Here is a 72,089-nt window from a genome sequence, read left to right on the forward strand (position 1 = left end):
TGGGGTTTTGTGAAAAGCACCCTCATGTCAGAAAAGTCCTCAGACAGTCAAAGGCGAAACATGTTCACAGTGAGAAGAGGGCATGTCGATGCTAGCACTGTGTGACTTTACAATTGTTCAGCGTTTAAACAAGTTAAACTCTCAACTTCAAAGGTGATTAAAAAGGCAATCTTTCGATGTTTCTGTCCCCTCGAAGTGGAAAAAAAAAATCAGTAACTGCAGGTTTAAGCTTGGCTCATTGTCACAGTATTTGGAGGTTTTGCTTGATACAGCATAAAGTGGATGGAAAAAACAGCAGGGACTCCTTTACAATATAATGCCAAAGTACAAACCAGCTAAAATTCTATATTGGCCCTTTGTTGTGGCATTTTTATTAAGCGTGTCAGAGATGTTTATGGTCATTACAGAGGCTGTAGTTGTGTTTTGTATGTATTAGGTTGGTTTAAGTGTAAAGTGCAACCTCTATAGATTCAGTACAGGTTCAAAGCACACTGCTTCATCCAGAACTAAGACAAAATTGGGGACATATATGGATCAGCCACAACATTAAAAGCACCTAGTTAAAATTGTGCAGGTTCCCCTTGTGCAGCCAAAACAGCTCTGGCCCATCAAGGCATGGTCATAAGACCTCTGGGGGTGTCCTTTGGTGCCTGGCAAGGCGAGGTTTACAGTGTATCCTTTGGGCCCTGCGTGTTGGGTGATGGGGCTTGATCGGATTGGGATCTGGGGAATCTGGAGGCCAGGTCAATACCTTGGGCTCCTTGTTGTGTTCCTCCTGAGCAGTTTTTGTGGTGTGTCACAGTGCATTGTCCTGTTGGAGGAACACTGCCATCGGGGAGTGCCGTTGCCAGGAGGGGGTGTATTTGGTCCAGAAGTGCTTGGTGTTTGGATTGGTGGATGGTGACAAGTGGCATCCACATGAATGCCAGGAGCCAAGGCTTCCAAACAGAGCATTGCATTGTAAGGAGATGATCAATGTTATACACATCGCCTGTCAGTGGTTTTATTGTTGTGGCTGATCAGTGTATTCAAACAATATTATATCACAATTTTTACATACTTGTTGTTAGAAGGGACAACTTAAGGGATTTTGATTTCTATTCAAAACCCCTTAAGTTGTTTCTTTCCTATCTAATAATGTCTCAACAAAAGACATTGACAATCAGTAATAATCAACTATTTCTTGCTATGTCATTTGCAAGAAACGTGCGTTAGTAGCCATCTGAATGGTCGCCATATGATCAAGTTGTTGTACAGGAGAAGCAACTCAGCAGTTTTCCCAAAGGGCATTTTACTGTCCTTGTCATTGGCACAGACTTTGCTAATGTATATTGCGCTTAGGTTTGGCCATGTATGGGCATGTTTGAGTGCCACTGATTGAAAAATGGCCTTGGATGACTTCCAGGTGGCTGTGGCTTTGAATTACCTCTCGGGGTCTAAAAGGATTCAGCACCCAGTTTTTGTTCAAAGTGCACCTACTGTACAGACGCATTGTTAATTCAATTTGTAATTGATTCTTTGACACGCCTGTGTGGATAACGACTGCTCTGCATGGTGTTAATAGCTGTCATGTTGCACAAGTCTTTGTCAAAGCTAAATTCAGATCACTACTTAAAACGGGTGCCTTCAAATTCAGATCGTCTTGCTAAAGAGATGAACCACTTAAATACACTTGGGAAGTGGATTTGATTTTCTAGATAGATTTAATTGCTTTACACACTTGTTCTGTTGAATGATACCATAGATGGACATGATCCTACGATCTTACAGAAGTACCATCACATCAGGCGCAGCTTAAGTGCCCCCAAAAACAATTTAGAAGACAAGCAGAGAGCAATCTTAGCATCTCAGTGCAGATGATTTGCAGTACCGTTGTAACTCCATCTCAACCCCATCTGAATAAATCTATAACAGACCATTCATGAAAATGGGAAGCCCTCTATTAAAGCCATTTGACAAAGTGGATGCTTGCCTGAATTCATTAATGCCAGAGGCTCTTCCTTAAGAATACTGATGAACTCTGACTTAATGTCTGGACTTTGCCCGTGGCCACAGATACCACAGTTACATTTTATGTTAGAATTATTAGAATTTATCACCAAAAGCTCGCTGAAAATGTGTTTATCTCTAATAAATGTACCTTTCTTACCTTGTTATTCTTTTTGAATCATGTGCTTGTTTTGTTTGGTGAAACATCGTTCACTGTTGTGGAACTTCATAACCAGTGATGTGAGACAGGAGGGACATGAGGAGCTTTTTAAAATACTACCAGCATTATTTTTTAAAGCTGACACTGTTGGTATTGACCACCAGTGCTGGTGCTGTGCGGCGGTTCTAGTGGAGTTAATTGTTTGTGAGTGTCTTTTATACCTCTGTGAGAGCTGTCAGAAGTGTGTGTGGCCTTCATAGTCTGTTTCCTCCCCTGGGTGTTTATGTGGCTCCCTCACTGGAGCAGTGAATTAATCTGCTGGTAGTGAATCATCATGCTGCCCGCTCTCTGGCATTAGTTTACTCAAATATCTTGCCTAGTTCAACATAGGTACGCTGACGGCGAGAGATATGCTAATTCAATACCCATTTTCACACATCATAAATAAAGCCTCTTCCAAGCCCAGGTCTGTGGAAACTTTGCTGCTGTTTTGTGAGATTTCGCCAACATCCACCTCAAATATTGCTTTCCTGCGCTGGATGTGAAGGACAGTGTGTGACACCCTGCATAAACAAAACCACAGATGACTAACCAAGCCAGACCTTAATGTTATCAGGCTAGACCAAACCATATTCCCACTGTCTCTTATGATGGATGTCAGATTTATGCTCATCTACTTAATAAATGAAAGCATAAGAAAGAGAGTTGCGGAGGATGATTATTTTGGGGCGCCTTTATAGCTTTCCCCCTTCGCACCGCCTGCGTGGTGTGATTTGTAGAGAGATTGAAATGAGGCTGGCTGGTCGAGCAGAGACTCGCTCTTGATTTACACACACTGTTAAATCACACAGACAGCTGGCTGCTGGCGCTGCCCACCAGCCCACCTCAGACACAGATCTATCTCCATGCAGGAGCTGGTCCAGATTCAGAACCTTATGGCAGCTATAACACACAGTCCCAGCCCCATCCTGCTGTTGACAATGTTGGATGCTGTGGAACAACTGCCAGTAAATGATTTCAAGCCCGGGATTGCTCGAGAGGGTATCGGGCCAAACCTCAGAAAGAGAGGGAGAATTGGTGACAAAGAAAAGAGAGGTTCAGAAGGACCTGACGGCGAGGTGGCCATTGTTTGTGGTGGGTTGGATAAATATCCATGACTGAAAGCACAAAGACTGCACTGTTGTCCCTCCGAGGAATATGGATGCTTTTCTTTCAGTGTGAGAAAACAATTATTTGTTTGAATGAACCTGCTCTTTGTGTCTGCGTGTGCATGTGTGTGTTTGGGTGGAGGATGGAGACAGTCCCTGTAGACAACTTCAAAAACGGCAGGTTTTCACATAAAATTATAAAGGCAATCCTTTCAAAAGATTCCATTGTATTGGAAGCTCACAGGTGTGTGTGGGCATTGTTGAATCATTCATTTATTCAGATTGTTCTATAAGTTGTTCACACCAAGCCAGGATGAAGCGTTGGAGACGCCAGCGTGAGGCTTTAGTGACACTTAAAACAATCAGGACTCTGCGTGAGACAATACTGGAGTAGTTAACAAGCACATCAACGTCAGTGATAATGACTTGTATACACAAAACAGTCAGGGTGACTCAACTCATTAAATTGCAATTTGGCATAGAGCGCACGACCCATTAATTCCACTGTGCACGCCGCCAAAGAACACAAGATTAGCTTTTTAATTATTTTGTATATTATTCAAATTGGGAAACCTGTTACGTGTTCATGCCAAAACACTTATTTCACAACTGTTTTCTCGAGCTCAGATACAGCAGGAAGGAGCGGGGCCTGTTTCAGATTTTTTCAAATCGAGTTTATCAGGACTAATCTTGCCGTCAGTAGCGTCGTTTTAGGAGTAGCAGTGAGTGAACGATTTTCTTGGCTCTTGCACATAAAATGGACCATTACAGTCAAGATCATCATCAAGTCTTCATTACAAAATTGTTAAGTTGCATTAGCAGAATTTGCACAGTATTTAATCTAAGTGCTGTACGACGTAGCCTGATTTTTTAACAGTGCAATTATTGTCCTTTAATCATCGTGCTGTCGCTGTGAAGCTTAAAAAGTCTAACAATTTTTTTTAATGGAACAGAACGTGTTAGAATCTCAAATGGAAACGATAATCACACATTTCAATATTCACCTTTTCCAGCTGTTCAATTACACTTAATAAATTTATCTGTCATCACTTTGCTTTAATTATTTTTCAACACAATTTGTCTAACTTGTATCTCTATCTGACTTTAATTTTATGTAAATAACTGTTTTAAGCACGTCGAAACATTCTGCCCTTCTTGAATGTTGAATCCTGATTTCATCATTAAAACATGTTGTGTGATCAAGTATTGCAACTCGCAGAGAAATAGGTCATCCATAGGGTAGAAACGGGCAGAAAAAGAGCTCAACCTCGCATTGAAATTCCCAACAGTAACACAGGCTTGTTTTCATGCCAGCATTGCTCACCAAGGCCGTCATCACTGTAACAAAAAACCCTGCCTTCAACATTATACAGTAGTGAGAAAGGCCCTTATTTACCAGATACCATATTGAGATCACTCACCGCTGACTCTAAACACATAATCACCAGCTGAGCACGGTGCACCGAGCAGGAAATAAGTTCCCTGCTGGAGTCGACGTTTGCATCCAAACATAGCGTTGCATCCCACCTGCCAGCGTAATCATTCAGCAGATTATCCAAAGTATTCTGCCCTTTGACATGCACTGAAACATTATATTCGACACCAATCTCAATCTGGACAATGATCTGTCACATCAAGGCTCATTTCTCATATCTGAAACATTGCAGCCAACCCTTTTTTTTAATTCAGGCTTAGCGTCATGGTGTCTTATTACCTTATGTGCGACACGGCTGGCATGAAGTACCTGCTGGCAGCTGAACTGAGGCTGCTGCTGGGGACTTCTCTCTGCTTAATCTCATTAGTGCAAAACCCTTTTCTTGAGGCTACTATATGTTTCCTAAATAATTCTGTGTCACCAGTGAGTGACAGTAGAAAGCTTAATAGATTTTATTACAGTGTCAGGTAGCTGCGTGAGTACAGCAGATTTCACACACAGGATATTTATGAACAAATCCTCATCGGGGTTATACAGAGGAAAGATTCTTTAAATACATCTTTCTATTTTTACTGTTTAAGTCCGAGCAAGCACTCAGCTGAAACGGGTATCCAGTGCAGATAATGGACTTTCAACAACACAAGTATAATCCAAATAAAATGGGTCAATATCCATATTGTTCTGTAAATAACTCTCTCTCTCTCTCTTGTGATTAAAAACATTGATCTGAAGCTCTGTAAATAGTTTTCTCATAAATATTTATTCATATTTAATGTTTGTTTGTATAGGGACAAGACTACACCACAGCATTTATAGGCTAAGCTAATTTGAAATGTCCATCCCTAGATGGGCCTTTAAGATACATAAAACTCAACAATACACAAGAGAGAACACAAACACAAACTCAACAACAATAAATACTTATTTCAATAAAGGCAGAGCAATATACGACACAGACTGTAAAACAATACAATAAAACACCATAAAATAAAAAGATCATTTATGACTACATGACCGATCCCTCAAGTACCAGCTTGAGTTTTGTTGATTTTGATTTGTCTTGGTTGATCCTCCAAACAGCAAAAGCTGTTTGTCCAAACCAGGTTTTATGTTCAGGCACCTTACATTTCCCACTGAAGCTCCAGATGTCAAATAAATTAGTTTTATCATACTGTCAAGTGCTGCAGCACTGTATTTCTGTGCTACCACTCTGTCTGAAACACTCTGTTTTTGCTCCTGTCTCTTTAATACTTGATATTATTGATATAGTGTGATGTCACAAAGTCACAGAATTAAAGGCGGGACGACTGACGTGCGTTTCAGGAGCAGTGTTTTCTGTGGGAGAGAGGAGCTTCTATTGGTGTGAACTTTGACCATTTTAACTTTCAAGACCTTTTACATGCACAAGATATAACACGCTGGAGGAAAGGAAAAAATGAAAATGCAAATGTGTCCTTTGACAAATTAATTTTCTTCAGAACAAGACAGTGATGTGATCTCACTGGTTTCCTGTCCCCAAATTAAAAAAACTAAATAAAGCACATTCTGAACACTCCATATCAATTTCAGGCTTATATTAATAACTTCTGGTTAGTCGTGCCCACTCATAGTTTATGTCCCACCCATTCCAAGGATATGGACACAGACCATTTAGTTTGCTGAACAGATACAGATACATATAATGGTGTACTCGCTCTATGTTTCAGCCTCTTCACTTGTTTACTACAAACAAAGAATATTTCAACATTCTGGGAAATTTGCTCATTTGCTTTCCAACAAAGGGTCAGATGAGAAATTAATATCACTCTCATGTCTCGTGCGAAACATGAAGCTACAGCCAGCAAGAAATAATTTGGCACCTGAATTGCATATTGCCTTTGTAATGCATGCATCATTTTTTGTGCTGATTAAACAAACAACATGGTAGGTCAGCTGGTAGGCTGAGTTTGGTACTATGGACGTTATTTCCAGTCTTTATGCGAAGCTAAGCTAAGGAGACTAAAAATGTTGAACTATTCCTTTAAACACCATGTCTGATAACCTCCAAGCTGAGGATAAATATGTGAGCATTGCCTCACATCACATCACATCACATTACATTTTAACCCAGGATTAACCAATAAACACTCCTCTGCCAGAATGAGAATGATCATTAATGGAAATTCAGAAATCATCTGCATAAAATCTCCTCATTTACTATCAGTGCTCATGCGTCTCTTCTGCTTTACATATCAGCTCTGAGGTTCTGGTTTCTGACCTTATCTCTATCACATTACATTCAACCCCCCCACCCGTCATCCACCCAGCTTCATCTTGATTTCCTACTTTCCTCTCTAATTAGGTTACACGAGTGCGGGTTCATGGAGGAACTGTCAAACTGAACGATTAAATCCTACAAGGTCGTGTAGGTGTCAGAGCTGGAAGTGAATGGTCTGTCGGGAAAAGTTGACATTACGCTGTATGTTTAGACATCGCCTACACATCCTGCTGTGATCTGGAATATGTATACTGCTCATCAAAGTGCGAGGTGCATGATTGCCTCCTTTCATCTACACTATTTTATCAGCTTGGCAACTTGGCAGCTTAATATATGCCTCCTACTCATTGTCCAACACTGTTTCAGAATTTACGGTTTAATAAGCTTATAAATAATCCCCCTTGTGCCCACAGATACATAGAAGGTCAGAGAATGTCACAACGCGACCATCGATACGGATGCAGGTTCGGCGACGGCAGCTAAATGGCTCCTGCCCCCTTTGCTATCTTGGCTAAACAATTTCCCAGGAGACATTTCTGCAAGCGGGGTCATTCCTGTTCGGTGAGCTTGTGACTCATCCCTCCTTCTGTTCCCGCCATTGCAGCGGCCACAGTAAAGCTCAGCTCACTGCTTCCATCTATATAAATTCTTTGGTCTGCCTTCTGTGAACATCAGCAACCCCCCTTTATTCCATCTCCTCCACACATCCCTCACAGAGCTGCAGGCCGCTCCATCTTCCTCTATCTCTCCCCAGGCTTTCGAAGCTCTCTCCAGAGGGCACTTTATCTATACCACCCCGGCAGTCTGGCAGTATATATTATAGCCATTTACAACCAGCTGATACACCTCTGACCTTTCTCTCCACATTAATAAAGTTGCTCCAATGATCAGCAGCCAAACATCTCTTTAATGATGGTCAAAAACTGTCTGCATCATCAGAAGGCCTCGTCCTCCATGTCTGCTGAAAGTTTACAGATGTTTGCACGACTGTAAACAACTTCAAGTGCAGATTACATGCTGTGTAGTTACTGAATGAAGTTGGCTTCAAGGGCCACTTCAGAGAAATCGAGATCTCCAGCGCTGTAAGTGGTCCTTGTTCCTGTTCTGAAGTGTTTTTATTCTGTTGTTTTCTTTCCTCTGTTTTTTTGTTGTTTGAAAACATAAAATACATTTCGTTTTACAAAAAATAAGACATTATTGACTACACTTTGCAATAAAAGAAAGATAGTACGAAGCAAATGGATCCAGACTAACTTTGACACACTAGAGAAGATGTAGAAAAAAGAAGAAAAAAGAAAGAAAGAAAGAAAGAAAGAAAGAAAGAAAGAAAGAAAGAAAGAAAGAAAGAAAGAAAGAAAGAAAGAAAGAAAAGGTGTGATACAGCAATCATAAAAAGTTGAATAATGTAGCATGAATAACAAGTTTTTCACATTACAAGACTCATCAGAAGCCAAGGTCAGTCAGTTCATTCGTCAAACAGAGCTTTCATCTGGTAGAGTGAGTGATGCAGTGTCCCCAAGCTTTGCACCGGCAGCAGGTAATATTTCATGATGAAAACGCTTCAGGAAATATTTTAGTTACAAGAGTGAGTTCTGCTGTTTTGTCAAGTTCTCCTTTGTTTAAAGTCCAACTGAAATCAAATCATATGCAGTCTTCTCTTTTTGCTGTCAGAAATAATGTCAAGGTGATTTTTGAATGTATTGTTTCTCTAACATTGGAGTGAAGAAAAAGTAAACCTGGGTACCTGCATGCATCACATATTCCTTTCTCTCAAGTTTCTGAGAGGGCATGTTTGGGCGCAGAGTCAAAGAAAACAAACTTTGCTCTAACTGTTGCTCAAAAGTCAAAGACAGAAGTTTTGTGAGCAGAGCTACTGGAGAAAAAGGCTGACGTTGACGTGTAGTTCACTAGGACACTAGTCATGTAACCAGCAAACTGACACTATAAGTGCCCTTTTCCTCTGTTGATAGCTTGACATTCGTCTTTTCGAGTAGTCTTTCTGAGATAAACAGAGAACCAATGACATTCCAGCTAACGTGATGCAATGCATTCTGTCCTGGTCCTGCCATTTCCGTCTCCCTTATTTGTGTTTTATGTGTTTTCTCGGTTTTGTGTTATCATTTGTGCCATTTCCCTCCTGTGTTCTTGTGTTCCTGTGCTCCTCTACAGCCTGCTCTTCCCTCCAACCCTGCTTCTCAGCTTCATTAGCCTAGCCCAGAGCCCTTGAGTAGAGAGAGTTGCGTCATCTCTGTTTACTCCAGTGGACCATTTTATTTAGAGCCTCTCAATAGTTCCCGAAAGTTAGCTGCAAATACTATCAGCCCAGTACTGTAAATCAGTTAAATTAATCAATCATGTATTACCAACGAACTGCCAAACATCTTACTTCTGTCTCTGTGTATTCATGCATTTAAATTGCCCGCTGAGAACTTCCTGGAACTATCTGAAGACTCCATTTTGAACTTCTGTCGTCGTGACCCTCCCAACTCAAGGGCGCTGGCCCAGTCCTGTTCCCAGTGTTCTTCCCAGCCTATCAGCTCCTTCCCTGCTCTCTTGTTTCCTCCACTCATTCCCCTCACCTGTGTTTCTCTGCCTCTCTCCACCTGCACCTCATCCTCAAGTTAGTTTAGTTTGTATTCAAGTCCAGTCATTAGTTCAGTCTATGTCGAGTTGTTCCTGCTGACATTGACGACAGTTTAAAACTATAATTTATTGACCTATCTTTGCAATTCTGCGCGGTACTGTGCTGCTTGTACAGAAATGTGTTTACACTTGAAGGATGAGTTCACCCCAAAATGAAAATTCAGTCATTATCTACTCACCCTCATTTTTGTACACCACAAAACATTTCTGGAGCTTCACAGCGAAACAGTGTTGCAGCACAAAAAAAACAACAACATAAAATTGCTTCATAGAGCTTGTCCGGCGTAATCCAAGTCTCCAGGAGACACGAGATTCAAAAATGATTTGAAAATACACTATGTTTATTCCCTCGTGCATCAACCTCAAAGGGTGTGTGCGTTAAAGCTTTTAGCTTGGCAGCTACATTGAAGATTTCGGCTTTAAAAAGACTGTAAAAACCCTCTTTTCAAATTAATTTGGGATCTCGGGTATTCAGGAGACTTCATTTATACCGCGGATGAGCTTTATGGAGCTTTTTATTTTTTAGTTGTTTTTCTATGTATTAAAACAGGTCCCCAGATACTTCAGTTGTTCAGGAGAATGCTGCAAAGCTGTTTTGACATGATGGTGAGTAGATAATGAATTTTTGGGTGAACTTATCCTTTGACAGCAGTTTTTCCAACTTTGAAGGCAACTGAAACACAGAAAAACATATACTTAAGGGTTCATTGCAGCATGGCAGACTGGATCCATCCATCCAACAGCAGAGTGACTTGGTTATCCTGATTGTTAATAGGCAGCAGCTGTGGGACTGATGAACAGCTGGACCACGGTGAGAGAAGCAGTCCTTTCATTGGTTGATGTTCTGTCTTTGGGCTTTAACCAAGAACTTACCCGGAGACAGAGGGAATAAATGCTTTCAGTGCAAGAAGTAAACCAGTTCTCACAGTGATTGTCTTCTTGTTCTACTACAGCCACTATATGCTATTAAAATTAATTTGATAATGAAATGTTTACAAACCCTCATAGGGTCTCTAATAAAATCCAACAATACACTCATTCTCATTTGCCCTTTTATTTCTTAAAGCTCCCTACAAATCACAGGCTCCTGGGTGGAAGAACCATCACTATATAATTGTGGATTAATTGGTGCGGAAGCGTTTGGATTCAGTTTTGAACAATGATTGGTTGAACAGAAGCACCAGTCTCAAACAGTCTGAATAACTGCTCCTCTATTGACTCGTGACTCATTTTCATTCTCTCTAATTCTACGATTTCATGTGGCTTACCAATGCATTGTAAAAAGAAAAATCCTGCAGACTTTAAAAATGAGAAATGGTCTTTTTATAGTTCATATGGTGCAGTGGAAATTAAGGGGAAGGAGGCTGAGGTGCAGTCCAATACTCACTGACCTTTTAGATGTTTTTTAGTCTTCACCCTGAGAAAAATATCTGGGTCTTTAGATGGCGGGGTTTCTTCACAAGCCGCCAGTTTGCTTCAGCTGTTTTTTTCACTTGGCAAGTGGCCAGCTTTGCATTTTTGTGGAAACAGTTTGTAGAGTTTAATTAGATTCAACAATTAAGTCTATGTGGAGGCAAAAAAATGTCTCAAAACTGTGCTGCAGAGTGAATGGTTACAGGCCTTATTCACAGCAGATATTTTCACGTCATATCACGAAAAGCACAGCTGACCATTCACTGACGGTGTCAAGCCAGCTGTTCGTATCGGTCAGGAAAAGAGGCATTGTTTTCCCAGGTCACTATCCCCAGGTAACGATGGAGCAACTCGAATAACTGCAGAAATTCTACACTGCAAAAGAAAAATAACCCCACTGATGGAGGAGGTGAAGAAGGTGAAAAAGGTGGAGATGGAGAGTGATAGAAACTGAGGTAAAACAAGAGCGAATGGACAGGCATTCGCTCAATGGAGAGCTCCAGTGTCATGTCAAAGTTTGTCACCCCTTCCCACTGGGACCTGAGACAGTTCAAATTCAGCATTCTTTCTACTGCATAAGTAAATAACAAAACCCGCCTACCTATTAATACAACCGGGTGTTTTATTCTGCCTTTTCATAGCACTCAGAGAAGGGGTTTCTAGGTCAAATTGCAATTCTCACAGTTGTGTTTTGCCTTGGACAATAGCCATTTTGCTAGCTCTGTTCAGGGAAACGCTAGAACAGAAGAAAGTTGAAAAGTTGAACATTTCTGCTTTAATTAACCCTGATATCGAGACGGTTTGATCATAAGTTGCTATAATTTATTTTCCTTTTTGAACAATGATCCTTGATTTCAGACAGAGGCAGACAAAGTCAAGCTTCTCATTTCTAAAGCTAACGTTAGCTTCATAAGTTTTTTTAAATTAATGATTTGGGCTTTTTTTTGGGGGGGGGGGGGGGGTACAATGACAATAAAATAATTCTATTCTATTCTATTCTAAAGGGTTTTATATACAGCAGAGATCAGAGCATGGAAAGCACAGATGTTGCTAAACAAACTAACAAAGGCGCTGTTCTGAATGTCCCTGTGAGGCAGCATGCACAATACCATGACCCCGAAACTGAAGCAGTGAAATGGAATTCAGGCGTCCTTCATTTTATTATTTACACCTGCGCTTTCCCTACTGTGACTTGGCAAAATGTCAGTGAAGGAAGAGGAATAAAGAAGAATGAAGAATCTTTATTTGACTGCATTTCACACAAAGTATAACATAGTGAAACTGGTCCTCTGCATTTAACCCATCCGGAGGGAGCAGTCAGTGGGCAGCAGTCGCACCCGGGGACCAACTCCAGATGTGAGCCAGTGCCTTGCTTGAGGGCAGTGACTGGAGAATTCACCTAGTGTGCATGTTTTGATGTTTGAAGAAAGGCATACAGTTGCTAAATGTGTTGCTTGTTCTTGTCAGCGCATCTTTGGCCTTTCACTGTATCACCAGACAACTTATTAAAAAGGCCAGTGGTATTTCTCTGGAGAAAAGTAATGACATCAATAAAATTCCAATGCACAACACGCTCATATTGAGACACAGTTATGGACCGTGCATTTGGAATGACAAACATGCCCGTCAGCAAAATATTTGCTGACATTTGTTAACGACAGCATGTTTATTAAAATATAAATTAATTCAGTGTGTTGACATGTGTAATTAGGTTTTTCTTCTGTCTCGACGGAACAGTTGGGATGTTTGACATCTTTGTCACTGCTAATATTCATGTATGGACGTCAGCTCAGTCAACAGATCATGTGGACAAATGCAACTGCAATTTGTCCACATGATCCACTGCAACTCTGGAGCTCAATGTAAGAACACAAATGTCCGAGTTAGCTGGACCAGACACTAAATGGACCTTACCTGCCAGCTCCCTTGTACACAGTCCCTGTGATGTCTGAATAGAGTGGGTCATCGCCTAGAGAACTTACAGCTGATGACATTTCTATAAATGTGACTGGTGCAAAACTGGAAGAATACAAATATCCGAAGGTGATGAAGAAGGGTCATTTAAAGGGAGACGGCACTGAAAGATGACTGATGATTCAGGAACTTCTGTCGGTGTGTCAGACAAGTTAAAGGAACAGCCACAGAGACTCAGATGTGCCACAGTGGATTTGCTGCATCATGTCCTGTCTCTTGTACGCTCAACCAAGGTGCCAACCCAGGTTTAAACCAAACAGTACTTCTGGATGGCGAAATGCGTCTGGCACGGACAATCTAATATTGTGTCCTACTTAAAGCAACAACATGTAACATCCTGGAGAGAGATAGTTGATTCTTGAGTCTCATCCCCAGATTGTCAAATACCGATGCTCTTTGACGATTCAACAATCAATTATCTTTCTCCAGGAAGTTGCATTTTGTTGCATTAACTGAGTACATTAATTATTCCTTTCATACAGTTTTTCAATGTTTGTATTTACTCTTAAACAATTAAAAAATCATACCAATAACTATTTTTCTACAATATGTTATTTTGAAGAACATACATAATCCAATGGATACCATCCAGGAGTGAGTGTTCATCCATCATGTAGAAATTCTTTTCACTAAATACCAGGAATATTTTTCTCTATCTTTTTTTTCTGTGACTTTTGGTCTATGTCTAGACAAAACCCCAAAAGTGTTTAATATTGCTGTTTAATAAAACTAATCAAGTGTAAATAAGAGATTTAAAAATCTGGATAATAGTTTTTCTGACACTTCATTTGGTTTATTTTTTAAATTTCGTTTTACTTTTTCACTTGTCTCGCATTATGAGAATAAAAGTTTTAGCAGGTATGCCAGAGTTACTTGGTGCATCTCTATCCAAAATCACAATCACACTGCCTCAGTAGGCTTTACAATCTGTACAGTGAACGACATCCTCTGTCCTTCGACCCTCAAAGTGAGGAGTATTCATTGTAAGGGATACCCCACCTCTTCTTCTCTTCCCCCCATTTAATCTTTCAGGACCCAGCTGAGAACCACCCCACACCAACAATAAATGTTTAGTCATAATTTGGCGGTTGTAGCCACGGTCACGCCAGCAGCATGCTGTGGAAAAATTATAATGCCAGATTTAGCTCGTTAGAATGAAAAATAGCACAGTAACTCCAACACTGGCCCTCACCAATATAAAAATAGCATTACAGACTTGTTTCTCAATGAAATCCTGGACACTTTGGGCTGGAGTCCATTTGCCGTGGGCTGTTTTGTGGGCATGTAGCACAGGCGGGTCATAGCAACAATAGTGGACAGCGGTAAGAAATCACTGCTGTTTCTCTTAAAATCTGCCTGCGCTCACCATCTGTTTCATTAATGCCCGAGGTGGCTTTTTTCGATGGCACTTCCCTCAGCCTTGGGTTAGATGCTACTTCAAGGGCTCATCAAAATGAGTGACAGGTGTTATAAAGCACACTTCACCAACTGCAGGGGGTGGAACTGCCAATATGCCTCCTGCCACAAGGTGAAATGATTTCACTGGGTAGATTTAACAAAGACCCAACGTGAACACTGAATGAAAAAACCCCTTCCTGTTAATCGTCTTTTTATATTCGCTTGCAGGCCAAGTGAATTCAAGTGCTTCACCAAATAAATGAAAACAGTCACAGACGTGCAGTGATCAATATTTCCTTCAGCGATAGGTATTACACAGAGCAAATGTTCTTTTAGGTCTTTAGGGACTTGACTAACACCTTTACATATAAATGGGTGCTTGAGAAAAAGCCCTGTAAGCAACCGAGAGACTCGTAAACCATCTGAATCTTTTATAGGTCAACAACGCCTGCTCGAAAACTTGCAGAACCGCTCAGATTCAAATGCTAAATCTCCAGAAACTGCCAACAAGTTTAAATATTGAAACATCTCTCCATAATTCACATTTACATTCAGCACTTCACAGCGCTCGAAGCGACCGGCTCTCATCTCCGACACCTGGGCTCCCCGTTGGGCCGACGGAAAGTAGCTGGCAGTCCAGCTGAGTGACCTGATTATTAGGAAGATCATACTGTAGCTGTGAGTCACACGCTTGATCCTCTGTCGAGTTCACACTTTACAGCTGTTGCCAATCCTCAACGAGCTGTGCGTGAGCGAGATAGTGAGACCTTCCCTGTTTGGTCTAATAGCGTCTCCGCATGCAGATCTCCTCTCGTAAAGTGCATACATGCATGTCTTAGAGTATATGTGAGGGAACTGTTGTTGTAATTACACTGGCTGTAATTTGGTGATTGAGTGCACTTTAAAAAGAAAATAAGGCGCACAAGTGTTTGGACTCAGGAATAGATAATTGTGAGCGTTCAGCAAAATTGTTCAAGGATGTTAAATGTTGCCCAGAGCTAGTGTGCACGTGCTTGGAAAATGTGTATAGTAGGTTTAAGAGAATTAGATGAGTGTGAGACTGCGGAATAACTTTCCGACCTTTTTGTGCTTTGCTCATGTGCACAGCATCTAAATGTCAGATTAAAGCATTCATTAGCATGTGATCTGACCGCTTCACTGTTTGAAAGATGCACAGAGCTTTAAGTTACAGCATTAACTACACTCAGTACAGCAGCACTGCATGCTCGCCTGTGATGTTTCTTCTAAAAAAGAGAAAAAACCCTGTTGTTTGATTTTTAGAGAGCGCTCTTTTTTAAATCTAAAATCAGTTACCCTCCAGACAAGACAATCAATTCTTGATGAGCATTAATTTTCCGTACTGGTTTGTTCTCCTCACGCTCTAACATGCCTTCCATGAAAAATACATTTGTTTCCCGGCTCTGTTGCCATCCAAGACTGCCGAAGGTCGGGCTGTGAATTTACTGCAGCCGTTTGTCTTGCTCGCTTGGCACAGCCCGCTCTGTCAGTGTTAATGTGGTAAGTGTGGAGGTGCATCCAGCAGCCTCCCCAGTTTATTAACATTTTGAGAGTGCAAAGCAAAAAAAATAAATAAATAAATAAAAAAAACATGGTCATCTGGATGAATGCAACATTCATTCAGAATCTGGCAGTGCGGTAAGGGTGATGTGCGGTGGGGTGGGAGGGTGCATGGTAGATTGGTTTGGGTGACTGCCCGAAGGCACACTTGTGGCTCCCAGAGGAGTGGATCTTTGTTCTTTAAACCATCTGTACATGATGGAAACATAATGAAATGAACACTAGTTATTCAGTGTAGATACTAATAACAGATGTTGTTTAAACAAATGTTGATGAACAGGGATAACATTTATACATGTTGCCAGATATCTAAACATCAGGTACACTAATAGTAATAGATACAGTACTGCACAGTGAGTGATGCAAGAATGAGTTCATTCGTTTATGTCTGTATTAACATATGTAAAGTAGCACGCATGTTACACGTCCAACATTTAAAGGTTAACGCCACCAATTTTTACAGGTCTTGGGGAGTACTACTGCATATGTGAAAAAAAGAGTAGAAAGCCTTTTGTGGCTCCAGAGGAATCTGATAAATTGTCTCCAGTTATGCCAATTAGTGGCTAATTGCATTGTGGGAAATCTAGGCATCATGTTTTGAAAAGCAGTGCACTGGTCAAGCATTGCACTGCTATAACACTCATTACGGACAGTTTGAAAAAAAGAGACTGAAAAAGATTGAAATCACTACAGCAGAACTAGAGACCTCGCCTTTTATTCCATTTTATTTGTGCAGCTTCCTCTGGAGCCACAAAAGGCTTTATACTACTCTTTCTACATATGCAGTCGAACTCAATCAAGACTAATAAACAGACTTTAATGTGTAAAATTGGTGGAGTTACCCTTAAAGGACACTACAGGTGATTAGGTTTAAAATTTCAGCTAATATATATCACCATGATACTTCCTAAGTTGACCACCTATACATTAAAGCAACATTATGTAACTTTTTTACTTAAAAATAACAGCTTCAGAATCATGTTGATGGTAGAGTGTCTTGTAATAGGGTGAATGGTGTCTTTAGTGAGAGGGTAGGATCACAGCGTTACATACATGTTTACTTCAACATACAAGTTTTCAACACATAACATTGTTATGACGTAATGAGTTTTGTTTGTAGTTAGCACCTACATTGCTATTATTATACTATTGCTATACTGTTATTGCTACAGACCTGTATTTGTATTTACAACAGTGGTGTGCAATCAGAAGATGGGAGACACCAAATTGCACAAAATGCCAGTTTCTTCATAATGTTGCTTTAAGACCGTTATTTTGTTTCCTGAAATTTTAGGTTTGAATATCTAATTGATGTGTTATTGAATTAAAATGTTGCTAATTTGCAGACATTTCCAGAAGAAAAATCTGATCTTAGATCTATATGTGTATTTTTATACATTTTCCTGGTGCCATGTTATGGAAGCAAAATAGCCCCAAATCTCAGAATTTGCAAGTGCATGATGAAGTGGTGGTTTCACCTGTCGTGTCTCCCTTTAAAGTGCACATGAGAGTTGGGATGAATGAGAATGTGCATTTGCAGGATATCTCAGTTGTCACATAGCAACAGAGACCTATGATTGAATCTGAACATAGGTTTGCATAATGTGCTCCCCACTGTCTTTTCACATAAATGCTATTTTTTCCTCACACAGTCTAAATACATGGATCACATGAACTACAGACACTCAGATGATGTGAGGAATCATAACCTTTGGCTTCAGCTTACACCTTTTTAAGTCAATCTTCTTTGTTCTTTTTTACTTGTTTAGGCACTGGTGTACACTATATGTAATGGACATTATGGGTAAGAATATACATTATGTATATTTGCAGTAGATGTAAATCAGTTTTGGTTATGCATGTACAGGTATTTATACCTTGCTTTCTTTATTTAGTCTTATATTTTTAATCAACCAAAATAAAGTCAAAAAATCAGTCAATCAAAAAGAGTGTACTTTGTTTGTTAGCTCTGCAGTCGACCTATCCAGGGGGTTTCTCTGCCCTCCATACATTGCATGCTGGGATAGATGTAAGCCCTTCTTTTACCCTGAAGGGAATCTTTGTATCTTTAAGTGCAACAGTCATGTTCCTCTTATTAACCAAGTGCTGCCGGTTGAATTTTCATACTCACATTTTCTGCTTTCACCAACAGCTCCAGTCGATACAATCTACTCTGCTGTACTGTAAGCTCTCCCTTCTTTTTAATGGGAAGTCGATTTTTTTTTTTAAAGTTATAGGAGAATGGCCTTATGGGATGCCTGAAAGCCTTCACACTATTAACCGGTTGTGTTATTTGTATCCACAGTAGGTGTTAAGATGTGACACATGCAGAGTCAAGATTGATCTTTTGTAAGAGCGGTAACAGCCTGATGGTAGAATGCACGAGAACTAAGTTGTTTTTACTGCAGTTTTTACTTTATGTCCCTCATTGTTCATCACACTAACTGAATTCATCATTCAGCACTTTCAGTATAACTTGAAGGGATGGATGTTCTGTTTTATTGCTACAGTTCTGTAAAAACAATACAATCCAATAGTGTCTAAATTGCTGATGTTGTAACTTTACAAGCCATCAGCACTGACAAATAACGCTAGCTACAGCAGTCTTAGTGTGATAGCCTGGTTGGTGCCACACTAAGTTGCCACCTTCCTGTAATTGTGCCGTGCACGGATGAAAATGTTGGACCAGCTTCTGCACTCTCAGGGTTTTAACAAACATGGACAGCCATTCTGCCTACATTATGCAGTCAGTGATGAGAGAGACATTATGCAAAGGGAAGTAACCCGAGTACAAGAGAGCGGACCTATTGTAAAAATGTAGTTATTGTTTTTTGGAACCTGTGCCTGGGTTAGTTGCTTTTTTTTTGCACTGCGTCTTATCAAACCACAAGACCTCATTGTTCAATCTTTGCATCTCTGCGTTCACAATGACCCACCCAGGAAAAATCGTCCTTCGAGCAAACATAATTCTCAGTGCCCTTTTTCCCGCTTTTGACATTTATTCTCTTTTTTTTTTTTTTCAGGAGATACTAAAACGTCTGTTACTGAAAAGCAAAAGAGAAAAGAAACTCCGGCTCTGACTCAACTGGTGGTGACAGAGAGAAAAACGATTGCTCGAGACAGAGAGAGATTTGTCATATTAGAAGACGTGATGTTTTCTTGGCTGTTGTTTCGATTCACATCACTGGACCAGAGTATCCATTTTGTCCTTTTGTGTGTGAAGAACAAAATGACAGTGCTTACAAAGATTTGCCTCTAAGCACAAGCACAGATAGGAACCGACGCCTGAGGAGGATATTAAACAGGTTTTCCTTATTTGGGAATCATTTATCCATCCGCAGCGTTGCCCTTTGGCTGTGTATTCTGTCCCATGACTACGGCACTGTAGGCACCGTTTGCAGTGATCAAACTGCTCATAACTGCACAGAGAATTTATTTCCTTGCTCAAAAAAATAAGAGGCCTCGATTTTAACGATCACACTCAAGATGAATGACATCGCAAAGGCACCACTTCAGCAATTAAGTAGTCTCTAATTGTAGATTGAACCAGAGCAGGAGGGGGAAAAAATCATTGTCTATTTTCTTTTGTAACCCAGGTTAATTAGACAACACTTGCTGAATTTTAATTAAAATGTGAAAAATACTCAAATGGTCGAATAACTTCATGAAAGAGCAGAGAGGCCTTTATCTTGTACACAATACTTTATCAAAGAATCACATATAAAAACACACTTCTTTCAAGAGAAAGCTTTAACTCTTATTTTGATTCTCATTAACTGGATTCTCTCGTTGTTGTTGCTCGTGATAAAGCCCTCCACTACTACAAACATCCGAGCAACAGAAATACACACCACAGCACACAGACCCTTAAGTTTAAGATTAGAATGCAACACACACAGTTCAAAAATATATCCTCTAATCTTGCAGTTATAGCCTTTTTTTTTCTTTTGTACAATTAGAAAAAATACACAGTTAACTGAATTCATTGAGGAGGAAATGCTTTACCAAAGTCACAAGTGAGACTGTACTTTGCACCATGACAGCTTTGGATACAGCACTGCTCTATGCTCGCTATAAGCGCGTGCAGTGTCTTGTGTGCCAGTGGAGATCAGGTGTGTTCACATGAGTGTTCATTGTGCCCTGCCAGCATCCTGAGGGTCATATATATTCACATGGACAACTCCAGGATTCAACTCGCCATTCTGTCATGTGTGCTCACACGTGGTCACCTCGGGGAGGGGCGTCTGGTCCTGCATGACCACTTGAGGAGGGGTGGGGACGGGGCGAGCGTGGGCCACCGAGTTTTTCTGCAGCTCAACCCCAAAGGCAGGAGAGGCGTTCTGCAACTGTCTCCTGTACTGCACGAAGCTGCAGGTCTTTAGGATAATAGCCAAGATGTTCTTTCCTATCAGGATCCCCGATACCCTGGCGTCCCTGTACAGGATCATGTTCCCCCCACGGATGAAGAGCGTGATGATGTTGATGGTGACCAAGCTGAGGATGGGGTACAGGAGCATCTTGTGGGGCACGATGTTGATGCCCTGCATGCTGATCTCGCTCAAGGACACGCAGGGCAGCACCAGCAGCAGGATGTAGCAGTAGAAGAACATCAGGCCCTCCGCCCACAATGGAAGCCCCTTCTTTTGAGGCTCCCACAGGTTGGCTTGGATGTCCAATATGTCCAGCAAATCCACCACCACCCAGAAGAGACGATTACGGATCTCCTCGCGCTTCTTGAAAGCCCGAACGTACTCCATGTGATCAATCGCGACCAGCACCACAAACAGCACTGGGATGCAAATGGACAGCAGCAACGTCAACGCTTTCCTCGCCAGGGCGTCCAGGCTCTTCCTGTCCGCCTTGTAGTTTTGATACACAAAGTAGACCTTGATCTCCAGCACAAAGATGTAAAGGAACCAGAGGATCATGGCGTAGCCCCTCTTGGCTGTGCGTACCTCGGCGCCCACCCACACCGCCACGTAACGCAAGACGATCAAGAAGCAGATGTCTCCCACCATCACCATGATGCAGATGCCGATCTTGCGTGGTCCATGGTTCTGCTCCACCAGGTAGGCATCAATCAGCGCCATGCTGCTCATAATCAGGATGGTGGAAAGGCACACGTGGGGCTTGTTGGTGGGAGGTGGAGGTACCATCCTTGCCTAGGCGAGAGGAGGAGGAGGAGGAGGAGGAGTGTTGTTGAAGAGGGAGTGCAGAGGGTGCTCAGTTTGTCCAGTGAGGAGGCAGATCAGATAGTGCTGCTAGACAGCGGTGTTCCCCTCCATTGCTTCTGCCTTGGCCAGAATCCAAGATGCATTAATAGGATTCACACAGATCACTTCAATCAATCTCCGCTCGTGCCCAAGCCACCTGCCGGGTAGACAGTACCCCTCATTTAGTAAATTATGTTCATTGGCAAATGGTCTGTAAACATACAGGTTCACTATTGTCAGAATTAGTAAATCTCAGGATGTGTGTCTGACATTCACACCCTGATGATCATTCATTAAACACAGCAGTAAAATCAGTGAGTTACATTTTCACTGTCACTAAAAGAGAAAAAAAAAAACTGCCGCGATGTGTTCTCATTACAGATTCACTTCCGACACCCTTGTTTTCAGACAAGCTTAAGCCTTCAGAGATAAAAATCCAGCTGAATACTCACTTGTGTCCCTCTTTGTACTTTATCCTAATGACTGGCAGCGAGCGATCATCCATGAGACTGCACTGGGAGATCACAAAGCCCATCTGTAATCCACAGGAGGAGAGAGGAGAAAACGTATGGGATCCTCTCCTTCTCTGACAGACGTAAATCCACCAGTCATGGATATATTTCTCTCTCTTCTTCTTTTTTTCTTCTCAAGCAAAAAAGAAATCCCAAAATATTGCCGTCATAATCCACTTACTGCTCAGACTGAATCTGTAGGAGGCATCTTAATGGTCCCGAAGACCGCTCTCATTTCCTGCAACTAAGAATAGAGGTTATTTTGTGGTGTGCTTAGATAGAGGGTTTAAACCTCCCAACTCCCCCCAAGAAAGAAAGTTATTCTCAGTGGAAAAATCTCTGCAGTAAGTCCTGCTTAAAAAAGAATCTCCTCTCCGGAAGTTTTCCTCTCCATCATCCGGCATCCATGGACGAGTAAAGGTGACATTTACAATCTGTTTTCCTGTGTAAGTTTCAGAAGAAGGAGAAAGGTTGGAGTGAATCTTTTAAATGCAACGTGTGACTAAGTGTCCTTCCCCGCTCAGCTGTGTGCGTGTGTGTGTGTGTGTGCAGTTTTCAGCTGTCTCCACGCTTCGTTGTCGCTGTGAAATGCTGCCCCCCTGGCGAGATCCTGGCTGTCGCGCCGTTTTGTCTCTCTCCTGCCCGAGCAGCTTTTTGCCAGGGACACCAGGATCAACAGCACCAGTGGATTCCCCTGCTTCCACTCAGCGTGCCCTGCCAGCACCACCAGTGCTGTGATACTCCAACGCCGTTTGCCTCTGCCTGTCTATCTCTGTGCACTTCTGAGTCCTCTCTGCGAAGTCTGAGAGATGCGTTCAGACACTCCTGAGATTTCTTCTTCTCTCTCACTCTCTCTCTCGCAGGCACCCTCCTCTCCCTTCTCCCTCTTCAGCTCAAGTAAAGGCACTTGCTGTGTGGAGGTGACGCTCAGCAGACCACAGCTGCAGAGCCAGGGAGAGAGAAAAGAGGTAGGAAGAGAGAGAGAGAGACACTTTTCCAGGGGGTGGGGAAAAGCAGGGAGGGAGGGAGGGAGGCAGGACGAGCCAGCCTTTTGCAGCTTAGCTGAATGCACAACTTCTCTCCCTCACCCTGTTTTTTTCTCCCCCTACTCCTCACATCCCTCTCTTCTTCTCACATTGTGTCTTGTGCTGATATCCTATTTTCTCGGGCTGTTCCTTTTTTGGCTCCCAGAAAAAGTCCTTGTTTCCTTCTTCTCTGAGGAGCCCATTAGGGTGCCGTGCATTTTTTTTTTGTTTTTCTCCCCTCCATCGAGTTCGAGGTGCAGGGATGGAAAGTAATACGGAGAGGAGGGAAAAGGTGGGAGGAGGGGAGGCAGAGAGGAGAAGAGAAGATGCTCTCCAGTATGGGATGTAGAAAGCCAGCTTCCCAGCAGGCTGTGTGTCTGCAGTCGGGGAGACATGGAGGGGGCAGGAGAGGAGGGGGTGAGGCACACAGTGGCTCCTCCTGACAGAGAGCCTTTCTATTGATCTACTGACAGAGCAGTGAATCAGGAGCCTGAGATGGGGCCAGAGACCAAAAGAGATGAGGGGTAAGGGGAGATGGGGAGGGACAGCGAAAAAAAAATGAGATGAGGAGGCAGAGTGACATGATGAGGAGGAGAGGAAAAAAAACAGGAGCAGGAGATGTGCGAGGTGGAACTAAATGTCAAGGGAACATTTTTATCTTCGGAGATGTAATAATGCCTGGGCTGTGAGAGATAATACTTATGCAGAAATTTATAAAGGTAGGAAAAGGTTGGTGTGTTTGCTCTGCCATGCAAGCTTGCTAACACCACCAGCTCTGTTTATCCAGCTGGGCCAATTAGCACTAATCCTTCCTCAGAGGAACCAAACGCTTTCACTGCTACAGTATGAAGCCATTTACTGCTCACGTCATGAATCGCCGTTATTGAAGAGTCAAAGTATTGGTTTTCTAAGCAGTGTGGCTGCACTTTTCACCCAACTGTGTAATGACGACTAAACATAATTGCAATCATGCAAATTTTTGCAGGCATGAATGGATTTGGTTGCAGATTTAGCAGCTGTGGATCAGCCGACAGGCAGAGGCCATCACGGCTGTTTTACGACTTCTATCATGCCTTCATCATGGAGGCATACGGAGGCTGAGAAATGAAGTCAAGTGAGACTGAGCGGCTTTCTTATTGACGATTTCCTCTGGATTTATTGACCATTTTGAGAGGAGTGATGAATAATGTCTCCCTTTGCAAATTGTGAAGTTGCTCTTCCTTCCACAACATTTTTTTTACACCTCGACAGTTGTTAAAATAAAACACATGGCAGCCTTCACTTTAATACCAACCAGTACTGAAATGTTACTGCAACACATTTAACAGGTTGTTAGAGACAGTGGTTTAAAAAACTGTTGCTTAGTGAAAGGTCACACAGGTCCGATCCCCATGACAGGCAGCGCGGCCGTTAACAGTCGCATGTCCTTGAGCCAGACGGTAAACCGCTACCTGCTCACTCGTTTGCTCAAAGTCACTCTGGGTAACGGCGTCAGCTAAACGGCCAGATTGTAATTGTAAATGAGTGGACGGCTTGTCTGCTGCACGAGTGAGCAGCCCTGTGATCTTAATAGTTTAACTCCCCCTAAAATAAGCATCAGGGCAACTCTATCGTTCATATTGTTATTCCTCCCACATCTCATCCACTAATCTATAATTTATATTTAAATTTACAAGCCTTTTGTGATATACAATGGCGTCCGAGACTACGTAAGCCTCTCCATTAAAAAGGACAGTTAACCTGGGCTCGGACTTTAAATCACATCTGCTGATAATCTTCATTTATACTAGTCAGCATGTCCCCTTTTGTCTCCCTTCATTGTGTGTTTATAATTCATGAGCGAAGAGTAAATCAGATCACCGTCTCTTAAGGGTATTGTCTCTTTTAGATGAAGCTGATTTATGCACAGGGTTTTTTTTTTTTCAACAATTAGTTTGTGTCACAGTGATCAGTCTTGATTAATGTAATTAAACTGTTATACCAACATGAGGCGACTGAAGTACATCTAGGAGTCTTGTCTGTCCTCTTCTGCCCTCTCTCCTTCGTCCATCAGTGCTCTGCTCTGCCTCCAACAGAGGACTGTCCTTGGCTCCCAGACAGGGACACTGCTTCATCACTGTTCAGCTCCAGGCAGACTAACACACAGCAGATAGCAGATGATAAAGAACGCTAGCCGCATTCTCTATAACATAAAGCATCGACAGAAAACAATCAGAAGCCTCGAAGTGAGGAAGCCTTGGAGTGGCTAGTATGCCTTAGCTCTCTCATCTTTAGAGATGGAGTGAAAGTTGTTCTTTTTTTGAAAAGCCAAATGTTCAATTCAATCTCTTTGCCTTTAAATGTGGTATTTGCCTTTATGCAAATATTTGAGCATGCTTTCTCGGAGCACGCTTCCATTTTTCTGAAATGTTCCCTTGACAACCGAGTGCAGCAGCTTGAGAAACTTGTTTTCTCATCTTGTCAGAAAGGATATCATGGGAAAAATTCAAGACTGCGAGCTGCACCTTGAACTCAGCTTAAATAACCCATAAAAATATGTTGTCTAAACATTGCTGTGGGAGGAAAAAACAAAATACACTTTGCCATCTTAGCAAGAGAATTCAGCTTTCGAGTGCAGTTTTTTCACTGATTGCAATTGCTGGTTCAATCAGTGGCTTATTCTTCGTCTCCCCTTTGTGCTTGTAGCAGTGCTCTGACCGTCAACCTTCCTATTTTCTTCTTTACACTCAGCAGACGGTCTTTGTATAGGGTTACCATGCTCATCTGTTACAAATACAGTACTGTATGCCCTTTTGATTAGTGTTTTCTTGCACTTTTCTGTTTATTGCATCTGTGTTCCCCCAGAGCGAGACAGAGACAAGATATTAATGTACACCTAAGTGCTGCAGGTAGAGGCATAATTACAAGGGTATGCATTACAGAATGAATAGGCTGATTTGATTTCCTTTGTGTTTAGACTGCAGATGATTTGCTTAAAAGTCAAGAGGGAGGCATAATTAATTTTACTGTGCTGTGCCACAGGAAATCCAAACAGAAAATACCTGCCAATTAGGATTACCACGGATCGTGTCACCACATTTCATCAAGGAATGTAGGTGAAATGTTTCTATCTTTGTCTCTGCGATTGTCGTCATTACAGAGAATCAAGTTTCAGTGCTAGAATAGTATGATTTGCAGGTGTTGTTACTGGGGGGGGGGGGGGCACTGGACACAAACGTGGATTAATTGCTCGGGTTTGGCAGCCGGGATTCAGTGTCAGCAAGTTGTGAAAAGATTGGGGAATTTACATCACCAAAGACAATTTGTACATGAAGCATAACAGTGGAAATAGGACACATAAATCACATTAGCTGTAACCCTGAGTCTGCCATCGATTACCTACAGGAAAACAAATGGGGGCGTTAAGGCTTCCCATCCTTAAACATCCCCATCAGGACTCTAACCACCGAATGGGAAACATGAAGTGGACGGGCTAAGCTGCTCCCCATGGGGCTATTAGATTAGAGAGAGGGGCGGGTCAGACTGCCCTATATCCCCCCCACTGCTGACCAGACACCCACGCTGGAAGAGGTCATTCTGGCCCCTGTAGCTCTGATATTTAACTGTCGCTAACAAGGAGGGTAAAAAGAAAAAAGTGTGTGCTGGTTGCTATATTTGACATGACATCAGGCCAAATATGAGACAAAGGCTCGTCAACGGCTTTTACCAGGGATTGATGACTACAAAGCAGACCCAGATCTAACAGTATTTGCATTCAATTGATCTTGTTCAGAGTCCCATGTGGGTGGGCTGTGTGTGCAACACAGAGAAAGTGAGAATGATCGCCACATTATCACCACAGTCAGGAAACTGAGAGACATTTTAATATTCAATCTATGGGTAACACTTTACAATAAGGTACACAAAAATGTGAGCAGTTACTGAATACCGAGTCAGGAATGAATCAGGAAATACTTGATAATTCATGAATCATTAATGAGTATTTCCTGAATAACTGTTATTTCAGGACTATATAGTAGGTAAAGATGAGTTACTGGAAAACAGACTGGGAGAGTCTACTTTAATGAATCATTCGGTAATGATTAGTGCATGAGTGTCAGTGAATTAGCACACTGTCCACTTTGTTCATGAATTGTTCCTGATTAACTATCAACCACTCGCTGATTGGCATGAACAAGTGATGACTCGTTAATGACTAATTACTGAATCATTAGTTTCTGTTTTTGTGTCCCTTAAAGTAGAATGAAACAGCATGCTGTGTAGTTACCCAATAGACTAATTAGATACTAATTACTTTATCATAAGTTACTATTTTTGCAACTAATCATACTCTTTTTGTGTACCTTCAAGTAAAGTAAAACATAATACTGAGTAGATACCCAGTAGACTCAAAATACTAATTACTTAATCACTTTTTTTACAGGAGGTTATTACTAAACAAGAACGACTCATGAAGAAAGTGGTCAGTATGTCAATTCCCAGATATCTATGAACTAATCATTATCTAATGATTCACTGAAGTAGTATCTCCCAGTCTGCTCTTCAGTAACTCATCAACAGTTATTCAGGAATTACTCATTAACGATTCATTAGCTATCAAGTTGTTCCTGATTCATTCCTTACTTGCTCCTCAGTAACTTCAGTAACTAAGCATTCAGTGGATTCCCTTAAAAGGATCGAAACCTCAAGTTCAAGTGAAGATGTTATATAATAAAATGAGGTGGTTCTTACGTCTCTCCGGATGCAACCATACACAGAAAATACAGTGAGTGACAGAGCTTATGATCAGGCCTCATGAGCACAGATTTGTTTTTTATATAAGCCTGTGTGAGAAAAGGTAGGGGGGTTGACAGAGCACTATATCATCATTCATGGCTCATAATACCTTTAAGTGTGACACACGGGTTCGGGGCGCATGTAAATAATTCTTCCAGCTGCTGCCTGTCCAGCACAAAGACCCTGAGACAAAGAGAAAGAGTTTCACTTGACATCACTGATGAAGTGAGACGTCAGAGGATTTATATCAGAGAACTTTTTTATTAAAATGAAAATTAATAAATTCCTCTCTTGACTTTTCTTTTATCTCTGTAGGAGGAGTGTGGGTGCTTTATCTAGGCCAGTGCTTAAGTATTTAGTAAAAACAAAATCTGCTGACAGTTGTGACAGTAGCATTAAGTGTTATCCATCCCTATTAATGACAAAGCTTATGGTGGCCTGTCAGGAGCACAATAATCAGTCACATCCTCGGACTATCTCAGTAAATATGAGTGAGCTCATTAGAGGCGAGGTTCAACAATAAACTTAAGAGCTGATATGTCACCGTAAGAAATAACATTGTTATAATGATGCTTTGTCATTTTTGTGTTGAGAACAAACTGTTGGGGCTATCATTTAGTGACTCATCGCAGCGTGATCCATTGCGGAGGAGCTGAAATGCAAAAAGGCGAGTCGGGGGATGAGAGGCTGTGGAAATCCCGATTGACAGGGAGATTTGGGTTGAAAACAGTCGAGAAGAGCTGTTGGCACATACTACATATTTTGGTAGATATACATTTTTATTGCATCTTTAAAGGTGCACTATGTAGTTTTGAGGAAGACATTTTATTTAGAAGAGGAAGATGATTGATGTTTCATGCCTGAACAAACTAAATAAACAAACTCATGACTCATGACTCACAATCACTTTGTTTTTATTGGGGGCCCCTTTCTAGCTTCAAACAGTGCTCTGGGGATCTTAATGTCCTCAGAGAACAGCTTGTTTACTCAGTTATGGAAAAAAAATATTTTTGAGTTTGTATTATTACCTTATTAATATTGTAAATTCTGAGTTTGAATTTCTTCTCCAAAACTACAAAGTATCCCTATAATATTGAGCCAACCTTCAACAAAACATGAATTTGTAATACTATGAGTATTTCTGGTGTTTCTGTTAAACTCCTCTCCCAGAGGCAATTTCCTTTATTTACAGAAAATAAAGAGATGATAGTGGCTGTGCAGTTAGTGTCACTCCACGATGCTGTGTTTTGATGAGCTAATTAAGCAGCCCATTCTCCTAAAAGGCTTTTTGTTAACCTGTCTACTCTCATACCCATTCATGGAACACATTTTGATGGACTCTACAGCCGCACACAGAGTGACGTTGAGTGACTAAAACAAAACAGATTGCAAGAGCCAGCAAATAAAACTGTAGAGGTTCTCAGTCAATATTAATGACTGTGACTCTCTCTAGAATGTATCACATCAGGTCTCCGTTCAGATTTTTTGTGCCGTCATAAATCTTTGTTGAAAAATTTGCTGTATTATCATAAATATAAACAGAGAGATAGATAAAAAAAAGATAAACAACATTCTATAAGCTAACGGAGGTGTGCTCTAACAGGCTCGCTGTAGGACAGTGATTTGTCTACAGCCTTATTAGACTTGAAATCATTGATGAATTTTCTGTTTGCGCAGGCCTCTCTGTGGTTTACTCATTCTGATTAATTGAATACAGACTGTTTGTGATGTGGCCATTTACCCATAAAGAATTTTTGCATGCTCCCTTGAGGTTGCATATGTACACAGAAACGCATGGCATTAATTAAACTGTGCACAATCATAACTAAAAGAGAAAATAAAAACCTTCCCTGTGCTTAGGCAGTTTTGCATGCAGCAATATTTTTTATCAGTTGTTTTCTTTTCTTCTTAATGTTTATGCACAAGCTCTGATGGGACTACCACCGTAAGATATAATATAAACCCTGAGATAAAAGAGATTTAAAAAAAGGATTTAGAGCTTTAAGAACTGAGTATGAAAAACCCAAAACATCAGATTCATGCTAGCAGATGATGAGCACCATCTTGCATCATTACGGTCTGAGGGGCGACTGTGGACAAGAGGCTATTATAATGTGATCGCACCACAGCTCCTTCAAGTTTTGCATTTCTTCCTTTTCAAAGCAGTTAGCTGGGTTGCTTCTTGATCCACATCCTCATGAACATTTTCAGTGGCATGTTTCCCAACTCTCCTCACAGGGGACCTGGCTAATTTGGGGAAGTAGTTTATAAATGGCAGAAACTGCACAGTCCTGGCTCACCTTTCTTGGGGACGACTGCTTAGCTAGCTTAATGAGGCAGAATCGTGTGTGTGCCCCTGTGCATGTGTTTGTTGCTTTGTTTGCTTAGAATAGAGAGGTTATACTTGATGAGATAAACTTTGCTGAGTCCGCTGGGGAAACTTAATCTTGCATGCTCCTATTGTTTGCGAAAGTATTACCCATCACGTGCCAGTTATACTCTTCACATCTGTGTAGTGCATGTACAATAGCCGTGTACTCGACTGGAATACAAGATATTTCTCCATTGACAAAAAATCACCTCATCTAGGAGCAAAACACGTTAGCAGTATGTGCCATCTCGTCTCCAGAGCTCTTACAAGATGCCGCTCTTGGTAAATGGCTGCACTAATGTTGCGCCATGACTGACAGTCCCCATTAATCACCCGCTGTGTGGAGGAGGGGTTTGTTTGATAATCATTATAGCTTTTACCATTGTTCATGTATTCTAAAATCTATGCATAGAAGTAATGAGCAGAGGTAGAGGAGGGACATTAGTGAGGTCATAAATCAACTCTGACTGACTTGGCACAAAAACTTGTAAACCATCGAGGTTATCTAGTTTTATGGAGTTAAATTCTTTGTTAGGAACAGCTGGAAGAGGTCTGTAACACAGAGTGTGTCAGTGTGCAAGTCATGCGAAAAATCGATTTTATGAATTTGAGGATATGTAATTAATTTAACCCTTCTGTAAGCAACCAGTCTTCTGTAAGCAAATGAATTGACAGTTTATTAATCCCCCCCTCCCAGTTACTAGTACTACGCCCATAATGCCCCCTTGATTACAGGCAGAGCAAGAAAAAAACTGGTTTCTCATTTCTAGCTGCTTTTCAGCTGTTGCAAATGATGATGGCAAATTTTTATTAACCTTAGCTCGCTAGCTAATTGAGCTGACGTTAGCTCCAAGGTTAAGAATGCAGCCTTCGGTCTCCTCAAAATGCTGCTAAGCTCCTCGGAGCGTCAAGTCAGTTGCAGAGCCTGACCTTCTGGAGGAATAGACACCAGAAGTGGCATTAGATTCTGCTCTGATCCAGAGCCATTTACCGATAGGAGGTGAGCTCAGAGATAACTTTTTAACTTTTGGGATTAAATATTGGATTTATCTTCACTCCTGTTATCAACCCGACTGCAGCAGGGAACAGAACACTAGAGAGGAGAGAGAGAGGAGAGGGGAAAAGACGAGAAAGAGAGAGAACCAGTCCCTGGTGAGTGCTGACTTCATTGAGAGGTTGACCTGAATTCAAATACACAGACACCACTTGCTATTTTATAGCAAACGTGCTGTAATGACTGTTTGGGGCTGTCAAATTTGTTTTACTGTGGGTGAACACAAACAACCTCAATTTCTGATAAAAATCTATCTGTTTAGTTTTATTCATGTTACATTTACTGTCATTCGCCGACTTCCTTCCTCACTCTCGGACTCTCTCTCCCAAAAGTTATGGAGACTGGATTTGAAGATAGTTGGAAACTTTTGGGATCATGTAAGTACACAACTCAACAAAATACATAACAAATGTATAGTTGCTTTTACACATTTTAACGGTTTTAAATGGTTCCGGATCAGAGCAGAATCTGATGTGATTCTGGGCATTTATTCCTCCAGAAAGTCTGGTTCTGCACCCAACTCGACAGCTCCGAGCAGCTGAGCTTGCAGCTTTGAGGAAAGTAGAGACTGTGTTTTCAACCTTTTAGTCAGCTACAGCTAATACAAATTGCCATTATAACACTTAACACAGCTTTTATGATGATGACTAACCGTTGTGTTTGGCAAATTTAGTGGAGTATAAACCACAAATCTAGGAAAGAGCAGGCCTGAGCAGCTAAAATCACCCTTATACATAACAAAGTATGGAAATAAATGGTGGGTCTGCTTTTTGTCATCAATATATGTGATTTTTTATTTTTTATTTATTGAACCCAGCCTCACAAAGTAATGTTGTTATAGCGTTATATGCTCCTTGGACTTGAGAGGTACTTCTGTAGGTGATAGTTATCTGGATATGCTAAGATTTGTGGCTTACCTTAGAGCAGTTATCCACAGTGTTCCTTACACTCCTGTGGTTTTGATTTTGGAAGGCTAAGAAAAAAGACTCTACCCTCTAAAATAAGGACTACCCGTCTTACTACAGCCCCATGCATACCACTTAAACATGCAGAGAAATCCAAAGCTTGACAGGCCTGCTGTGCTCCGTCACAGCTGTTAAGCTAAGTTAGGACAATCGCTGTTCAAGGAGTTTAGAAGGACTGCAAGTTGAAACAGACTTTTAGTTCTCCCCTGAATCTTTAATGATCTCCTATATCTAATATTAAATGAGAACAGCGGACCTTATTAGCAAACATACGTTGTCTCATACATCGTCTCTGAAGCCGAGATCAATCTACACCACCTGCTGGGACACAGATACAGACGTGGGTTTGCTGTTTGGAGATGAACATCCATCTTCCTGACAACCCTGCCCCCCGATACAACAAGTGAAATGATTTGTGGGTGAGCCAGATTTAATTTAAAGGGTCATTAGGTCATTTGTGATGGTTATCTGTATCAACTGGAGCTTGAGATTTCTAAAAACAATATAGTCATACTTTAACAATAGAAAGTTAGCAAACTAGGGCAGAAATGCAACCAAAATACACAGAGGAGATAATATATCATGCAAAATACTTTAGAAAATATTTCTCTTTCATGTCCTTTTTTGGCTCGAGAATGAAATGTGCTTGCTGGCTCGTACTGTAGCACCATCCTCCCTTCGTTAAGCAGGAGAAGATGCAAGATGGAGGGGGCAGAGAGATTGGGAGTGCTTTGAAATTCCAATGGGCAGGGAGATTTGGTTGCAAAACAGAGTAGTCAGTGAGTTTTCAGAAAGCCAGAAATTTGTGTTGTGTAATTCCAGGGAGGGAGGAGGGCAGAGAGGGAATAGAGGAGAGGGTGTTTGTTCCAAAATGGAGTAGAGATTTGAAAGCCTCAGCAAGCTAGAATCAGCAGGTCTCCGCAGCTGGTCAGGCTACCACAGAGATACTGATGTTAATTAACAACCTTTGGAGACCTATGCAGATGTATTATGGCCGACTGTGTGCTATGAGATATGAAAACTGCACCTGATGCACCTTTAAAGGGCATCAAAATTCAAATAAATCACTTTGAATTTGTTCCATCCAGTAGAATGAGGATCACAATAAGATACAGCGAACATGAGCAGTGTCCCAATTGAGATTCACAAGTAAACCATTTCATTTGGCAGTGAGTAGCTCATGATGCATGAATCACTTTCTCAGTGAAAATGTGCCACCGCTACTCAAAACAATGTATTTGGGTCAGTCAGCACTCGCAGTCCTATGAGAGACAGAGGGACGCCACCCAAAGGCACGAGCACCCTGAGGCGTCCATAAACATAACCAGTGTGGTTTTTGGCCACGATGCAGCACCAGCGCATATTTAAATGAATTGGAAATGAGACTGAAGCTGCGCCAATGCAGCGATTTCGACCACCCATCGCAATCTCCATTGTCTTGTGCCAAAAGGCATGTGGGGCTGGCCAGATAAGGAAAAATGAGATAGATACGCATTTAACAAAACAGAACAACCTGAGAGATCGACACACCTGCTTTGAGTATGTGACTTTAACTATATGCAGTCACTCACAAGAGAATTTGAAGAATTACTTACTAATGCGATTCCTGTTTCAGAGAGGGATGCTATTGTTTCAGCTTTTTGTGTGTGTGTGTGTGTGTGTGTGTGTGTGTGTGTGTGTGTGTGTGTGTGTGTGTGTGTGTGTGTGTGTGTGTGAGTTCTGCTGGAGGCATTTAGTCCTGCTTCATAAGAGGGAGGTGGAGGAGATACACACTCATCAGAGCAGTATTTGTGCACCTCGTTTTGGCCCAAAAGATGCAGAAAAGGAGGGAGGGTGGAATTGTAAAGGAGGTCTGCCCTACATTTTTGAGTTTTCTATTGCTCAAAATGATGCCGAAGGGGAGCACGGGCTAGTCTGCCCTGCAGTTAATACAGCAACCATTTTCCTCTTCTAATGATCCCTCCAGCCTCTAAAATAACCTAATTTCAGTCTCATTTCATTGAGAAAAAAAAGAGCTTCATGGGAGATCTTGAGGTTCATTCACATGTCCGTGTCCTCAAATCTCCCTAGGACTCTGCTCTCCTCGCTGACATTTGTGGAGGCTTTTTTTGTTGCATCAACTGTCCTAAAGGGCAAATCCTCCCGCCACACTCTGCAGACGGCGGCTCTCTGTCTGGCTGGACTCCCCAGCTTTCACATGTCGTTGTCAATCAGTTGCTGTAGAAAAGTCAGCATGAAAAGCCCTCTCCTCCGCCATCACCATAGGTCTTAGAAGGAGAGTGTAGAAAGGTGTGTTTACTGCTCAGGCAGACAGGGGAGAGCACTGAATACATATATTCAGAGTTTTTGTTTCTCCGTATACAGCAAGGAGCTGGAAATAGCTTTGAGACAATGTATGCTTTAGAACGTATACATTTGCTATATGATCTACAGCAAGACATTTCCAAGTATTTTATAAAATATGTGCAGTTTGACATTTGCTTTCGCACTTGTTTTAATTACAGACGCAGCTCCTTCTGGCAATCAGTTTGGCACTCGTGTCATGTGAAGACTAACATCCCTAGAGTGAGGAAGAGTGATAAAATGACTGAAATTTTAGAGCTGAAAACTTGAGAGAGGCCTTTCTTGTTATGCATGATCTGTAATGGGCCCACCTCTGCTCTGAAGAACTCCTCTTGCCAAGTGAAAATGTGCATTAAGCGTATCTAAATCACAAAACTTCAGAGTGGCTTTTAACACTACCTCACCATCTGCTGATTCTCTAAGTGTTGGATGAAGGAACCAACGCCATTAAAACCGGTGTATTTAATGTAGAAACATTTTATTTCACACCATTTAAACACCAAACTTCAAACTCGACATGTCCGCTCACATCTTCTTGGTTTTTTTTTAATTTTTATAAAGTGAGATGAGTTTTGAGTCTGCCTCCATCTGCCATCTCGGAGCCCTACCTCTCCCGTACCACCTCTTCAGTTTATTATAACCACCACAGGTTAACTTCAACGAGCTCAGATTCATTCACTTCTTCAAATTAACTTCTGTCTGCCTGAGTCCTCTCCACAGCTCTGCGTCCACCATCAGAGGAAATTATATGCTACCTTCATCGGGTCACCAACCATGGCCCACAATCAGGATATGACAGTGTTTAGATAATGGGGTCCGTTGGAGTGCAGCCAAAGATTGAAATAGGTCTTATCAGAAGATTTTAAAATATAAAATCATTTGTGAAAAACTTCTCTATGACATCTAACACTAAAGTGTAACAATGTAAAACACACCCTCATACCTAAACATCTGCATAGGTCAATTACTATGACTCCCAAAATAAAATATATGACTTTTCTTAGAACAGCGTGAAACCTCATTCATTGTCAGGTGAAACGGTTGCAGTTTGGTTAGGTTAAGGCACAAGAACTACTTTGTCAGGTTTAAGAAAAATGTTTTTGGGTTAAAATAAGTAAGCTACATTATTAAAGGGTAACTCCACCAATTTTACACATTCAAGTGTGTTAACAGGTCTTGGGGAGTACTACTGCATACATGGAAAAAGTCATATAAAGCCTTTTGTGGCTCCAGAGGAAGCTGCGTGTAATCTCATAAATTGCATCCAGTGTCCACCACAAGCCCTATCCTCCACCTTGGATGGGGCTGTAATGTGTGGTGTGCCTTTAAGTAACAAAAGCATGACTTGGAGGGGTGTTTCACAAATGACCAGTGTTCAAAGTATTTTAAAAGTTAAAGAGGGGTTAAAAATGTATTACAAGGTATAGTAGATATACATTAAGCTGACAATATTGATTAAAAAAACCCAGAATTAGTTTTCAGCTTTTACATCCTGTTCTGCGAAAGAAGCCTGCTGTTAAAAAATGCATAGCAATAGAAGTCGAAGTGGGGCAGCTTTCTATACCATCGTGACTCAGAATGGGGGAATTTGATGGGCTGGAGGGCATACATTATTTTGCAGAAACATCCTGTATCATCGACTTCTTGTACTTAGTCCCACAACTTTCTCCATAAACACAAAGTGTATCAGCCGTAAATAAGAGCAGATGAGGTTATCATGACCTTCTGCTCTGATTGCTGCTGGTCTGACTACAGAGAGAATGAACAATATGACCAATCAATCAATCACCTGCTGAGCTGAATCAGACAGATCCAGCTGCATCTGGTTTCTTTATGTTTGGTTAATATATGATGCTCTCAAATATTAAATATGTGGCCTGGCCTGTCTGATGTAGCTGCTCTGCTCATTTTTCATGAAGCTCACTATCAACTTTTATGAAAGTGTAATCATCTCTTCTCACTGTGGCAGATTATCTCCAAGGTCCTGCATCATGACTTGTTTTTCAGTAAAAACAACCATGCTTTTCTACGACTAATTTTAATATTAATACTAATGCTAATACTCATCACTCTTGTTTCATTAAAATGTCTCCTTCACTGTCTGGGAGATCTGACAGTGTGGCTGAGCCAGTGGCTCCCTGTCAGAGGTAAGACATGAAGCATTTGAATGACAATAATTATGCAGCATTTATGTGAGTGGCCTGCCAAAATTCATCCCCGCTCTTACAAGACTATAAATGCAGAGTCAGATTAAGGCCAGACAAATCTCTACAGATGGGGGTGAAAAATTGACTCTGTTCACTGACAATAAATGTAAAGGAAGTAAGTAGTTCATGGGAGTGCATCCAATTTGGCCTAACTTGTGGGATATTGCAGCATGCACATCTGAAACAGCCCCTCTCTCCATATTGGCAACAAATAAATGAAAATTACTCATTTTGATTAACGCCACATAGATTATTGTTCAGTGTGTCCCATTGAGTAGAATCCGCACTGAAGAAATATGGAAATAATTTACTGCACATGCCTGCCTCATGCATAAGCAATTAGCTGAAAACATAAACATCAGCAATACCTTAAGTAAAGGGTGATTAATCAAGTAGTCATTCAGATCTGCACGTCCTACATGCACATTGATAATTCTAATTTGAAAATGGCGTATCTTAAAACAGAGCTGCACTGAAACGAGGTAAAAGAATGAGTAAAAATTCTACCTGAAGTCGAGATCAAGTGTAGTCTGCTCAGTAATCCATAATCCAAAGAGTATCCAGCGAGAGCACGGCGGGGTTGCAGAGGGCGGAGCGGACGTCCCAGCAGTCTCAGCCTCTTTTACTCCATCGCTGTTTTAAGCACAGAGATGTCAGCCACTGTGGAATCAATTTCTCCACTGGCGGTTCAGGTCCATCTACATTTTTCAATTCATTTGTACTCATTACCAGGAAATAGCCGGAGGCTGAAGCAATTTAGGCACCTGTAATGTAAAGCCCTCAAAATCATTTCTTGTCACACTATTTTGGTTTTGAATTGATGTCATCAGCAATCAGGAGAAATGGAACATTTGGGATTGTTGTGGTCACAAGCAAACATGGAGAAGTGACAAGTCATGAATTATAATCCTCATTGTTCCTCGCCAAATCTAGGGACTTACATTTTAAAAGGTGCAGTAACGAGAGATGTCTTAATCTTTTCATCTGATCATGATTAATATGCATTAATAAATAATCAGGGTCACAATTAGTGCGACGAGTACTGTGAGTCTATGAGTAAAGGGACTGCAGTCATCAGATGATATGCAGTTTTTTAAAAAACAAGAAAAATGCCTCTGCCATGAAAAGAGAGTGGTAAAAAGAGACAAAAACATCAGTTTATAAAGACTGAGATGAAGGTTCATTGCGATGCAGGTCATGATAATAGTGCTGTTATAATTCAACTTTGGGAAAGTAAGCATCGGTTGAGCCTGACAAATGACTGAAGCATCTTAGAAGCAGGAAAGAGGACGACATCCGCAAAACAAACAGCAAATGCGCAGCTTGTTTTTCCTCCTTGGATGGAGAGAATAGACAGTCTGAGCATTGTGCTTGGATTCCTGTGGAGTTCCTGTCAGAAGTCCTTACAGAGATGAAAGCGGTTGATAAAGCGGTCTTATCTTTGATCCAGGTCCACACCTTCTAAGACTGCTTAATAAAAAGCTGCTAAAGCTTGCCTCAGGTAAGATGCAAGAGAAAATGTGCAGCACAATAACTGGCTTGTTCACCGTCTGTCTTCTTAGAGTAGACTTTCATGTCTTCAGGTTGGATGAATGAGGTGATGTGTTATTTTGAGTGCATATCAAAGATTTTCACAGTCAAAAAGTAAAGCCTTAAAGGTGTAATTTGTAGAATGATGCCAGAATTTGAAAGTAGCTCCAGAAACATAGATGGCAGCCTACCACCAGAGGAACTGACAACTGCTGCTCTTTGCTAGCTATCTTTGGCTGTAGCTTGCAGCTCATTCAGCCTTGGAACCAGTGGCCCTGTAGTTTGCCTGAACGGGGACCACGGGCAACGTGACCCAGCTCAACTGGATTTAGCTGTCTGGCGTGATAGTGAACACAGCTAGACACTGAACTGGGATTGAACACAGCCTCCAAGACCAACAGTTTGACAACAGTATAGAGGGACAGTACAGAGGTGATTTACAGGGGCTCTGACCAAGACTATGACTTTGTGGGTGACAAGACACGGCAGGCGGGGAATTGTGGATTTACAGGGGGAAATTGAGGTTTTATTTTTTGACCAGACCAGAGCTGATTGTGCAAAGCCAAATCAGACTGTGTTGGTGAGTTTGAATGACATGTGTTTTACATTGAGTTAACAAGGCATGAAGCTTGCTTTGTTCGAGAGAAACCGGATTTCAGAAGCCATGCGGTTGTATTTTTCTGTTTAGTAAGGAAAATAGATGTAAGAGTATTTAAATTTTTGATATTTTGTGAGTTACTTTGTTCATTTATTACTCTAAACTACAGGGGCTATCAGACTTTTGCCTCTTGCCAGTACAGTTCCTTGCTAGCTAGCTGGCCTGCTAACTTCAGTAGACATCTCTGCAACACAATACATAGACATTCATTGACATTACGTCACCTTTGTTTAATCACAGTAGTCGGTTGTTAATGTTAGTTAATTTTTGTAAGCTACAGCTTAACTACGTCTGGTGTCACCAGAGGCTTATGGTGGCTAATGTAAGCTAATGCCAGCAAACTTTAGATGGATGATTCTGTATAGCAACACTGAGTTAGTTTGTTGGTTGCTACATAAATTATATGTGTTATATAATTTACAATAATGCCATAATTGTCACTCATGGCTTCATTGTTTGCAAAGATTACATAGACTCAAATCATAATTTTGTTAAAGTAAAATATCATAATTTGAATGACAACTAAACATTTGTATCCCTTATTATAGTCTTTGTTCCTGTCGGAGTTCACAGCACTCAACCTCCTTCACCAGAAAACTTTAAATGTTCTTGTGAGAGTTTTTTAAACGAACCATTTTTAAGCTATTTCCTTCTAAAGACAGGTAAATCTGTAAGTACTCGGGAGAAAATGAGACTAACTGCATGCCTCATGTAGCTTTGACTGCAACGATTTCTCCCTTGGCTACAGATGTATTGAAAGTGTGGTACCGTGTGTCTCTCTCCCATCTTTTCTGTTGTCTGAAATTTCTTTTTTCCTTCCAGCCAAAAGCCAACTACTCCACCAGATAATAACCTGGACCAGCTATTCAGACAGTGCTTGGGGAGCTGATAATGGCCACTGTCACGGTCTGTCAGCAAGAGCAGGTAATGCCTGTGTGTCACCTTATTGTGATACTGGTCAGCTGGGGCTGAAGCCATTCCAGGGCGGCAGATGGGCTGCGAGCACGCTGAAACTAAAATGAGCACCATTTTCATTCAGACTGAGAATAGCAATTACCAAACAGTTCATCTGTTTAAAAGATCTTGACACCACAGGTAAATATTTTCACAGGGCCTTTGTGTGCTACACAAGATAGATATTATAAATGATGTCCAGGGTTTTTGATGGAAAAAAGCCTACAAGAGCTCAACGATTGGAGGCCAAATGAGAAATGACAGTCAGATATCCTCTGTTGTGCTGTGTTTTCCATTTCTTGCATGTTGGACTAAAAAACAGTGCTTTTCTTGCATCACTCGCCTCTATTGGATATCGTCTTTTTCTTCTTGTGTATGTGAAACTTGGTGGTAATTTTTTTATGATATGATTTTTTGAACCCACACTCCAGAGACAAACCCCTCCAAATCAAAAGATTTTCCGGTAGTCTCTCAGCTTGCACTCAGGCTCTACAATGCACGTAGCTCCTACATTTCAAGCTACCCCCTTGAAACTACTGTACCTCTCAGGTGCTGCTGTGCACTCATCATAGCTGCAGCCACACTGCATGAGGCCGCGGAGCCTGCTGGCTGCTGCCTATAGTGACTGAATGTTGAATGTAGGAAATGTCAAGTCCTCTATCAATCAAGTGTCCCCTTGCACATTTTTCTGCACCGGCTCCTCGAATATAAAAATCTGATTCCTGACTTATTCTGATTTTAGAATAAGAAATAAATAATTTGTAGCCTATAACCCATCAGTAACGTGTGTTAGCTAATCCCAAATCTGCACATATTATATGGTGATAGAAGCTCACAAGACTAAAATGAGTGAGATATACTGTTTGGCTGCCAAATCAATATGAGCTCATCTCTATCTGCTGTGAGAGGCGAGCTTCATTCCTCACCTGCTAATCCAGCTCATATGCTTCCCCAGCAACAGACCATGTGGATCACTTAGGACTCAAATGTACTGTAAAATGAAAAGAAATTGGTCTTCAGGGACAGATCAGACAAGGTCACATTCTCAGAAATGTATAGAAAAGGCAGATAAAGAAGTTAAGCGAGTGTAGAGATGGAAAAGGACAAGAAGAGCAAACTAACACAGAATGAAACGAGAGAAGTGACAGATTCGACATTAGTCCAATTGTGTCTGACCCTGCTGCCGACGGAGCATTTTAGAAGCCAAACTATCCCAACTGGACTTCATCTAAATGAGCAGAAAGCCAGTGAAGTGAACATAACACTGTTACCATAATGTACAGCCATACTCGATACACAGTGTATGTCTAAGGCATGCGATAGATTTGCATATTTTGTAGCGGTTTTTCCTCTCGAGAGAGACTCACTAGCTGAGCTCGTAATCCCTGAGCATGAATCCCTAACTTCTTAAGTAAACAGCGAGTGCATGCGGCTGCACATTTATGACACTGGGCATGGCCTGGTTCCTCAGCTTCTTGTTTCAATTTATCTGAAGGTCCCGTACAAAAATCATTAGGGGAGGAAAGGGGGTCATTAAAGGGAGAGGGGGATGTTTTTCTTCTGTTTGCAGGAGGGATGTTGGATTATTCTGGGAGAGCAGGGGAGCAGGGGTGGGTTTAGAAACTTTTGATTGGAGGGGTCAGAATGGAGCAGCAAGAATTTTATTTGAAAACACACAAATCTACTAGGATTCTCAACAGAATGTGAACAATAGCAGTATTGATTTTATGATTCCTATGTGCTGTGTTGCAGAGATATCTACATAAGTTAGGATGTTAACCATCCAGCCCGGGCCAAAGTGTGTAAACACTGACACTCCCCTGGTCCCAAAGCTCCCAATCCTAACTACTAGCTGCAAGGCCAACTGAGCTAACTATAGCTAAGGGCAGCTACAGTTAGCAGTTCCACTGGTGATATGTTGGTGTCTATTGACACTACTCAAAATCACTTAGGGATATTGGGATATTTTAGTGTTTCACTTGATTGTTTATTCTGCCATCACTTTATGAATGTGTGTGTGAGTGGGTGAATGTGACAAGCTTTTATTGGTCAGCTCACGTAGACATGAGCCAGCACCATTGCTTCTAAACCTAAAACTTCCTTCTACCCCTTCTATTCTATATTCTAGTTTACTAATATTGCCCTTGGTTTCACTGCCCAATGGCCCACAACGTAAAGGTCTTTGTGTGGTGTAAACAAGCTCACTTCTGGGTGCTAATCACAGCTACACACAGTTTGCCAAGCAAATGAATTCCTTCAGTTTAACCATTATTTTTTCCACACATCGCTACTGAATATATCGTTATCTTCAAGGCATGGCTGCCAAGAAAATTCACACACAGCAGCAACACACACACACACACACACACACACACACACAAGTGAGGATCTGGGAGCAGAATGGACTTCATAAAACAACAGAGCTAAGGCTAGCTGAGCTAGTGTTGCAGTATAAATACACAAAATCAGTCAAAGCTGCTCGTTATTCAGTTTGCTTCCAATGATACAATTCAATATTCAATATTACATAAGTTCAACATCGGCCCAGACTGGGATGGCCACATTAGCTGAGCAACATGCTAACAGCTTATTCAACAGGCTAACCTAAAATAAACAAAAAACATGGCAGAACCTACAGCTTCCAAGTTTGAGGTCAGCTCACAGACAGCCAGTATCGATCCTCACACAGTCATGAGGACATTTCTGTCATGTTTCCATCAAAAATAAAGTTCATTGACTGGGTCTTCACATCCTCTAATGGCAGGATAATATGAAGACTTTTGTGTTGGTTCTTGCAACCAACAACAGAGAAATAGGCTGATTTAGATAAGTGACGGGAGAAAAGGTGAATTATTGACGAGGTGTTTCAGGCTGTTCAGGAGCAGGAGCAGAGAAACTCCCTGTAGCGTGGAATTTGGGCTTGCAGGTAACTTTGCAGACATTTTAAATGCACAAAAAAGGCTATAAAACACAGTAATGGAAAGGGAAGAACCTTAACGCATAATGTGGCCTTTTTAAATATCCTAATAGGGGGTTTTGTACTGTAAGTCAAAGGGAAGGGCCAAAAAAAGCAGTGAAAGTAATAGATAAGGTTAAGCCCCACTGCCTGCCCCAAGAATTATTTTACAATCCCTTCGGCTCTCTCATTCATGTGCTCTCATCTTCCAGCCACAGAACAAAGCAAACAGGTCCCTCCTGCTAATTGACCTGCTGTACCGCTGGTTTGCCGGGTAGTTAACAGCCCTGTAATTTTCTGACCCGAGTGAGTGAATCTCAGTCCCTAAGCCCACCAAGCTTTTCATAATTAATAACACTTATTTCCTGACACATTCAACCTCACATTCAAAGCCAACTTGTTCCAGGTTAATAATTAATTTACGTTTGTTTACTCCCAGCAGCTGCAGCCAAGGACCTCAACAATCAGGTGCACTGCTGAGCGTGTCACACTGGGGAGAGAAAGACTAACTTTGCATCCTGAAAGGATATCTCTGTGTTGCTGTATCTAAAAATTTATGAGGGATTTATGGTGGTGCTCGCACATCATATTCTGCTCAAGTAATCATAGATCCTTGATGCCGCCATGCTCCTTTTTTCCAACTGAGCCTGTGTTTTTCCACACTTTTTTAGAGTCTTTGCCTCTGGTCTGTTTTGACACAATGTGCACTTTGCAACTTTCTCATGGTGATGGATACTTTTTTTCTCTACAATCAATTTTCACTCTCTGGGCCTGTTATTTTGTTCCTCTGAGGTTTGCCAAGACCAAGGCCTGCATGACCCCGTTGTTCTAGTCCTACAACGTCCCTCTATCTGTTATCTGCTGCGCTCGCTGCACTCTAAGCGCTCCATTCACTTCAAGAGATCCACTACACTTCCAACCTGTTGTTAGATTCAGTTAACATCCACTCCTGTCTTAGCCTAAAGTGCCACGCTGACTGCAGACACTGTGAGCAACACCTCCACATTCACAAAAACAAAAGACAATCATTGCTGTTGCTATCTAACATCGTCATTATCTGTGGCAACAACATCAGCTAATCTTAAGCTTGCTTTGTGACAAAAGCCTCTTTATGCACTCTAAAGCCCCTATCAGACCTAGTCTTAAACCTCCAATCTGCTCTTTCTCTGTGCAGTCCACGTAACACCATGTTTTTCTCTTTTTCAATGGAAGAGCCACTTTCTCACAATTTTAATTGGACACTTTCCCATGCCTTTAGTAGCTGGGACTTGCACTGTTAAAACAAATATGCCTATCAGCACCGAGCTCAGTAAGTAACACTTTGTAATGTGTCTTTTGAATCCGTACTAAAACGTGTAAAGAAAAAAAAGTGTAAACACTGACAATTTTGTCATGTCAAGCTGCCAGGCAAACAGCACAGAGTCCAGGAAGTCACTACAGGACAAGACATAGTTGAGCACATAACCACCGTAAAACCACAAGTTGTGTCTTTACGCTTGTGTGTCTTTACACTTGGGTTACTACTAGAATAGGTTTACATTCTTTAATGCTCAAAAAACACATCAGTTTTTTCATACTGTCCAGTGCTGCAGCTCTGTATTCCCCTTCGCTCTGTTTTAGCTCCTGTCTCTTTAAGGTCCCCCCTCCTGAATACCCAGTCTCCCTCTGATTGGTCAGCTCACACACACCTGAACCAGCACAGCTAACAACAACAGAGCGGCTGTGCTAAATCAATTCTTACATGACAAACTAGCAGCTAGGCATAAATTATGCAAATGTGTGACTCCATGACATAGTGTGATGTCACAAAGTCACGGATTGAAAGGCGGGGCTGCTGACGAGGCGTTTCAGTATCAGTGTTGTCATCACTGTTGGCACCTTTCTGAGTCTTCATTATCTCAGCTGCACATTAGTGGTAGTTTCAGGTTTCTATCCCTATTTGTTACTGTACAGCACCTGAAAACATATTTAAGTCCATTTGATCCAGATTTTTTATTGGGATCTGCTTCAATTGTACCTACTCATAGATAACAACCATGTAAATAAGCCTGATTTTTTTCATCAGGATCCACACATTATTCCCTGAGAAATTAACGAAAATGCCAAAAAACACCCAATCTCATAATGCTGAAGAAAATGAGAAAAAAATCCTGGATCCGTCCCTTTATCTGGATCCGCACCAGAAGTAAATGGGGTCTGTTCTGAGCTGAGGCCCATCCTCCATCCAAGTTTCATGGAAATCCATTTAGTAGTTTTTGTTTAATCCTACTGACAATCCAATCAATTAACAAACAGACACGGGTGAAAACTCCTTGGCGGAGATAACCAGTCTTTAAGAAAATGAACTGTTGATGCAACAAGAAAAGCAAATAAACCATTTTACATGATTTACGACACCACACATCTGTGGTGAATTACAAATCGACCTCTTTAATCAATCTATATGTAAATATTGTACATATAGAAGTCAGATCATAATTGTCGCCATGATGGATACAAGACAGTTTTTTCTTGCCTTTCTTAAGAGAACAGAACTGGAGCAGAGCTGACAGAGTGATCCCAAAAAGAAGTGTAACTTATACGATCACTGAGAAAATAGGTCTGAATGAAAGATGATCCCCTGTTTCTCTCTGACTGTCTCCTTCTCCCTCTGTGCACTTCCAAACTCTTCTTGGGTTTGATACTTTACACTGCTACATTCACCCAGCTGCACACGCAGAACAGCCGGCGAACCTGAAACGAGCGCTAAGCTTGTTTATGTTTGGTCATTAATGCAGGCAAAAATGGAAATAAGCAAAAGATGTGTGATGAATATTGAGTATGTTTTGGCTTTGAGCAACATATGCCTATTGTTGTGTTTTTTAAATGCATAAATTAGAATGTAAATGATGCGATCTTCTGCTTTATCTACTGATGTGTCAGTTATCTGCTTTCATTACTGGTTGGTCAACATCTTCATTATCACACTAAAGACAGGATTTTCCTCTAAATGAGGAGGCTTCCTACAGTTTGGGTGGAGTACTATGATCTATGGGGGGTTATTCAAATTATTCTGTGCAACCCCTGAAGTGTCTTGAAACTAGATACAAACAATGATGTGAATGAGTGAATATTAATCTATATTTATGAAATGACTATACAAAGAAATTCTGCATGTAAACAACAAGCTGGTTTTACAAAATAATGTTGTTCTGGCTGCCGACAAATAATTTGACTGATCACCCTATTTATTTGTCTTTGTCTAAACTATTGCCTACGTTAAGTCAAAATTGTATTTCATACCTTTAAGCTATTTAGGTCCACTTGACAAGGGACCCCAGCTTCACCAGTTGTTCTCATTTTAGCGATGGAACCCACATCATGTGCTCTTAAAGCCAAGGAACAAATACAGCTTACTGACACATTTAGGTGTTTTTGTTACCTCTCAAGCAGTCCAGCTAATTCAGCTGAAGCTCATTAATGCCTTTGACCATATAGTTTTGGTGTTTTAGTGCAATGCATACACAGTAAAACATCATGTGTGGAGTTTGTGAAATCATCTAATATTTTGTCATTAGTTTGCATGCCTGACTTGTATTACTTTCAAGGCAATTCATTTAAAGGACCACTAAAAGTGTGCAGGATTCAGTGGCATCTATCCGATGGCCGCTAAACAAAAGGCCCTCTCTAGAGCCAGTGCTTGGTTTGTCTGTTCTGGGCTTCTGTAGAAACATGACTGTGCAAAATGGCGGCCCCGTGTGGAAAACACCCGCTCCCTCTGTAGATATAAAAGGCTCATTCTAAGCTAAGGAAAACACAATGACTATTATTTCCATTTGATTACAATGAAAAAATAATATGGAAAACATTATACTGTATAATTATGAATGATATATTCCATTTCTGCGAATAGATCCCCCTAAATCCTAAATACTGGACTTTTAAATAGTTCATCTCACTTTAAAGAGGTGCTATGTAAGTTTTTAGTTGAAAACATAAAAATGAACTGAAATTATCAGCATGTATCAATGTGTAGAAATAACAGTTTTGACAGTCTGTGTATTTTGTTCCGTATATATCTGCTGAAGTTAGCATGCTAACCAGCTAACCCCGGCCTGTCTTGGCTCAAAGCTCCTGTGCTAGCAGTGTAAACAGCAAGACTCTCCCGCTGCTCCAGGCTCCCCATCTGGATTGCTAACTGCACGGCTAACTGAGCTAACTAGTCAACTGCATCTACAGTTACTCTGGTGATATGCTGCCCCCTATTTGTTTTGAGTATGAATTTGACAGACGGCCAGTTCTTAGATATTGCACCTTTAAGTCATCCTGCTGAGAGTTCACTCAACTCATGAAATTAAGCTTCTCGAGGAAGATGAACAGTGTATTGGCAGACTTCCCAGTGTGCACTCTCCAGGGATTTTTCTTTTTTTGTGCTGTTTGAGGAAAGCATATACTGTATGATGGAAACTTGCTGTGTTTCTTCACAGTTATACACATGAGTCACTGTCTTAAAACGAAAGCAGTGAAACCTCTTTTAACAATTCTGTTTTACAGTGTATATTGTATTTAGGTATATTATTTTGGTGTTTCTAAAGTTTTACAGTAGATGTTTTCACTCAGTTCAGTACACAGTTGAATGCTTGTCTGGAAAATGTGCGTTTCAATTCTGAAAACAAATAACTGCAAATTTATTTGCTAGCATGAAAGGAGGTTTTTCTTTATGACTCCTGTTCTTTTGTACAATAAACAAATTAACCAAAAGTTTAAATTGCACTCTAAATCATTATTTGTTTTTACATTTGTGCAAAAAGCAAGTAGACCATTGGAATATAGTATGATACTGCATCCAATATTTCTCATTCAGAAAAATTAAACAAGATCACGTTTTGCCAGGCCGCCATTGTGAGGTCTGCCTCTTTCTATGTTGATGTGTGATATCATGCTTGCAGCTGACGGTCGGGTCCATCTTCCTTTTGAATGAGACATGGAACAGATTAGAGCAGATCTGCCTTTGTGCCGCACTCGTTTTTGTTTTGCCTTTCATCTGTCTTGAATCGATCATTTCAGTGAGTTCCGCTGCTTTTTCTCCTGACAGGGTGATTCTTGGGACTTGTTAACTATTATCTAGTACTGTGTGACCTTGAAATAAGTTTGACAGATCGTTAGAGCTTCACATTGATGCTGTCCATGGAGGAACAGTCATTAGTATTGACAGGCTGCACAGGCGTGTGAGGGCTTGCCTTTCCTAACAGCAATTCGATATCTTCAGGGCTGTATAAGCTGTCATCATACACATTGAATTCCAAACCATTAAATACCCAATCCTCCTCGATCTATGACACCAAGAACCAAAATTAATTTAAAGCCATGTGTCTCACCACAAATACTGATCTGTATGCCCTGGGTTGCGCCACATGGCTGAGTGCAGGATTTGCAGTATATTGACTGTGTTGTAATGACAGCGCTTGGGGCAGTTGAGAAGCTGGCTGTGCTGTGGAAAGGGTTGGAGGGGAGGCTGACACACACTGAGACTTAGGACTGGCCGGGAATCCAGCAGCCTCAATTTGACAGGCTTGATTTGATTTGGTGTGTGCAAGGTAGTGGTCTCCACAAAACTGCTCTGAGATGCAATTCACAGAGACAATAGGGCTCAGCCTGGGCTCCTCAGTGTAAAAGTTCTGGGAAGAATATAAAAGTCAGAAATTGTAGACATTGCCTTTAAAGTCACCTTTGGCCCCATCCTTGGTTTAACAGAGGGCTGTACGAAAAATCATATTGCAAGGCAATTTCTGAATCGTCATCTTCATTTTCACTGAAAAAAAATGGTGAAATTCACAGCCTAGTTACAAGCCAACAAGACTGCCAAAAGGCCGACAGCAGTTCAAGCCACACCACTGGATATTTTTTTGGTGGATTTTTTTGAAGGGAAGCTGCAGACATTTCCAGCTGTGTTTGTGGAGACAAAACCTGGTGTACTTTAAGGAGTCGTGGAGACATTTGCATCCGTTTTTGCGTCAAAAATGGTTGTTTGTTTGAGGAGCGCTGTAGACATTTGTTGTGACAATAGAGAAATAGTAAATTCAACCTAAAGGTTTCAACATAAAGAAACGTCATTTATTCTGGCGATTGGGTTGGAAAATCATGATGATGTGACATTTGTTGGGGTCTGTACCATTATATATCAAATAAGCATGCAGCCCTAGTAAGACTGAACTCAGATGTATCTTAAAAGACATCATTTCTGCTTTGTCCTTTTAAAAAGAAGGCTTATAAGGGCTTGAGTGCACACACACACAACACTTCTGGTTTCATTACCGTGTGAAGGTGAAACATGGCCTCCAACATCGAGTGGTGCCAATCATACACAGTCTGATGCTGTCTAGCCGAAAGCCCGAGAGAAGATTGCAGATAGAGAGAAGAGATTGGAGGCCAAGGTGTGCAAGAAACAGCATGTTAAGCTGTGAGAGGGGCCTGTGGGGTGTGTTGTGATTCTCTGCTTAGCTCTCACTCGCAACAACACTTGATGGTGAGCCAACACAGTTACTCAAGCCAGAAAAAGTTTTTTTTCTGCTACAGTTGCTTCAAGTATCTGAATGAAATTTACAGCACTGACAGTGTTTAGGTGTCTGCTAGATGTGTCTGCATGAAACCAATAAGATAAGACGCAATAAATGGATACATTGTCTTTTTTGTTTTGGCATAAATGATGAAAATCAGAGCATAGCATACATGGATTGTATGTTTATTTGGTGTATTAGAAACATCGCTCCACCTACACTTCTGAAGATATCAGCAGGCATTTATTAAAAGGGAAGAGTGTTTGTGTATACACAAAGGATGCACACACACCTACACGCAATCCATTTCCACTTTTGCCACTCCACTTTCTATTTGTTCAAGTAAATTACTTTTAAGATTGGTATCTCGTTGAAAACTTTTTGTTGCCAGCCAACAGTAAACGCACAGGTAAAGTTCAAAAGAGTTTCATTCTCTTTGTAGAAAATCACATTCACACACCTGCCTTTTGTTTGATTCATTCATTGTTTCTGTTCTGAACAGTAATTGCACTTGTCTCACAGTTCAGCTTAATTGTTAATTAAAATGCTACAAAGTGAATTATGGTATATTTACAAAAAAGCTCTCATTCAAATATCATCAAAAGTAGCCGTCCAGGCAGCTTCTCAATAGAGAGCACAACACGGAAAAGGGGGTAAAAAGCTAATTTCATGCTGAAAGGGGCAATCCATGTGACCTAAAAGCTCCATTACATTTCAATGAAAATCGTCTTTGGCACAGTTATCAAAAAATGTCACAGGTTTCCCATCTATTACAGTAGAAATGTCTCAACCAGACTGCAGATTGAGCAGCGAGCCAACACAAATCGATCTCGGGAGGCGTAGCTCGCTGTAACACTGTACATTTCATTGCAGGTGTTACTATCAATTGAAACTCGGGATTATTTAGTGTAGGACTGTTAATTATAATTGAATGAGAAGTCCTCCTGCATGCTGGAATAATTGCAACATAGGCTCAGAATTAATAGTGGCGGTCGTTTAAACCATAAGTGGAAGCCACTCGGGAGTCTTAATGGCCACAAAACCAAGTGCTAATCAATGTGTGAGCTACCCCCTATGGGCTTTCATCAAGATGCACACAAAATAATTAAATGTAACACCCAATGGCTACACTGCAGAGGCAAAATGGGATTAAATGTATTTCACCTTAAACTGTGGCATTTCCAAATGAGTAAATGATCTGTTTTCTTCTTGTTATTTCGAGAGGTAGGGAGATTTTTCAGGTATCTGTACTTTACTTGAGTATTTATTTTTCTGACATCTCTCTACATTTCCTCCCTACATTTTAAAATAAATATCTACACTGTCTACTTCTTGCATTTTCAAAACAGGCTCAGAAAAGGAGCATAGTGACAAACGCAGCGACATGAATGAAGCTGAACCAGGCAACACTGTCGATGATGACGGAGCAGATTCTGAGGAGCACAGCATTCCCTCTTTGAGTTATACTAATATGACTTGAGTTTCAGTTGGATTTGTACAGAAATGGTCGTCATAAATGTCCCTCAGAAGGTTAGTATTTTATTTTAAAACTCTGAGTACATTTCAGAGCTTGTACTTTCTAACTTTTACATTTTGTTTTGGTGAATGGGCTGATCTGTGATGTAAACCTGCAGTCGTTTCCTTTAAGCTTTTACATCTTCTGCTCCACTAAAGGTTTTTACTCCAGTAATTCATCAAACACGCAGGGAGTGATGTATTCAAACATTTCCAGTGTTATGGAAAGCCAGATGAAAGGTCTTTAATTCCCTGATAAAGCCTTCAAATGTCAACTTTATTTATTTAGCCCCTATATTGCCTGGAACGGCACCATGCCATAAGAACATCTCATTTATTAACCTTCTCACTCCCTGTGTGAAAAGACAGGAAAACACCGCCAGAAATTCAATTCAGAGAGAAAGAAAACTTTCAAACATACACACGTCACAGTACTGACCATGCTGACTGATTGATGAGGGACCTGTTGCAAGCGCTGTGCAAAAACACACATCAAGGATTACTTTTGACTACTATATACTACTACTGTATGGAAGATGATCAAGACTGTCCAAAAAGTTTTGGTTCCCTTAACCTCCCACGACCTTCATCATGTGGGCAGCATATTAGAAAAGAAAACTTATTTTAGAAAGTGCTAATAAAATGGCATCTTTTGTCTTGAAGGTATGAGGTCTTGCTGCTAGTACAATCAGTGGTGATGTCGCCATAGCAACGTTGGCGAGGCAGCTGTGAACTCAGCTGCAGTCCTTGTGAACTTTCATCTCTTGAAACCTTAAAAAGTTCCTGAAGCACAGTCATGAAAGTGCAGCGAAATACATGAAAACAAGTCTGAAAACAAGTATGAAGTTGTCTTTAAGCAGTTGGAGCGAAAGCACATTTTGGTAAATGGAGAATGTTTCCATACCAAGTCCAAGGTGGTTTAAAACCGTTTTTATAATCCATCGAGGTATGGTTTCAACCGCTCGAAGGAAGTGCAAGGTTTCTAAAAACAACTTTGAAAGGTGAATGTGTAAGTAATCCAAGCACTTGGAAGAACTTGTGTGTTTTCCCGGTATACCCAGCAGCCAAGCAATTTCCCAAGCAACACTTCTTCATCTTTGATTATTATTCTTATCCTCCATGCATGGCTCATCTGCCGCTCTCTTTGAAGTCTCTCGGCTGCTTTGTGGTTTTTTATTCGATCGATCCTGAATCGAAGCTGAACAGATGCGTTTGCTGTGAGAGACAGTCTTCTCCTCTCACCACTATCAACTCAGTCCAGAGAAAGGACTGGCAGTGTTTTAGAGGAGACTTCAAATGCACTGTCATTCCTCCAGACAGCCAGTGTATAAATATTTAGATAGTGTGACCAGTGGATGGATATTCGACTCAGACAGTTTCTTTAACCCATACAGCTGAGGGAGACAGCAGAGACAAGGTTTCCAAGGTTATGAACAATCATGTTTTTTAAATATACTGGGAGAACCTCAACATTACTAATATAAAGGTATGGGAACAATCGTGTTGTCAACAATAAAACAATGTCAGGAGGAGCTGCAATCAAAACTACACATGAGGCACTGTGTAAGATAAGAACTCATTGGGGAGGGTCGTGTCTACTAAGCTGAGAAAATTTAAAGAAAAAACCCACTCTAGACAATGCAATAGGGCAGTGAAATTACACAAACACACACTTAAAAATAAAGATAGTACAAGGTGCAAACATAGAAGACTCACACAACTGTGCTTTAGAAGGAGTGGTTACTCAGTGTATCTGGCCTAAAACATAGAATAAAGCATTAGATGAATTTATGACGATATATTCATTTATTCAACCTTTATTTAATCTCGAAAAATCATTGAGGGCCAGCCCTCATTTTCAATGATGTCGAGAGCACAAATAGAAAAACAAAATAGGTGCAAAAATGTGATAACAAACAGAAATAAGGAACATAATCACAAAGCAAATAAACAGATTGGGTACATACAAATGATAACAGATAAGAAGCAATATGACAGAATACAAATAAAACGGAAAAAAAAGTGCTTGAAAATGATAAGAAACTCCAGCAAACGAACATGACAAGACAAATAAAACAGAGCTGCATAAAAGATAATTGGCAGACAACCTTATTAAGAAAGACGCTCTTAAAAACAAGCACGGAAATGAAATACATACAGATAAAACCTCGGCAAAACAGCACTCAGCATAGAAATAAAAGAATAAAAGAAAAAACCCTATTATCCAAGACAACTACATGGGTATTAAAGGGTTGTTTTTTCCTTAATAGTCACAAAATGGGTTATATTAGCATTACTTAGGGCAAAAACATTCACATCTTCACCACAGTGTGTTGGCAGCAGTGGTGAAAGTCATACTTAAAGCTAGGGTTGGTAAGTTATTCTAAAAGCAGTTTTGTTACGTTTGTATTATGTCTCTTAACATCCCAACAGCAATAAATAAATCAAATGCTCTTACGAACAAAAGAAAAAAGATCCAGTATCTATGGCTGTCTCCTATAAGAAGCCAATCTAATCGTTTCCTTCTGCCTGTATGACAAGATTGGAAGAACTCTGCCCTTTGCCCTCTGCACTCATTGCACATGACCTCAAGCTAATAGAATCTGGTGGCACAAAAATGACAGAGAAAGTGCAGCCAAAGTATTCCAATACTAACGTACTAGCTTGACAGCGATGAGTACAAACAAGAGCCATGTTCGTTGTCTACAGTGCGTTTATTATAATAATGTAATGTGGTTTCTTCCATGTGAGACATGAGGTAATGCAAGTCGGATGTGGTTCCAATAATGTTCTCTGCTCACAGCCCCTGAGCCAAAGCACACCCCTACAGCAGGAGTACCTGTCACACCAGGTAGCCTTTTTCAGACTAAGGGGCGTTCATGACGGTTGTTTTGCTTGTGTTTATATGACGTGGCATGTTGTTTATTTGTGTATGACCTGGTTGAACATAGCATCCATTAACATCCCGGTGTAGCCAGGCAGCACATGTTAATGTGTGAGTGGCTTGTAACTTGTAAGAAAGTTAATGGTGGAGTCTCATTCCTGAGTTGGGAATCAACGTTCTTACAAATTGGGTGTTTAAGTGAAAGTACAAAAGTATTAGCATCAAAATATAATTACAATACAAATGATAAAAGTACTCATTATTCTGAAGGGCTCATTTCAGAATAATGTATAATTTATTATTAAGTTATAATTACTGATGTATTAAAATGTAAATTACATTAACGTTGCAGCTGGTAAAGGTGGAGCTATTTTTTTAATATATTTGCCATAATGAACAGTATATCATAATTTATGTGTTGATTATGTTTTATATTATACAATATTCGTACAATATTCGCCCTTGAGAAGATAGTGTAGAAAGCACTCAGTCAGTGCATCAGCCAACCCTCTAAGCTACACAACAGATCCTCAATGTATACAAATAAAAGACATAAAGCAGCTCACATAAATACCTCACATTAATTCACTGACCTTTAAGACGCAGCTGCTAACCCTGGGCTAGCGTCAAAAAAGCATGCAGTGAGGCTGCGGATAAATGTGACATGAGTTATAAAACTAACCAGGGAAGTGTGGCCTCCAAATAACTTTAACACAAACACTTCAGCGTGTATTGCCACAGATATATTTCAGGAAATCTGTCTGTTTTGTGAAATGCCAACCCCTGTCTTCAGCCATTGTTTATCAACTTTTACGGCTCATTTTGGTGCTCTCTGCCGAAACAGCCTCAATCAATTGTGTTTGTCAGCCCAACACCATGCGAATGAAACCTTACAGCAGCAAATCCCCCTCCGGCAACACAAAAACCACCTGACAGCTTGTATTACAGCGAGATTGTGCCAGCCTCTTCTCGGACATGGCATTTGAAGGAATAAGCAGTTGATTATCACTCACGAAAATGCTTTTCTTTCAGCTTTCTTATCAGTGTGGGGGATGACCTTCAGCACTGTGTGGAGGGAGGGGGGAGCCATCAGAATAAATTACAGGCTGCTGCCCTTGTCAAAGAAGTCCCGCTGGTGGTTGTGACAGCGGTGTGTGTGATTCTCTCTCGACGTCTTTTTCACACATACACACACTTCTTCTGCTCCTCACACCGGCACTGATGGCTACAGTTATTGTTGTTTGCTAGGAAGGCACGTACTAGATGTAAATGAGACAGAATAAAAAATTATAGGTATAGATTAACTCATAAAACAGCTGAATATATTACTCAGAAAAAGAGACCTGAATCTATTTCGTGATTTATCACTGTAGAGGTTTAACAAAGGCAGTGTAAACAGGGGGAAAAAAGTCAAAGCGATTACTCCGCCTACTCCAGCCCTCTGACATGCCGGGTCACAGTCTATCATCGAATGAGTAAAGAAGCCAAGGCCCTCAAAGAAACCCATCTTCTGACTCCCAACGTTGCCTTTCATAACTCACCCACATCTCACTCACTGTCTGTCACATCCTCATCTCACGGTCACAATGACTCTGTGTAAAGAAGTCTTTTTTCTCTGTCTGCTTCTCTCAGGCTGCTGCTGATCCCAGGAGTGGATGACCACGTTTTAAAGGGCAATAACTAAGATTTTTACTGGCCCCAGGGTGCTAAATGACCACCATCCATCTGCAGGGGTGCTGACAGTGTTGTTGATCAATATCAATGACTCGAGGATCAGTTCTCCAGGTGCTGACATTTCTCACTTTCCAAACGTTATGCTCCATTTTGAAAACTAATCACATTTTTCAGCTGCTCTGCAAGGGGAGCGGTGCTGCAAGGAAGGAGCTGGCAGAGTAAGATGTTTTAGTTGCTAACATTAAAAAGCCTCGATAGAAGCCAAAAAATTAGACGGATTTTCACACTGACATTATTATTTTTATCTTTGTTGGGTATTTCTGTTGGATTTCTAAGAGGGAGCCTAAAATCAAACCTTAGCACATCAGTCAAGGCCAAAAAAATAGCCTGTCCTCATCAGAAAAACTACTATAAAAGTCAACTACGAAAGCAGTTTATTAAAGCCCACATTTACATTTCTTGTTAGGCGGCAATTATTACAGCTGCAAAGGAGGAAGTGAGGAGAAGTATAAAGAGCAAAAAGTCTGCGAAAATCTTTTCGCTTAAATCCCGTGCTGTTACGAGCATTAGTCTCTAGACCATGAGTGGATACAAGCGTCCTTCTGTGCAGTGATATGTGTTGTTTGGTCGAAAGAAAATAGCTTACAACAAGTGGATTATCCTGAGTAACTGGGTCATGACTTCAACATTGCTGTTGAGGTTTTTGGGCACCACAAGCTCAGTGCCATCCAGTTCCATTTTATTTGAGAGAAAGCAGACATCTTTATGGCCAACATCTCCAAAACTCAGCAACTAACACCAAAACAGTCGAGATGGATACAGGAAGGAGGAAGATACTGTACTGTATGCAACTGTCATTTCATACAAAACGCTTTTGTTGTTGTGTGAACCCTCTTCACACCCTAAGTATCTCTTCTCTAGTGTCAGAGTCCTGCGCTTCACACATCCACAATCCACTCTGATGACTCTTTCGCAGTATATGTAGCTCTATTTTCTCTCAAGAAAATGTTGCCAGTGAGCATAATCCAGGCTGCAATTATGTCTCCTCCCACAACATGATTGACAAAATAAATTACAGTCGTAGTAACCTTACTTTATATGAGACAGGGATGCAATATCTTTGACAGAACTACTTGTCATCCAAACAACCGAATCTAGAGACGGAAGTGTTTATACCTTATCTGAATTGCTACACTTAAAGGTTGTGCCAGAAACCTGCTGTCAGAAAATGAGGCAAGATGGAGCAATTGTTAAAACTAGAATAAGGGCACACACTGTCTGGCAGTCTCTCCTCAAAGTCATCCAAGGTCTTGTACCTTCAACACAAAGAAATTGACAGAGGTAGTTGAATGAAACAAGAGAGCAGGAGAGCTCGAGAGAGAAATTGAAACCCTGCTGAAGCTCTTATCTCTGCACACCTGGCCAATCACTGCTTGAAGTTGGCGTGATTGTCGGATCATTGGTTTTTGAAAGTTACAAAACTTCTGGGAAGCAGCCCCCCAAATCCAATTTTAGATTCTGTCCAAAAAAAAGGACAGCCCCAGGTATTTGTCAGCAACCACATCCTAAAACATTAATAGCCAAGTGATACAATATGCAAAGTAATTTGTTTGTCATTATACAGCACGGGGCTGCATAACCAAATGGAAGTTCATAAACTTCTACATGCTACATAAATTACAGAACATATATACAGTTATTTACATAATAGTGTATCTTCTGAATCTGCACCGGGGTGAATGTAAACAGCAGCATGATGGTGATGATAACATAGTCGGCATCTTCGCATTTAAAGTTCGACATCTAGGGAAACGCTGTCCATCCACTTGGACTTGGACTCTGTGTTTATAATATCGATGCTTGGTGCTCACACACAGGCAGAGTCCACCTCTCTTTGTCCAGCTGTAGTCCTGCGCTCTGACGGCCTGGAACACGGTCCGCCCATCGAATGCAGCAGCTTGATCCGTGGTGTCTCTGACAAAAATGTGAGCACAACAGTCTCTGATTTCCGTTTCCTGTTCCTACGACTGGTCATTGAACAGGAGCAGCCTTAAACCAAGCTGGATTAGCATGGCTCTTATTCTGACTCTCTTCCTCCAATTGATATAAACATGGTAAGATTCAATATTGCAGCAGTCCTCAATTCTGAAATATCATGAACTTTTTATGAAGGATGCATTAATTATCAAGTCATCTTGATTCTTCCTCCATGGTTCCTAAGCAACTACTCACAAATGTGTGTACCATATTGTAAAGTGTTAACCCAGTGCCGATGTTACAGTGACCGAGTGATGAATGAATTTTCACCCAAACTCTCTGAAGGATACAGTTTCTCAGTGGCATATAGAACTTTCAGTAATGCTGTAGAAAACCACAAAGGTCTCAATTTTCCTTTTAAGTCCGTGCAACAGTTGAGAAAGTTACATATTTGTTATTGGTGACAATACAGGAAAGTAATTTCAAAGTCTGAGCCACAGTGCCAAGAGGATAGAGGAAACAGCCCTTTTGATGTTTAATATTTTTGAATAAATGGTATCCACATTCCAAACATATTCTGTCAACAAGTGGTGAAGTAAAAAAGCATTTTAAAAAATGAGTAGTTGTTATATCTCCACTCGCACACACAGTGCCATCTCACTTGCGTAACTACCTCCAGGAAATTGAACCACCCTGCAGAGAAAGCAGTGGAGATGTCCCTGTGTGTCCTTATGTGCTCGGAAAGATAGACGTGACTGACTGATTTATTGATTCTTGTCTTCTCCGAGAAAGTTTTGATTAATTCCCTTTGAGGTAATTTGACTTCTGATCCACATTAATTCCAAACAGAGACACTGGTCGACTGATAAAGAAATGTCAGTATGTTATCTACATTTTAATCAGTGTTAATTAGTAAAAAGATATTGTAACACTCTCCCGCAGCGTTGTCAGCCAGTCGGAAACAGATAGATCATTAAAATTTAATGTCAACAGTGTCAGTCTTTTTAATAACTTCTTCATACCTCTCTCTTGAGAACAACCGCAGTATTAAATGAGGTGGCAACAACAGAGTGTTAAGAAAATGTAGGTGCTGCTAACTCCCCATCAATTAAACCTGGAGTGGTATCCACTGTTCTTGACAGTTTTTCATCTGTAGCATGTAAACATTTTTTAATAAAGCTTGCTTTTTATTTTTTTCTCCTGCCTGCCTCCTGAGTGTCTTGCATTTGTGTCCCTTTTTTAAATGTGTGTATGTGATTAAAATGGGACACATAACCGTTGCAGCATGCAGCAACAGGTATACCTGACCTTCGTCACACAGCTGCAGTTGGTTGGGTTTAGGCACTAAAACTACTTGATTAATTTTAGGAAAACATTATGGTTTGGATTAAAATAACTATGTTATGTAGGATTATTCATTAGGGTTAGTGTTACCCAGCAAGGTCAGGGTTAAGGTTGTTCAGTAGGGTCAGAGTCAGTTACGAACGTACTGACGTTACGTACATAACCTAAGTTACTTTGCATACGTGACATAACTTATCTACATTCATTTTAAAATAACTGTTGACTTTTGGTTTAATACTGGACACAAACAGTGGACTCATGGATAAAAGCCCTGTGCTTGTTTATCCCAACCACTGACCCAGACCTGCAGTAATAATTATTACGGCCGCTAGAGGTCACTGCCTAACAACAAACATCAATATGGGCCGTAATAAGATGCTTTCACTGTAGGCCTACACCTATATGTTTGTTTTTCCTAATTAGAACAGGCTGATATTTTTATACCAACAGAGGCTCAAGTGATTACTTGTCATGTGAAATGGGTCACTTATAGTGAGCATAGTTATGCCAAAAGGCATAGTTAGCCGCTAGCTGGTGTACAGAGTGGAGCATTAGCAGCTAAACTCTGATCTTGAGAGTGAATGTTAGACTTACAATTGTCAGGTGTCCAGAAACACGGCTCCAAATGAATGCTAATGTTTCTCCAAGTGTGTGTGATGTGTGAAAAGGCAACTGTTGTGCTAACGTGTTCGCCATGCCAACTTAACAGTCCAGTGTGTGGGGTTTAGCGGCATCTAGTGGCATGGTCACAAATTGAAACCAACTGAATATACCTTGTTTCACAGTCTCCTACGGTGGCAAAAACGCGTTAAAACCTCTGTAGTGTTCTGTTTGTCTCTTCGTGGCAAAGGGTTCGTTCCCTCTGTAGATATGAAAGGCTCAGTCTAAGGTAACAAAAACAGATTTTTTTGTTTTAGATTCAGGTGATTGCACACACACTTTTTAATATTATTTTCAATTCATGCACCTAAATCTTTAAGATGATTATTCGTCCATGTTGTCCTTTCAGCTTGTTCGGCTGCCACCATGTAGCCAGAAAATCTGGTAATTTCTTGGAATAATTAGATTTCCACAGAAGTCATCTAATAAAAGAATCATTGACTGCTTATGAAAAAGTAGGCCATAGTTGATGCTGATATGATCACAGGAGTATGACCCAGACTGTGATATCATTCCTTACAGAGGAAACCAGTATTATGGGTTTTTTGTTATTGTCAGTGGGCTTTTTAGTTTGATGTAAACTTTGATGCACACAGCATGTCAAAATCAATATAATTCAAAGTTTCTATAAGCCTGTAATTGATCTCTCACCCTGCTGACAGCCACGCAACATTTTGAGTGACTTCCCACTTTGTCTTTTCATACAATATCTAGTACTACTGCACTGCTGAGTGACATGAGAACTAATTACTTAATTATCAGCAATCTAAGGCCCTGACTGCCATTTCATTATACGTATAGTGACATACCTTTCCCAGGGAATGAAGTGTAACAATACTAAAGATCAGCATCAACAGCTTTAATTAAAAGTCTTTAAGGTATGCTTTTATGCAGAAATAGGCATTTTGTGGAAAAACCGTGACAGTATCCATTGATTTTAACGCAATGAGCCTGTGTTAATTGGCTATAAATGTAGTTATGATTGATGGTTTTAAGGAGATGGAGACAAGCTTTTAAGCTTGTACTAACAGGCCTCCTGCTGCTTTATTGCAGCACATCAATAACCCTGCAGTATCTCCAGCTATCTGCACTCACACTGTAGCTCTGCGTGTCCCCTTTCTTTCACTCATCAGATAGGGCCTCCCAGGGCTCCCTTGGTGAACAAGTTACGTGCCTGTTGTGGGCTCCTTCCTTTATGAACACTTATCAATCTGGGCAGGCTTCTTCCAGCATACTTGTGATGAATGCACACAAAGAAAGCTTCAGAGAACAAGCTGTACTCTTTTTTTCATAAGGCTATCAATATAATATATCAAAGCTTTGCAGAGGGAGAGACAGTCAGAAATGGTTGCTGTAATTATTTGTCATTTCACATATTCGCCCTTCGGATCAGTGCAGTGCCAGTGGTTGATCTAATATGTCTCTTTTGGACTTTTATTTTGCAGACCAATAAACAACAAATGAGCAGTTTTTACATAGACATATGTCGTCGAAACTTTTCATCATCATGAGTTTTCGTGAAGATTAAATAATAAATGGTGAGCTGTTTATTTAAAAGTCGTTTTGGGGGGTTTTCTTGTTGATATGCGCATGTCTGACTTACACTTCTGAATAATGAATGGAGAACTATTCCTGGATTGTGAGAGTTGCACCTTCTCTTCTTACTACATTATGACTGACAATTCCGTGTGACCAAAACACTGAAAGTGTGTGACAAGCCGAATGATCTGGTGGTACACTTGTATTAAAATATTTACAAATTGTATGCGTTTTTACGCATTTTATGAAAACAATTTGGAATCCAAAATACTAAAGAGATCTATTTGAAAACATAGTCACAAATTCGAGTAAGATACATATTTATGATATTGTTTTCACCTCGTGATTCTGATCCTGGAGACACCTATTGTAGCAGGAACTAATACAGAAGTCATTTTAGTTACTTTGCCAGTGTTTATGTATGTATGTTGTATCAGTTTTGTCAGCGTGATAGCATCACAACCTTCCAAGATACTGTCACCAAACTTTACAGGCGAGTAGTTGAGATCAAGATAAGTACCAAGTCAGAAGATGGATGTGGTCTGAGCACCGGACACCGGGAGTAGGGGGGGTAGGAAATAGGGAATTTGTTTTAAGTCGCGTATCACTGTATTCCGATTCCAATCAGTCACCACTCTAAGAGCCCAGACACACCAATCCGACGTCAAAGAACAAGTTGCAGCAAAGGCTGACGCTAGCGTCGCCTCATGTCGCCTGTGTCTCTGCCAAAAAGCTGTGTTTAAACACACCGCTAAGACTACAGCCAATGACCAACTACGTAAGGTAAAATGTCGCTCAGTACCATCAGGTAACACCGCCGCTTATTCTAAACCCTGAATCGGCAAAAAAGCCATCGACATGGGCTAACTAGTAGCATTGGTGCAGACGCATCGCTACGACTAGGGCCACAAACGCTCAGCAACGGCCCCAACATCAGTGTGTCAGGGCCCTCAGACATTAGGTAAAACTGAAGACCATCTTGCAACAGGATAACACCAGCACTGAAACCAGATTGGTGTGTAAGCTGCAATAGAACACAACAAGAGAGAAGTGAGACAGGTGAGCTGGGCCATATTCTTTATATTCCTTGTATCAAATGAGGTAATATTTCAGCAGAACACTTACATATGTCAATACTGACAGGTCAAAAGCTGACCATTTGAGAATGGTTAGGATTACTGGATAAATCTACAACAGTTCACCCAAACTCACTTCTGTCATTTCATGTGTACCAGAAACAACAGTTTGCCATCATGGCTGGTGTGAGTCAATCACAAGATGCTCTCTCATTGGAGGTCATGATGAGCCTACAGCTTTCCCAGCTTCAATGTTTGCAGAGACTCTGCAGCATCTGAGTGCAGAGTTCTTGTGAGCACAAGTACTTTCATAGCCTAAATATCCTTCAGAGGGGTGAGTCACTGCTTTTTAAAAAGTCAGTCACAACCTCTACTGCCTGAGAAAACAGTGTTGCCTATCTAATGTTTTCTGACTTCATCCAGTGCAGGACATGCATCTTAACACACAAATTCAAGCCTCGAGCAATTGGTGTGAGTGTGTTTTTGTGCATGTTACTCACTTTGTGTGTGGGCTCACTGGCGTGACTGCTCGTCGCTTGTGTGTGTTTGTGCGAGCGTGAAAAGGAGCCTTTAAAAAACTGATATCCAAGAAGATCTAAAAACAAAAAGCTGCAAAGGTAGCGAGCCTGGCATGACAAGTGTAGATAAGCGATTATGTGTTGGTTTCAGCGGAGCAGGTGATTCCTCAGCCCTGCAGGCAGGGGGTGAGGCATTTCGGCAGCGTGGAGAGACGGCAGAAACATCAAAAAGCGGGCTGGGAGCTCCGGCTACGCCTTGCAAGATCAATGATAGGGGTTACATCTACAGCTGTTCTCACAGGAGGTTTTGTTGCTAGAAGTGTGAAAAATGAATCACTGCACTGATGTGGTGTGTTCATTATGTCCACTTTTGATGGGAAAAAATATCTCATTGGTAAACATGAGACAAGAGCCTGGAGGAGATTAGAAGAGGTCAACGAAAACACAGGTAAACAAAAGTTTCAAAATGGATCTGCATGTTAATCACGTCGTACTTTTCCAACGCGGTCTGCCAACGGGAATAGTCGTGTCGAAAATAATTATCAACTCCATTTGTTAACATGAGACAGAAAGTGTTTTCTGCGGTTTTTTCCTTGCTGCAGTACCTTACCATGTCCTGTGATGAAGCTACAAACCTGCTGACAGCATGACCGAACATCCTGCATCCTCCCACTGCAACAAAACTTACGGCTCCCATGAATAATTTGTCCATCTGGGAGCAGTCTATTTAGCATAACTGACTCATCTATCTGGGCACCAAGAACGGGGACAGGCTGAGATTGCCACCAACATACATTTAAAATTTTTGCAAATTTTCTGGGTGATTTCACACCAAATAGATTTACAGAGAGGTTATTTTTTTTCCGAGTTCACGACTGCGTCAAATTGTCTGTGAAGATGCCACCACCTGATCTATGAATAACTGATCCATCTCAGGATGAAAATAAGATATATGGCACTCAGTGGGTTTCCATATGGCAGCAATGCTGGATAATTACTCCGTAATTACCTTGAATGTTTGCACTCTGGACCATTTGCCTCGCCAGCTGTCATTGCTGAGGCATCTGCTGGATATCGCAGCATGCAGTGGCTCACACCTTGGTCCCCCTCTGACCACCCAGAGCCACATGCTCATTAACTAACACATAAAAAGCACAGGCAGCGGCGCCTCTACCTCCTCTTCCAGCTTATTTGTTCCTTTACCCACTGGTCCTCTCTATAAATGCCATATCTTCATGACTTAATAGGATCTTCAGCTGCATTGCATCGCTGTGAGTTCATCCTTAATAAACACAGGCGGCTGCTTCTCCGGTGGCTGCCTGAACCGAGGTCCCTCTGCCAATCACCCGTGACTAGGAGTACCATAACTGAACACTAATGAGTAAATTATTGGATATTGATATGTCTTGTCACACAGGGACACTTACAGGAGGAATACATGCACATCTTCCACACAAGCTACAATGTCACACATCTCTCAGACAAAGAGAAAACCTGAATTCAAAGCGCCTGCGAAAATCCAGTGAATGTGCATTGTTTTCTTTTCACCTTCAGGCGTCTCCTCAGTTCCTCCCTCTCAGCTGGTCAAGGTCCCGCCTTAGTGCCTGTCACTCATTTTGAGGAGCTGTCTCCTATGAATGCGCTTAGCCTGAGGCTGAGGTAAGTGCCATCCATAAAGACACCACTGTCACCTTCAGTGAACGCTGATGATCTGTGGTACGTGAAGCACTTCTGATATTCACACCAGTGTTGTCCTCAAATCAAACTGTAGATTTGTGCTGACACAGGACCACATAACTACAGCGTACTCATTGTGAAAACTTGCATATTGCACCTGTAATTTGTCTGTTTAGCTCCGTCTGTCAGTAGAATACGAACTGCTTTCGTTGCCGTGTGCTGCTGGATGATCTCAGGCGTCTCGCTGGCTCGTATCTGACAAGCATATCTGATTCATATTTTGAAGACAGTGCAGTGGTCCGGGGACAGGTGTAATCTGTTTGGATTTCTCATGTTGCTGTCAAGGCTGCTGCTGCATTTTCAAACCAAGTCAGTTTTTCCTGTTGTCAGCTAAGCCTTGCATTAATTTCTCCGAGCACTGCTGCTTTCACCGTTTAATAATTCGCAAATTGAGGGATTGTTGATCTGAAAAACTCTTTAATCGCTCACCTCATCAAGATTCTGCTCCTGTTCTTCTTCTTTACACACATTATTTTGAGAAAGTCTAGTTAAGTGAATAATTTATTTATCTGAGGCTTTTAGCCAAACACAAGCAGCTTTTTCTCATAGAACAGGTAGAGCAAAATATATCTAATTTTATCCTCCTCTTCCTCCAATCAATAATTCAAAGAGAGGCTTCTAAGTGTTCATAACCTTGTGCCAGAAAGATTTGAACATTCTGCATCATTCTCCATAATGATGGTAAATCATCCTCTGTTTCTGAGTAATATGTTGCATCCCAGCTGTGCAGGAATGCTTGTCAAACTAGACAAAGAATCAGTGGGAATCAAATGACATCCAGTCTGTTCATGCTGTTTGAGAAAGCTGACACACTACAAACATTTAGGCAGAAAGGAAGAGTTTCATATTTGTTCTATTGATTCTCAATTTGTGAGGCTTTAGTAGTCATACAGTCTGTGACTGCACACAGCTAATCGCTCTGGCTGGCAATTGCCAATCACATCACTTGTTATCGTATCCTACACGTTGTTGCAGGAAACAGTCAGTGTGCCACAGTACAGGCAGGGCCCTACTTAAGAAATGCAGACAATCTCCTCGCTTTGCTCCCAATGAAGCAGAGGAGATGTGTAGAACAATCATTTGATTTCCCCACAGTGCAGCTCGCAGGCATGCCAGCCTGATTCTCCACGGTCCCTGAGGATCAGTACTCCAGGGCTCCTCCAACCAGTGGACTGCAAGTAAAGTTATTATCTGACATTTTAAAACTTGGAAAGTTTTTTAAAAAATGTTGATACTTTTCCAGTGTAAAAGGTTGGCCGAGATTCTGCTGATAGTCGCATTAATGCCAGAGTAAGATGAGAAGACTGACATGTCTCTCATGTCTGTACGCAAAATATGAAGCAAGGATTTGCAGGTGGATAGCTTAGCTTAGCATAAAAACTGGAAGCACAGAGAAGCAGTTAGCCTTAGCCTGCCAGCACCTCTAAGTTTTACTAATGATCACGTTGTAGCTCCTTTTTTCACAAGACTCCTGGAAGCCATTGCAACAGACCAAGAAGTCATCCAGGCAGGTAACTCCCCACAGGCTGCATGTACTAAGTTTAAAATTTCAAATGTATGTAGCCTCTTAGGCCCTAAGTAGGATACCATTGGCTGTAAAAGAAAACCTTGCTTATTCGGAATTATATTCAGCACCACTTCTCTTGGCTTCATACGTGGCCACACACGGTGTCTGACTTTGGAAAATTAGAGGATTAATGATTGCATGTATGAAACTGAAGGTTATTCCGCAGAGCAGAGGTCAAAGAAAATTACAAATAGCATGCTGAATGAAAGTGTGAGGATTTAATGAAAGAAATCGCAAGCCACACCTGAGTGTGAAGTGAGGGGAGGAAAGTGGATGAAAGGTAATTATAGTTCATTAGGAAAAAGTGCTTCTGGAGCAGAACTCTGACATTCCCTTTCGAGGAAATTAGATTTCAGGGGATCAGCGTGACCTGGTCTTTAAACGGCTTCTATATAGTTTCGCTTCTCTGGAGCAACCCCTGCCTCTTACCATTCGTATGATAACCCTATAAGTCCTGATTGGTTCACAGACCTCTTCAGCTCTGCAGCAATTAATGCTCCACTAAGACAGTTGAGAAGTTTGCTTTGCCTCTCAGTAGGAATTCATGTCCTGCTCAGTGTGGAGCAATAATTTGACTGTGGGGAGGGGGACTACTGATCCTACATCTTTTTCATCAATACATATATATCTTTGGACCTCACCGGCAGGAAAATGACCACTTACTGACAACTTGACCATAGGTGTGTACTCTAAGTACTCCATTTAACCAGAGGAATTATCACAAACAAACGCTCTGATGCTCAAGTAAGACTACCACTCCTCTACTGGCTGCTGAGGGTTCATTTATATATCATGTCACATGATTTTAAAAATGAATAGACCATTTTTCAGACTGTAAGAGCTCATCCTTCTGCATAGTGACTGGCCCATCAACAAAGCAGTTACAGGCTACAGAGACATCTCTCAAAAGAGATTTCGTTAAGATACTACAAAAAAATCAACCCATTTAAAAGAGCAACACTGAGCATATGGGAGATTCTTGGAAAGCAGTCGAAACATAAACTAGTCTTTTATTTCTCTGCTTTGGAAGGCCTCTCTTAGAAGCTGCAGCGTCAGCAAGAAACTGCACATTAAAAAAAGGGGGGGGACATAAAACAAATCCGAGTCTATTAAGTCCACCAGCAGCCTGCTGCGAAAGAAAAAAAAAATCAAGTTGATGCAGTATTTAAATATTGAAAATCACAGTGTGGAATCTGTAGGGACAGCTTGTGTTTAAAGTATCAGACACATTAAAAGACACGATGAAATTAACATGAACATGCAAACAAACAAGCCGACTGACTGGCGTCACGCCTTCCTATAAGCTCCTTTGACAATTATAATGACCTGATTTCCACTGTTACTCTTGTGTTGTTGGGTAAACATTATTCTCAATGTACACCTCTGCGTCATGTCCATTGTGTTTTGTATTCCACCTGTGTGCTTTGTTGAAAGCGCACTTCAACAAAGCCTGCCAGTGACAGAGGATTGCTCCGACCTATAATACAACCTGTCCACCATCAGCATCATTCTTGAATATGTTGTCAGCCAGCGCAGGAAATTATCTCATCGAGGTGCCATTTTTGTGAGTGGGAATCAAATTATCCAACATTTTCTGTGTTAGGTGATTTCTTCACAATTGTAACTGTTGTTAAACAATAAGCTTTTCATATCCCATTTTATATTGTGAAATTTCATGCACGCCTTCAGGACTCTCAGGGGCTCTACTGCTCCCTGGACCTGCACACAACCCCTGCTAATTTCCACCTTTTACTTTCCAAGGTGATTCCACAAAAGTCTTTCTCGAAAAAACTACTTGCAGTGGAGGAACTATTCAGATGTGTAATGTGAAAGGGGCTCAGTCCTATTGTAGTAACAAACGTACAGATAATTACCCAATTACGCCAGGGAGCTGCAATCTGAAGGCTATTTGAAAGTGATAACAACCTACTTGCTGTTGGATATATAATATGTCATTTCCAGGAAAGAAACTTCTCAAAAGCACAATATAAAATGTGTGTTTTCTGAATAGAAGTTACAAACATAAGATAGGAAGTACTCATCCTATCTTTTCCTTGAGTGGTTATATCGCCATTCTGATCTCGAGTGCACGGCTGATAGGTGGTTTGTTTACATTTCATAACAGAGGTGCATATTTCACAGATTCACTCTGGACAGTATTGATGTGATATACTGTTTTGATATACTGATGTTTTAAATATAATACTACCTTATAGTCAGATGCTCGCATGCTGTTAGGACACAGTGTAAAATGTCTAACGTGTTCTTCTTGTAGTAGAGCAGAAGTATAAAGAGACATAAAATGGAAATAGTGATGTACGTCAAAAAATTTAAATTTGGTGCAGTCCTTTAAAATATACTTCCCACCTTCGGAAAATACAGAATTATAATGTGGTTGCTATGGAAAAAGCTTTTTATATCCAATTTTATATTGTTATTTTACCAGGAGCTCTTTTTACACCCATAGTTCAAATTTCAGGCACGCTGTCTGGTCTCTGAGGGGCTCTCTACCCCGAGGCCCTGCACACATCCCCTGCTAATTTCCTGAAGTGTTAATCAAGGTGAAAAACTCGGATGAAAAACCAACCAGCCGACAGGCAGAAATCTCCCCGCCAAACACCTCTGAGTCATGGCGCCGTTTCACTCTGTCCTTCCCTTCCACACATTCGCTCTCCTCTCCTCTCCCTCTTGTCCCCCTCCCATCCTCCAGTCCCCCCTTCATGTGAGAGACTTGTTCCTCTGATCTCCTGCCTGCAATTCGAGGCCCTGGGCGCACTTGGCCGTATCAGTCCCACGGGGCTGCCGGTACTGTCAAACTCTCGCGGGAGCCCTCCTGCCTCTTATCCTTCTTCGAGCCGTCGACACTCGACAATGCTCATTTGAAGGAAGTTCATTCATTATGTAATGCTGTCTTTAATTATTTATCCTCCGCTGAGCTTCCATTAGCATGCAGGGGGCTCATCCGTTTCCAGCGTGTTCAACAGTGGTGATCCGTGTGTTTGCCACCTTAAATGCTAATAGTTGTCACGCTGCATGTCATACAGCTCCCTGCAGACCAGATACGAGACTTGCAATTCATGCCAAGTGTTAAATCTTTTTGAAGTTTTTTTCCATCGCTCTCTAATGGCTGGGAAGTGTGTGTATTCAGTGTGTGTTTCAATGGGTTTAAGTAGGGGCAGTGAAATAAATGTGAGCCTTTGTACAATAATCATTAACCCTTGTGTATTAATTACTTGTGTATTTAAAAAGCCTCAGTGGCCTCTTAAACCGGCCACACAGTCACAGTTGTTATCTGTCCAAGTCCATGAGTCTAAGCCTGCAGCTCACTAAGCCAACACACTGTTTATAGGACACGACCTTAGCTTTCTCTTTCTCTGCTGTCTGCTCATAATTTTTTGTGTCAGAGCGGCTTGAGCCAAGCGATGTGGTCGAGCGCTGGATCCCCTCCAAGAAGTGTCCCCGTTATTGATTTGAGTCTTTTATTGCACCATCAGTAGCCATTAGGGTTTTTATATTTTTATTATACTTCATCATTAAATGGCTTCTTGTAAAGATGCTGCGGTTAACTAAAATTGTTCAGCAGAGTTTAAAGTTAAATCATATTGCTTTTGTCTCAAATGCTCGGAAATATTCAGTCATATGTGGACTGGGAGCCGTTCTCCTCTTTGTTTATCGTTATTATTGAATTATTTAAAGAGTGCTGTACGGCCTAATTAAGTCTGATCAATGTTTACTTTGCACTTATTATTATCTAAGGATGTTACCGGAGCATGTGGGAAGTGGGAGATGGAGAAAGGATTGGGAAAGGAGGCGGGGGTGAGGTTTTTTTTTCTGTTCTTGCTCTTAGTAAAATCATTAAAGAATTGATCACAAAAATGTTGAAAAGAGGAGAACTTTATACGGACCAGAGGGCATAACGGTAAAGTTTAGAGGAGCCCGTTTGATGTTGCAGATTAAAGAAATACTTGTAGATGACTGAGAGAGAACTTTTAAGTGGTTGCCAAGTTTGTGCTTATTTGTTTTCAGCTTCACCTGCGTTTGAATCTCAGACTAACTCCAGTGCTTTTTCATCATTTCGCTGGCATCTTAATAAAGGTGGCTCGTCGTTTCTTTTATTGCACCTTTTATCACTAAAAAACTGTTTCTTCATTAATTGGCCTCGATTCTGATTTCTTTCAGGCCTCAGAGTCGCCTCTCGGTAAGTCTTTGAACCTACGCACCTGAGACGTCCGCTTTGGGAATGTAATCTGTGAAATCTTCACCTCCACCTGTCTAAAAGTTACCGTGGCACTATGTCTCAAACTGCGACTGTGACAAAGGAAAGTGCTGCTTGAATCAGAATATCAGCGAGTACTCTTTGGAGATCAGGCTCAATGTCATTTAGATTCACAAATGCCTGAGTATTTCAACCAGTCAATCAATAAATCGTTATTGACAAGGAAAGACTTATTTTTGACAGCCCCGTCATCAGAATAAAATGTTCTACAAAAGTGTCATATCACATTCACATCACATTACATGTATATGAGCTGACTTTGATGGTAGGACAGAAGGTGGAGGGCATGGCGACATTACAGCAGGGCAAAACAGCTGCCAAGCTTTAAACCACTGTATGAGCTGGCATTTCGACATTTGTAAGCACGAAACTACTGGACATTTCAAATGACACGTCAGGACGTTTTCCAGCTGTGTTTCTGGCAACAAAACAGTGTCAGGATTTTGGTTATTGGTTAGCTATTTCCTGTTTTATCCTCTTGTTGTCACTTTCCACTTACTGCTCATCTGTGTTCCCAGTGTTCTGTTTCCCTCCTGTGTTCCTGTGCTCCTCCCTAGTCTGACTGTCCCCCCCACGCCTGTCTCGCATCATTCTCGTTAGCACTGCCCTGTGCCCGGTGTGTCTCCACCTGCACCTCATCCCCTCGTTAATTGAGTTTGTATTTAAGCCTGTGTTGATTCCTCACTCTTTGTTGGTTCGTCTGTAATCGTCCTCGGCTCAGGCCTGTTGTTATCCTGTGTTCGTCCATGTGTCTCCTGCGCTTCTGTGCCTGTTCCCTGTGTTCTTGGTTTGTTCCTTGTGGGTTTTCTGGTTTGTACATCATTTAGTTTTTGTATTTCTCTTGGGTTCTTTCCCTTAGACTTTCTGTCGCCTGCCTTTGTGTTGCTTGGACTTTGTATTTTGGACTGTGGAGTACAGCTTACGTCATTAAAGCTACTGTATGTGGTTCTTGTGCCTAAACTTAACCAGACCCTAAGAACAATAATGTCACAATATAAAACTGAAAACTGTACCTAAAGAAACATAAAATTGTAAAATAATTAAATGTACTGTTTCACTATATCCGTGGTTTGCAGGCACTTAAAGTGTATTGCTAGCATGTATTCTGGTGGTTAGGTGTTAGGGTTAAAACATTTTAAAAAGGTTTTTTGCGTACATGATAATCGTTCTTTATCATCAAATTGCCAAGGATACTAAACTATATTTACAAAAGTTTTGAAGATAATAGCTATTCAGTCATTTTTTTCTTAATAATTTGTTAGCTAGTCAAAATAACTCTGATATCTGAGTTCGAGGAAATGTCCGAGCTGATGCAGGAACTTCTTCATCTCTGGGGTTTAAACATGAAGGACAGAGAAGTCAGACGACAATCTGTGAATGTGATTTGTGTCTTTGTAAAGTTGGCAATGGAAAAGTTGGGATTACACTCTTCTGTATAAAGAGGACATGTGAGCAGTACAGTACCTGAGCCAGAATAAAAGCTACAATGTCACGGGTGATAAAGCCCTTCTCTGTCAAGGCCTCTGGCCTAGAATACTACAGAGCGGGCCTGTCATGGGGTTACACAGCGGAGGCAGGAGGTGCTTTCAAATGCATACCCAGGGACCAACGCTGGTCAACACTTTGAGCTTCCAGCGCTGCACTTTTAGGGGAGATCCAAAGAACCTTGAAGTGCTAAAAGCGAACACCAGCGTTTGCTTCCATGTCCTCGGGCAGGAGAAGCATCAGAATGACACATAGAATCTGACGGCAGCCTTAAACTGTCTGTTGGTGCGGGACATCCTGCAGAGCACAAGAACCCACCTGGGGCCAAAGCAAAGAGTTTGACATGTTGCTGCCCCTGCTGCAATATTGATGCCCACTGTGATGTGTGAAAAGCCTCTCTGAACTGCCCATTGTGGTGAATATAAGCAGGACTGACCTTCATCATTTTTGGGGCCCTCAGTGAGATATTGCTTGGAGGTTATTCTACATCTTAAACAATGAAGAAGGTCCACATAGATCACCTGTAGTACCACTTGTATTGTATTGTATTGTAAATACATTTATGTGGACTTCAGGGAAGTTTGCTGTTGTGTTTAGTGCAGCTAATTGTGAATTCAATTAACAATAAAGCCAGATGGCTCAATCAGGAAATGCTATAATGACATTTTGGAGTTAGTCCTGTGCATGTGAATGAGAAGTCACCGCTCCCTAAGCCTTGGAGCTATGTGAAGCTCTCCAGTGA

General features: G+C 41.1%; 1 protein-coding gene across 1 annotated transcript; it reads right to left on the minus strand.

Moving 5' to 3' along the window:
- Window positions 1-20,175: 20,175 nt before the first annotated feature.
- Window positions 20,176-21,151, minus strand: LOC141009853 (transmembrane protein 121). The gene has a single exon (XM_073482580.1). It carries the CDS (start codon window positions 21,149-21,151, stop codon window positions 20,201-20,203), a length of 951 nt encoding a protein of 316 aa, XP_073338681.1. The 3' UTR covers window positions 20,176-20,200.
- Between the last annotated feature and the right edge of the window lie 50,938 nt (window positions 21,152-72,089).

Source organism: Pagrus major, chromosome 15 (assembly GCF_040436345.1).
Source record: "Pagrus major chromosome 15, Pma_NU_1.0".
In the NCBI taxonomy this organism is placed as follows: Eukaryota; Metazoa; Chordata; class Actinopteri; order Spariformes; family Sparidae; genus Pagrus; species Pagrus major.

Bases quoted from the DNA above. Each gene is read 5' to 3' on its own strand.
- LOC141009853 (XM_073482580.1), bottom strand. From the start codon at position 21,151: ATGGTACCTCCACCTCCCACCAACAAGCCCCACGTGTGCCTTTCCACC.